We start from the raw sequence: 69,656 nt of genomic DNA, 5'->3' as shown, positions 1-69,656 counted from the left end.
ACAACAATCATAATGATGTGGGTTTCTTCCTATGTAACCGTGCGTATGTAATATTGCTACATTCGTACTGGGTAATTATGAAGGCTTTGAAAGAGCATTTGGTCCGATGTCCATGCCGTACATAATTCCTTTTTGGCAGACATGTTTATCACGAAAAGTGTACCTGAAATAAATACATTCCCAGTGTTGCTTCAAGAGTTTCGTCGATACCAATTGGACGCACAGACCCTGTTATGTAAATGTCTGCTTAATTCCTGTCCATTTCTCTCATTAAAAAAGTATATGACTGTCCAAACTGATTTTGTTAAAGACGACAGGGTAATCTAATTTTCAAGACGTACGAATTGTATTATTACATGACACGTCATCAGTGTCTGTCTGTGAGTCAAATTTCCAGGTGCTTACTATTTCAAAATTTCTTATCACTGTTTCAACCATTGAAATGACTACCTGTTAAGTAACAGACTGTTATTCGTCGATGATAATTACTTCAAAACACCTGGCTCAATTATTCGAGGATGTCAACCTTTGTCGTTGTTCGGGCCCTACTGACTCAAATAATCCATTTAATTCCTTGAAAAATAAATGATAAAGAGAGAAAAACAAATATTCGCCAAAATGCTGAAAGATGATTTAAAGATAACTTAGATCGAACCCTCAAATTTAATGGACAAATATAAACTCACCAAATATAAATGATATTGACATCGAATGACGGCGAGCGAATGGTAGACATATAAAGAATAATCTAATAGGAAAACGAAACAACTAGACATCAGGGATATAAAATGAATAATACAATGGCGATTTTTGTTATCTCAAATTCGTCCATTTTATTCAATGTTATCCAACTTAACCAATACTCTTAAAATTTAAAGCCGAGTGTGGCGACTAAAATTGCTGCCATTAGACGTTCTTCCTCTTCTTGTGTTTCTTTTCTAATTTACGTGATATTTGCACTTTTCTAATGACAGCGGTCATAGTACGAATATTAGCATCATAATAAATGACCAACAGATAATATCACAGTTGTCATTGTGTTTTTGTTTCTAAGGTATTCACGCCAATAGGCACACGGGTAAGTATTGCCCTCTTTTCATGGAACATATGGATGAACGTGGATATATTCATGGCACCCAAAGACATAGGAAACGTATATGGTCTATGCGGACGTGTTGATGGAAACAAGTCTAATGATTTGACTCATAGAAACACCAACGTTGAATCACCGCTAGGAAGAAAAACATTCAATTACCATCCAGAATTTAGTGAATCTTGGAGGTAATAATGAGGAAAGTACAAACATTGACAAATATGACTGACACGATTTTATGTCAGTCATAAACTGTAAGAGGAGTAATGTTGAATGAAATGTATATGACCTGCCTAATGAACGGTTTTGTAATTATTCTATGGTGCCAGCCAGAAATACCTTATATAGTTCTAAAAATAATGATACAAATAATGTTCTATATAACATCATACAACCATGACCAAAGTATCATGTTTCTATGATTGTAAACAAGCGGAAGTCTTTCCCCAAACTATGTTCAAACGAAACAGATAAGAAAGAATGTTTTTGTGAAAAATCATGTCGATTTATCTGTGTGTAGTAATAATGATTTATTGTAAATTAAACAGGATTGACGAAAATGCTGATGAAAACCTTTTCCGCCCAGGTCTTAGATTATTAACACCTTGGGTTCGACAGAATGGTTTGTATTGTGTATGTAATAGTACCACAAGAATTAACGAGGCTTTATGTTCACCGACTCAGTATCTTGATTGTACAAAATCAGGATCTATAACAAAAACGAAATGCCACATCAAGGATCGACGGAAAAGAGAAGTTGGGAATCATTCAAGTAAAGAAATGCAGCGAATTTTGTCCAAAATCGCAGGTCAATTAAGTACTCGGAAACGGGTAGGTTTGCGTTGTGTTATTTTAAATCACTTTTCCATGCACAAAGTTTAACAAAAAATAGTTTCAAAATGTCATTTCAACCATATGTCACAGGTTCAATTAAACATACATTTTACTTTTATTGTTTATTGATGTCTGTAATTTTTAGTCCGTATTGTCATTTTTTGGCCAGCGCATTAACCATGTTATTATTGTGGAATATCCAATAACTAAACTGCTTATCATACGTTTCGTTCATATTGTAAATAGGTATACTATATTGCGATCCTCTCTATATAATTTCCTACACAACTGATTAAATACACTACGCACTGTCATTGTTTGATTGCAGCAGCTGTCAAACATCCATTTTTGAACTTAAATAAGGTAGTATGAAAGCGAATAATATATGGTTTGCATACCGCTTGTCCAGATACCAAGTAATTGAAGTAACAGCGGCGATAATACTTTGTGTATCTTTTAGAATACAACTACCGTCGCCCTTATTTAAAACTTTTGTAAATATTATGAAAGGATAATTGCTATTTGTAATGCTGAATATCTAATACAATGATGATGTTGAAGTTGAACACTTTCAGCGTGAAGATGTTCCAGAGATAGCGATAACAGAAGAAGCCAAAAGTATCTGTAGCAAGAAAATTTCTGGTATACAAGCCTTTAACGACTTTACAGATATAGGCTCCAATGACGATGAAAACACTGTCATACAACAATGTGAATTTGACCTCTCGGTAAATAAGCCAATGTTTTCCAAGCACTCCGTTATATTTGCCAGTATTTCATTATTTCTATGAAGAAAAAAAGTGAAAAAAAATGAAGTCATTGTGTTGATAAAACTTAATTTTGCTTTAAAAATATGTTATGTAGGTTTCATTTAATAAGTTGAAAAAAAAACTCACAGGTTTGTTGTTATTTACGTTAATTGATGCAGCCCCTTAAAAACGGTAAAAATTGTAACGCAATCGTGGAAAAATTGGTCCCTCTAAATTTATAGTATAATTACGGGAGAAACTACATTTAGCAGAAAACTGGCGATTAAAATAAATGTTAAGTGTAAAAATCACAAGATTTAAACAAGCCATACAGTCAAGAAATATTTAATTAACCTGTCAAGGAATCCATAAGTTTTCTACCACTCCATAGATTATGAGAAGAACCTTGGTATTTTTCTAATTTTTCTTTGAATTGCGCTTATTTCATACTCTACGTTGCCATTTTGCGTAACACATAAGCAGTTCATCTTAATGGTTTATGTATTTCCTTCGTTTTATTTGATAATTCAATTTTATTTTCTTTATGTGTGTTGTTTTATTTGTAAATAACACAAGCTAATACTTGAAAAATAAGAAATTATGTATTAACCTACACGATTTTGTTTGTATGAATTGTTTGCATCTGAAAGGTTGTTAAGGACAACTCCTGGGCTGATGTTCATGTCGAAGCTGTAAATGGTGGGGTTAAAAACATGTTAGACCTTCAACCAACAGTCGTTGAGAACAATTCAGAAAAAGTGGAAAACTTCTATGAGAATACATGTCCAATGAATTGCAGTGGCCAGGGTAAATGCGTAGAATCGGGTAATCCTTTTTCCAGTTAACTTTTTTTTTCTTATAAAAAGAAAATATTTAATGCATACTAAACGTGTTTTCTCTTTCTCTCTGCAGAAAGGGAAATCAAGCATTTTAAAATGTTGTAATTATAGTAGTATAAGAACATTTAAGATGCATTTCATTTCTCTTGATAATGATAGCCCTGAATGTTAAACAGTTTATGATTGAGATAGTATAATATAAAGAAACTAGTATTTCACATCCTTAAAAGTACTTATTAAAATCACTAATACTGAACCAATTGCCAAAATACAAACAAAGAAGCAAAATATTATTCATCTTTATTATCAATTAGCTACGTTTCAGTAACTGCAACAGGATGCCAACATTAAAATAGAAATTGAAATATAAAGACATTAGCAACTTTTAGTCTTTATGAGTCTTACAAAAGTAAACATGAAAGAGCCATCAGTTATATATCAGAAAAAAGTATCATATTTTGCAGCAAATGTTATTGTTATTGTTACATCGATCCAATATTGCTGTAATAACAGAACTATAAACCTAATGAATCGGTTTCTATCGTCAAATCAGGTTATGTCGTAATAACCACAAAAAGCCTTTCCTTTTTCAGTTTTTGCATATCTATTTAAGAACAATTATGTCAGAAATTACCTTTTTATTTAATGTCAGGTCATAATCTGTGACACTGCTAATAAGGATGCAAACATATCAACTTACCTTTTAATGTCAAGCATGCGATTGGTTTTCAGGGATCTGTTCTTGTTTTACGTACTACAAGGGACCTGACTGTTCTATAGACGAACGTGATGGTCTCACTATTTTGGACATAGAAGGAGGGGGAGAATGTGATCTTGCAGACGGCGAAGAGTGTAAATGTTTCTATGTTCGGTCTGAGAACATTCAAGAAAACTTCACTTGTAATGTCAACACATCAAAGGTGAATTTACACAATAAATTTACACAATAAATGTCTGTCTAAATTTTCGTCAATTCCATATGCTTATCAGCTGTTATTCAATTACATTGGTTAGAATATACATTCGGAGTCTTTAAGCTTCAATGCTAAACAAAACTTGAAACATCGAGATGGTTTACCGATCATTTCGCTATCTTACTGTTTAATAACAATGTGTTCCTTGTCAAATCAATAAAATGAACCAATAGCAAACACGACGTTTTTCAATGATGTCAAATGTGTGAAATGATTAACCTGTTAAATTATCAGTATCGTCAGTATGTAGTGTTTACAAATACATTTTTTTAATGTTAAACACTATTCGTAGATCTCGAAGAATGGAGCTGTTGAGTTTGTCTCCTCAAGTACGTCCATTGGTGGCTTTGAGGATATTTTCACAGGTATATGCTGTGCCCCGAAAAGTATAATTGGGAGTGACGATGTATTTGTTGCACAATACACGGTTTCAATTAGCAACAATGGTATTCACTTTGGAAACGAAGAAAGTGTTTACGTCTTCGATTCTGTGTGTCAGAGCATCTCTACAAGTGAATCTGGAAGTAAATCATTCAGTCTAAAGGTATAGACTTTTAACGGAACGAAACACTATTGTGTTGCCAATTTACTTCACATCAACTGTTATCATGTATTTTGTTTACTATATGTTGAGTATAATTTATTTTACAGGTCTTCGGCAAAATACACCTTTCGAAAAAATAATACTTAATTTGACTTTACTAAAATTTAAATATTTCAATAGATGTTTTGTTACAACAATATATTTTATTGTTGTTGAAAATTACGTTTATCTGTCTTATCAAAAAATGTTTAATTGAATAATGCAAATGTGACAAGTACATGAATTAAATTGTAGTGCTTTAACTTATTTGGAAATAATCATCCATTCACAAGTATTGAAAGGTGACACCTTGTAATGATCTATTTTGTTTGGATGTCACACTTTATTTTGTCATTTACTGAAGAGACTAGCATGAAAAATATTCAGCTACCAATTTATTTGAAAAAAAATGTGAATATTGGAATGAAGTGAAAAATTATTTTTTTATATAAAGGACGACCATTGCTTCGTTGATGGCTATTGCTACTCAGACAACGATATGGCACCGGCCGGTTGTCGTGCATGTCAATCTTCAAAAGCGCTTTACGATTGGACAGGTACATGGTATTGCATAGAAAATGATGATTAATATAATATTGTCATAGATTATTTGCGATATATTATATACAAATGATAATGTTACCTATCTAATTTTGAAATTGTATTCGAATGGAACATTGTTTAATATTAATCGCTTTCACCAAATAAGTACATATGATGTAAAAATTTAGAAATCCAAGAACCTTCCTCGCCCTCATGTTACCTTGCCTTTGAACTTTAAAAAAAAAATAAAATCAGGGAATATAAGAAAAATAATTGTAAATTAACATTCAGCTTTTGATCCTTGTCAAAATGGAGGGAATTGTTCCGACGAAACGATTGGTTATTCCTGCATTTGTATGCCAGGTTACAATGGCCTCAACTGCGAATATGGTAAGTTACGTGATACTCCGTAATTTGACAATTTTTTAAATTATATTCATTCATTAATGAAAAGGTTTTAAATTAAAAAAAAAAGTAAAGTTACAAGTATTCTTTTCAAACATTTACCAATGCAAATCATAGATAGAAAATCATACAACGATAACTATGCATTTAACTATCAATATAAAGCTTGCAAAACGTACTAGCTTGGTATTTGTTGTTATAACAAAGCATATCATTTGCACAATGGCATCATACATAAATTATATATTAGGCTAAAACATTACGAAAAGTATTCACTCTGAGCATATAACTGTATTTTTTCACCTTTTTATTCAACAATTTATACCTGTGTAGAAATCGACGAATGTTTATCGACGCCATGCAAGAATGGTGGTGTTTGCAGCGACCTTTTAAATGCATATTCGTGCAAATGCTTAGATGGATTTTCCGGCAAAGACTGCCAAACTGGTAAGTTGCAAGCATTCAATTGATGTCAGGTGTTGCCTGCATATGATTATGGTTCTAATTTTTGAGCACTTCGGTTGTATAAATAAATCTTGGAGAACTCTCTTAATTTTAAGCTTTAAGATGGATTTTAAATTTTTGTTTGTAAAACTCATATATAGACATTAAGACCTGTATAATCATTCTCAATTCAAAACTTTAAAGATGTTTAACTAAAAAGCTGGAAACTAGTGATCAGTTGCTGTGCAAACGAAAAACTTAAAAAAAATATACCAAAATTAATATCAAAGCTTCAAACTAAATTCTAAAGAATCATGTGACTCTCCTCTAATAATGAATATTAACACGAGTGAAACTATATATCTGAACATAAATTGATAAAACTTTATGATTTAGCATGTAAACTTAATTAATTTAAATAATGTGCTTTCTTGTTTGACTACTTTTGGTATTCATTTAATATTTTGGATAACAATTTTTGAGGGATGTTTTAAAGATTTAATAACTGTCACAAATTAAGAATTAAGATTTGGTATATTGTAGAAAAGTGTATGCTCTCCATCATAGGCACATGATGGCAAAAAGGTTTTTTAATCAAATTCCCATTGTGACCGACAACCCGCCGATATTTTATAAACTTTTATCTATAACACACACTCTTATCAAATCAATAAAACGTCTTAAAACATAGATATATATGCTGTGTATATAGATAACTATAAGGTATTTCTCTAGTCATGTTCTTACGCAACAGTTCCGGTAGCCGGACACAACAGGCTGTTGATCAAAGCATTTGTTTACCAAGAGCCTAACCTCTCAATTCATTCTTTTACGTGCATTTGGACTACGGATGAAGTTAACCTAATTTAAAAAGGCAATTAAATCTCACTTTCCAATACCAACTACAAAGTCATGATTCTACTACGTACTATATTTTACGCTTGGCTTTATGTTTTTTCCTATATTTTGAATAATGACATATTTTATATCTTTGTTAGACATAGATGAATGCTCTTCAAATCCATGTAGAAATGGCGCTTCATGTATAAATGACATCAACATGTATCAGTGCAACTGCACTGATGGTTATGAAGGAACATATTGCGAACAAAGTAAGAAAAGTTATGTGTGTTTGCGTTATTTACTGACTTGTTCACGCCCGTCTCCCAACAAACAATATAAATGACACAAATGTTTTAATTATTCCGATTACATTTGAATGTATTGTTAGAAAACGAAACAAAAAGTATTTCGTTTGGTATTATGATACAACTAGAACGAATCAAACCTATTATTATATTATATACTAGCCACGCCAACTCAAGTCAAACACCAAAATATGTAACCTCTTATTAGACACAGTCTTAAAGGCTCAGTATGTCTCAAAAATTCACATTTTTCATTTTTTTAAGAAATGTCAAACCAGTGTTTAAAATGTGTTAATAATAGATTTACAGCATTATTAAATGTTTAAAAACTAAAGAAATAGCACTGGATGTGTAGTAGTAGTATTGTGCTATAAAGGTAGCAAAATGTAAACACAGTTGTATTTTGACTTCTACTAATTCACTATAATTATACCAATTGCTTATACAGCAACATTAGCAAATGATAGTTCATCTATATGACAAATAATTAATGTTTTGGAAAATGTAACAGGATACCAAAAATAAAAAGTTTTTGAAAAATAAAAATGATAGCATATCTGAGGTATCATGGGCCTTTTAATAAAGGGTTATCAATAAGTTTAAACAAAGAGCAATATATATATATATATATATATGATGATTTATGTTACTAGTAAGAGAAAATCATGTTTACATAAACGAAAATGACTAAAGTAGCTGTATTTGTAAATAAACATTTAAAATAGTCGTATAAGTTATAAACAAACATTCTAAACAAAATGTTTACTGGTTATATTTCGCTAATATAATTAGCATGCACGTCCAGCTTAATCGAAGAGAACACGCATTTATTATAGATCAAATTTGGTAATTCAAACATTATGCAAAAATAAATATTCCGACGCAAATGGAATGATTGCAATTTTATATTTCTTTAAAATCGAATTGACAGATATCAACGAATGTGCATCGGATCCATGTCAAAATGGCGGAACTTGTATAGACCTGATCGCAAACTTTAAATGCGAATGTATGGATGGATACGAAGGGATAACATGCAGTATTGGTACTATTTCTTATCTTAGCTGTACAAGTATAACATTTGGATACATTTTGGTTAATTCAGCGTAAGCAAACTAAAGAATAAGCCATATTTTGATACAGTTGTTGGCAAACCACATTGTGATGTCGGATGCACTGTTCGGTTCAATCTACATCAATCTTCGAAAGCATAAAACTTCAGGAATTATTATTCTTTATATGCAATGTATATACATAATTATATAATTAATGAATAAATCGCCAACAAATATTTTGATTGGAAAAAAGAACGTGTTTAATGATACATACAAATAAATTAAAAAAATGTAATTTTAACAGAACTCGATGAATGCATCTCGAATCCTTGTAAAAATGATGGCGTATGTCATGATGTTGTCAACGGATTTCAATGCGCATGCACACTCGGGTATACGGGTAACAACTGCGAAATAGGTACTGGCAAACACATCATAATTAAATATATTTATTTCCAACATTTACTTGTATTACATTGTAGTAAGTGGTATTTGGCATGGCAATTTTCAATTCTATGGTTTATGTTGTCATATTTGTAACGCTTTTTGCTTCTTTCAAGAAAAATACTTTTTTTACCAGCAGATAAAGATTTTAGACATGCAAGAAAATAATTGCTTTGATGTTAAGCAAGCCGTTGAAGCAATACGTTACATTGAGTAACGCTTGTACATCTGTTAGCATAATTTTTATGCAAGGTTTCTATCAATTTACAAGTATATTAAAACGTTTAAAAATAATTGCGTTTAGGTCATGGATAATTATGAATTATGTCTTTGTTTTTTGTGTCAGATCAATGTTTTTCTGAACCATGTAAAAATGGAGGAACTTGTGTAATCAGGGACAACATCTACTCGTGCACATGTGCTTCAGGGTATGAGGGACATAATTGTGACAAAGGTAATCTTTTAAAATCACCAAAACAAAGGCTGCTTAAATTTGATCAATGTTTTATTAGACATGTACCTATGACGTATAGCTTTTATTATACGTATAAACGGGTAGAAAGTTTAGTGAGTAACAATTCATTCGGAATAACCTAAAATGTCGTTCATATTGAATCATGCATTGTGTTTTTCTTTTTTACTTCATTTTTAAATACATGTACTAAAATATAAAACATTTAAATTTTAAAACACAAAATGTCTGAGCAAAATATGTCTTAGTTTCATGGATAAGTTTCTTTCATTTTCTTTCATTTCTTAACAGATGTAAACGAATGCCAAAGCAACCCTTGTAAAAATGGAGGTACATGTAAAGATTTGGTCAATGGTTTCGAATGCTCATGTGCCCAAGGCTTTAATGGAGTTCTATGTAATTATGGTGAGTCCGTTTGCTAGACCAGTCAAAATAGTACTATCTCAACCAACCTTTCTTATCATTAAGAGGCATTTCGAAAACTACCATTTCAACCTAATGCATCGTTTAACACTTTTGGATCATTTTTTTTTTTTTGGAAAATGAGAAAATAAATATCTAAATTGTGTTTCTTTTTGTTAAAAGCGTAATTAAATTCTTTTTTTATATTTCATCACTAAAAATAATTACTTTGTAGAAATCAATGAGTGTTTATCGAAACCATGTCAGAATGGCGGTGTTTGTGCTGACCTGTTGAATGCATATTCGTGTGAATGCCCTGCTGGATTTTCCGGTGAAAACTGTGAAAATGGTAAGTTGCATGTATTAAACTTTTTTGTTCCTGGATCAAAGTGCATATGACATCACATCCACTTGTTTTGTTAATTTCTTTAAATTAAATTTAAAAACTAAATCTGTAATACTGCTTTGGTATATATTTTCATATAAAACTAGATAAAGCTGGTGGCATGTTATTACTTCAATAATCTATAGCACCGTCATAGAATTAGGCATGAGAGAGCGTTTAAAAACCAAGGACAGAGCAAATGTAATAACGATATGAAGTCGATAGTATCCTTTTGCAAACGATGATTCTGACAATATTTATCTTTTTTGAATTTTCTTAATATTTAGATATAGATGAGTGCTCTTCAATTCCATGTAGAAACGGCGCAACATGTATTAATGGCATCAACATGTATCAGTGTACTTGCTCTGCAGGGTTTGAAGGAGAATATTGTGAAGAAAGTAAGAATGACATTAAGATTTAATTATTTATAAGCTATCTTTTCTCTCTTTGATACATTTACACATGTATCACTTTGAGTAAACATGACCCAACAGAATACGCGTGATATATCAATGTAGCATTTATGTTTGGATTTTCTAAGAATGAATCACACTTGGTCATTGTTATGATTCTGTATCAGCAAACTCTACTTAACTATAAGCTTAAGTGCATGAGGTTTGTCTTTAATTTCATACAAACCAATGAGGTGCTTACGCTTATTTGACAGATATCAACGAATGTGCTTCGGATCCATGTCAGAATGGCGGAACTTGTAATGATCTTGTCGCAAACTTCAAATGTGAATGTGTTGCTGGATTTGAAGGAAACACTTGTAGTAAAGGTATAATATGTATACCTGAATTTTGAATAGTTTTGACCAATTTGCACCTTTTAACAGTAGATTTTTATTTTTAGACATATGTTTATTGAAACAAATCAGGCATACGTCATGCAGTAATTTTTATATGCATTTAATCTACTTTAAATTTACAAAACATATATCTATTGAATCAAATACAAAATTCCTACTAAATATGAAATTTGGAAAGAAAAAGTTATCAAATGATTAAATTGCTGACAGAAATCAATGAATGCAACTCAAATCCTTGCACAAACGGCGGCACATGTAATGATGTAGTCAACGGATTTCAATGTGTTTGTGCCAACGGATACACGGGAAGCAACTGTGAAATTGGTAAGATAAATTTTATCTTATATTTGGGATGAAAAACAGAAACTATGCATTTACTTTGTTTCGCATCCCTATCATTTTCTTTTTGATTAAATGTCAGTGTACTATACGTCGTGAAAGTTAAAGTTCTTACAATTTTTTTGTAAAATCTTTGAATTGTTGTCAGTTGAAATGCATTTGGAACACAATACAACTTTATTCTCACTACATCATTTATGTTTTCTACTCATTTGTTTCAAATCAAACTTGTTGCACCTATCCAGCTAGCTTACGGAACGTCAGTGGTTCTAGTCAGGTGCCCGTTCGTGTCAGAAATAATGAACGGAAGGGCACCTGAGGTCTTCTTTTACCAGTTAAAGCTGAAACGTCGCCAAATGACCTATACTGTGTCGGTGTGACGTAAAACCCAAAACAAACAAACAACAAATTTGTTGCACTCAGTTAAGATACCATCGCCATCTGTTAACGTTACTCTATCTACAAAAATGTATTTGCTCAGTGGTGTGTTAGTTACATTTAAAGTGTAGGGTTGATCATATTCCATGACAGATATAAACGAATGCCAAAGTAACCCATGCAAATATGGAGGAACGTGCAAGGATTTAGTCAATAGTTTCGAATGTGCTTGTTTTCAAGGTTATGACGGAACTACGTGTAAAAATGGTGGGTATTTATGTTTAAACTTGGTATAAGAAAACATAATATAATTATTTAGTTCGTGCTCTCTTAACTTATCGCTTCATGAGAATTTTGTGAAAAAGGGCTGTTTTCATTAAGAAAGCCTCCTGTTACAAGTTAAATTGATATGAAACTATAAAAAAGGCTTCATTACTGTTACAACTTGGCACAAATGTTGACTTGACCATAGCCTTTGTAACGGCATGCTCAATCTTAAATTTCTGTTACCATGGCAACGAGGGACATCTAAATATCGCCAAATATTAATATTGTTCGTTGAATTTGCGATCAAAACTAATTTCAAAGTGCCTTTTTTCAATAGATTGAGATAGATTTAAATGCCTCTCATTTAATGATAAAACGTTACCTTAAAGTCGGCTGGATGCTATTTTTAAGCCTCTCACAAGTCCAAAATGTTGATGCATCTAATGATAGGAAACGGCACCGAAAAGGTGATTACTTTTTTAACACAATTTCGTAAACGAAAATTAGTGTTTGGGTCTAAATAGGGCATTTTTTTACTATTTGAGGCCTCAAAAATGTAGGGGATAAAAGGCGTAAAAAGTATGTATGAAGTAATGGCTTAAATAGAGGATATTTGTTTGTTTTGCATGTAAGATTGAAATATAATTTCACTGAGTGAGCACCAGATGCAATATTTTCACGAGTGGCGTAGCCACGAGTGAAAATATAATAGCTGGTGTTCACGAATGAAATATATTTCAATCTTATATGTAAAACAAATAAATTTTCTTTTTATTTGATGCTTTTTATGTGATTTTAAGTATTTTTTACTGATTTTGCCGCGTAACGTCGCGCATTCTCCTTCGTGACGTCATCACATCATGACGTCACATCATCAATTTTGAAATATAGTTCTGTTAAATTTCTCTAATTTTGCTTCATTTTAACATGATGTATGGTGACATCGACTTTCTTTTCCTAAAGAAGCAAAATTTACGTTTGGCGGCACTTATTTCAGTCTGTTATTCCATTTAGTTTAATTTTCTTTTCATCCACATTCAGATATAGTCCGGCTACAGTGAAAATTATATTTTATAAATTTCACTAGTGGTTTATCAGAATATAATCATCTGATATATTACAATAAAACACTGGAAAGCATGAAATAAAGACTTATAAACAACAATGATTATATATAGTTGTATGATTGTGCTTGATGTAAGACACTAATTGCCTTACCTTAATTTTTCTTATTTCTTACTTACTTGCTTTTTTATTTGTTATGTCCCTGTTTAATGTTTATAAATATTTATAGAAATCGATGAATGTTTATCAACACCGTGCCAGAATGGTGGTGTTTGCTCTGACCTGCTGAATGACTATTCTTGTAAATGCCCAGATGGATTTTCTGGCAAAGACTGCCAAACTGGTAAGATGCAGCAGATATTTGATTTGTATCTTCAAAGGCTACACATGATAGCGATTCCACTCGTTGTTATATTGATTTACATGTCCCTGACAAAGTATCCACATATTTTGATAGATTAGTGATCGAATATTTCCTCTCAAAACACCTATCAGAAATTCACAAGTGCACTTCTATACCTATATGGTCAGTACCAATTTTAATGCCGTTTTTTACAGATGTTTAAATACAATGCTTGACATTTTCGATTACTGGTTGCTTATAAATGTATATTGATCATTTGCATTCAACGCATTACTCGACAATGTTTTTTCACAAAATATGATACTTTGTTAGACATAGATGAATGCTCATCCAATCCATGTAGAAATGGCGCATCGTGTATAAATGACGTCAACATGTATCGATGTAACTGCTCCGATGGTTATGAAGGGACACATTGTGAACAAAGTAAGAATAATAGCTATGTGAAATAATCATGTATCGTTAACCTGTATAAATTGTGCTATATTCACTGGATTTATCACATGCAAATTAACGACAAGACAAAAAAGTATCTGCTGTATATAAGTATGACTTACGCAAATGTATTGTCTTTCGATTAAATATTGGTACGGTTGAACAACATGAAATGAATTGAGCGGGTCATTGTAAAAGTAAATTGTTCTTGTATTTATACTTATAATCAAGCACACTCAGGATTTCCGCGCTACATGAGATCGCAAAACTAGTAAACACCACTAGAGTCAAATAAAATATTCATCTCAATCAATTTATTACGGGTTTTAATCAAGTTGTCGTTTTAGATATTAATACAAAAGTTAAATAAATTGTGTTGTATAATGTGTTTGTGGCGAGAACTGTAAAAGTATTTTAATTAATCGAGAGTTAACCGATTTCAAATATATAAATTACAGTCAAAGAATCACGAAAACTGTCTCTAATATTGTAAGTACGTTATCTTTACTCTAGTAAAAATATGTATTATTTCAAACTTACTCCACAGTACATTTCTTGGAATATCTGCTGTCATTTTACAAACAAATACGTTTAAAAAAAGACAAAAAAGACAAAATTAAGTAGCATTATATTTCCACAATTTATTCTTAGATATCGACGAATGTGCATCTGATCCCTGTGCAAATGGCGGAACATGTACAGATTTGGTGGCAAACTTCGAATGCGAATGTGTCAATGGATTTAAAGGAAAAACTTGCAGCATTGGTATTCATGATGCATTTTGTAAACCTTAAATAATTCTGAGCCAAATACTATTTGACAATATGATGTTTTAATTACCAAATTGAATATGTTAACATCAGTTTGCCATTTTTTATATAATTAGTTAAAATATACGATTGCACTAGTCACATAGAAAACAAAAACAACATTAAATTAGAATATTGAAAATACACTACAGTATCAAAATTGAGTAGCTATTTACGTCATTTTACTTAATATTAACAATATGGTTCTTTTTAAGTTTGTTAATTTTGATGTTCTTTATGGATTCTTTTTTCCCCTATTTTATAAATTTGGTAACATGAATCTTGATAACAAACAAGATACTTCTTTATCAAATGATTAAATTGTTGACAGAAATCAAGGAATGCCTTTCAAACCCTTGCAAAAACGGCGGTACATGTAATGATGTAGTCGGAGGATTTAGATGTACTTGCGCCGACGGGTACATGGGGAACAACTGCGAAATTGGTGAGTATCTTTAAATAATTTTATCTTACATAGATATCAAGTTTTATGTCTGCTATATTGCAACACATATATCAATAATATTGTTATATATGCTTTAACGTGTATTTGATTGTATGCCTGTTGGGTCCTGTTGCTCTCAAAACATGTTAAAAACGACATTAAATAAATCCTAATGAATAGATTACTGATATCAATATGAGGGTAAAAAATCAGAAGCCTAACAACTAGGCATAATCCCCTACGTACATTTTTAACATATCCAATGAAGTTATCTTGAAGTAATAGAAAGAGCATCGAAACACGACGCTATCTGATTTGTTTTAATCAGAATACAGGGTGTTTTGATGTTCTTTATTTGTTGTATCATAGGCACAAATAAAAACAGGTTACCAATCGTCACAAAAAGTAAACTCCAGGTAAAAATGAGCTGTCAACTAGCATGCTTCATTTTATCCCAACAAACAGTGCGTTAACTGCAGTGCGACGCACTGTACATGTGTATACGATCCAATTCACACATCTAATAACAAATTTTCAATAGAAAGGTTTCTAAACTATGATACAATTATTAAATATTTTGATTCGTTAACATAATGTTGGTGGCCTATGAACGAACAAGTATGTTAAAGTTTCAGCATAATATTTGTGGTCCGGCAAAACAGAGCATTATTTATTTTATTCATATAACAACATGCATTGCTGCTATTCGATGGTTTCGATTTTGATTTGATATACTGCATTTAATTATTTGTTACAATCTTACGTAAATAATCTTAATCCCAACATGTTTGACTTATTCAAGTTCTCTTATTTCTTAACAGATGTAAACGAATGTCAAAGCAGCCCTTGTAAAAATGGAGGAACATGTACGGATTTTATAAATAGTTTTGAATGTGTTTGTGTTCAAGGATATGGCGGAGCACTGTGTAATATAGGCGAGTCCATACGCTATGTTTTACTTAACAGATGAAATAAGCAAACGCCTTAATATTTTATTGCCATTATCTCTTCAATTAAAGTCGTTAAATCATTTACGAACACGTTCGATCCATTATAATCGTATCAGTAAAAAGAAAGAAAGCAACAACATTTTTTTTTGCAGAATAATGTTTTTTATTGCATTTCATCACTGAACATTTCTGTTCTGTAGAAATCGATGAGTGCCTATCGGCGCCATGCCAGAATGGTGGTGTTTGCAAGGATATGTTGAATGCATATTTGTGTAAATGCCCTGGTGGATTTTCCGGTAAAAACTGTCAAACTGGTAAGTATAAGTTAAAGGGTTAACCAGTAAATAGTGCTCTCAGTCAAACAAATATCTCTGCAGATTAACTTCAAGTATATCTGAGAAACTAATATTGCTTTGCTATCAATTTGACTGTATGCATAGATACAGAGATACAAATCGTTCTGAATATTTCTTCTATCAAGTCTAATAACTTTCATCTAAATAGCATCTAAATACAAAGATAGAAACACAAAAATCAAAGTTTTATGTGTGCAGGAAAAGAGAAGATTTTGTTATAAAGAGCTATCGTATGTACTGCAAGTTAATTGCCTATAAATTGTTGAACACTCCACATCCCTGAAAAAATTTAAAGAAGTGCAAACGAAATCCTGACATATATCTTTCTACATACATATAAAATGGATAGGCTAAGAAAAACACAAATATGTAGAACATATTAATTAATTAATTAATTAATTATGTTCTTCTGATTTACATTGTGGATTTTTTAAAACTTTTATCGCACTTTTATAGACTACTGTCTAAATCTATTATCTTTCATTCTACAATAATTCATTAAAAAAAGACTTATAACTTGTCCAAAGATGAATCTGTTAGGGCATTAATATGCAAAATCAAATTAACATTCCAAAAGTTACTCGTTAAACATCATAAAAACATTTGCCGATCAGTTTTATGTTGACTTATTTTCATTTGGAAATTTGATTGAATGCCATTTTTTTTTTCGAAAATAACGATTTTAACAAAACGAAATTTTATTTCGTTCATGGAAGTATTTCGTGGATAGAAATGCTTTTCAAAATGTATTTGATTTATAACTTTACTAACAGAAGTCAATGAATGCAACTCAAATCCTTGTAAAAATGGTGCTACCTGTCTTGATGAAGTTAACGGATACAACTGCACATGCGCCGATGGACATACAGGAAGCAATTGCGAAATTGGTAAGACAAAAAGCGTTATTTCACTACGAATATCAAAGAAGTCATTCAATGCAGATACAACCTAGCTACTAAGCCATTAATTTAAAATTCATTGTATTACTTAGAGACATTTTGTCAAACATTTAAGTTATCTTAAATCTTTTTCTTAACATGCATCTTTTTCGTTATAGGTAAACTTAAAATGGTGTCATTCTTATAAAAATGATCAGCAGTTGCTACACATTTATTTCTATTTAAAGCATAAAACAATTTGTAGAATATACTGGAAACGTACTCAATAGTATACCCTCATTCAACTTATATTTTTATTGCCATTATAGATGCATGTTCTGCCGATCCATGTAAGAATAGAGGCACTTGCGTATTAGACGAAAAAAACTACACATGCTTGTGTGCTGTTGGATATGATGGACACAATTGTGAAAACGGTAAAAATTATATAGCACTTTATTGCATCTTTCATACTTAAGACGTCGCCCGTCAAAGGTGATTGCATTGTGGCCGGTGAAAGTAGACTACTATATTTATATAGCATCGGAAATTTTTTTTATCAATCTTCTTTGCTTATTGTAATCAGCGATTACATTTACTTTATCACCCGAACGTTTTTGATGATTAACTCTTACTCCCTTGCTGATATAATAACTGGGTGCCAAACAACCAGTTCAAAAGATGGAGGAATATGTAAGAATTTCAAGGTTTAAATTGTTTTCAAACCTTATGTGCATCTCAGTTGTAAAGCGAAGCTCTATGTAACAGTGATACTTTTGCAAATTTTAGATAACAATAGAAAGAATCTAGACTTTGTTTTACTCTTTTATTAGCACTTCTAAATACATTGCAATTGTTATTATTGTTGTTTAAAATAACTGACAGATATTAACGAATGTAGCACCATTCCATGCAAAAATGGGGCCACATGCAAAGATGATGTCAACGGATTTCAATGTGCATGCGCCGACGGATATACGGGAACCAACTGTGAAATAGGTAGGAGAAATAACGTTATCGTTTGTTAATGCCTTTACTCAAGATACGTATTAGAACGGCTATATATGATATGTTCTGTTTAAATGACTATGAAATTTAATAAATTGCCCAGCGACTTTTTACGGGACAGTAATAGAACATGCACTTTGAATTGTGGAATACCGAGGTCAAGTCTTCCCAATGACATTGCTATTTTTAGCCCGAAAGTAGACAAATATGTCCTTTATGTACCCAGGATCCAATAAGTACATTTGCGGGACGTTCAAAACCTTGTGACCAAAATATTGGCATACATAAACGGTGTAAAAAGCTCGTAACCCGAATCAAAAACTTCATGGATAGAAATGTTATGAAGAATAGAATAAAAGCTAAAATACAAAGTATCTTTCTTTCTTTTTAAAAAAAGTACGTTTGATATAGGCATTTCAATAAACAATCATAATTACGAAAACATGACACAAACAAAACATTATCTAGATTGAATTTTCTAGATTGTGGAACACAATGCACCTAACCAGGTAATTTCCAGTTTTATATAGTTTAACAATTTACTACCGTTATTATATAACATATATTTTGTGTTTATTACTTTCAGGATTGGGGTTATAATTATAAACTAGTCTGTTATATCACCGCTTTAACATTTTGTGTATTTAACGTATAGTGTCCAGTGAAAATAAGATAATGCTATAAAACGAAATTATTGCCCAAGGTGTTCTCTAATACTAAAATTAAGTTTGAAATGGAAAAAATCATAGCAAAGTTGCGTATTCAGTTTAATTTCACATCACATGGTCAGAATAATATTTAGAATATCCTAAGATAGCCCTGATACTCATTTGAAGCTAGAAACAAAATTATTTAATACCCGACTCCAAACAAAGACAAATCATCATGTTATTTATTTCTAAACCGAGAAGATGTTTGTTCGGAATAAATAAAAAAGGCTTCTATAACTATATGCGAATGTCTTGTAGAATAGAAAAATGTATGGTTAGAAATATGTTCGCCGTCCATTTAGGGAACCTTACCTGTACCTGGAAAGTCAAATTACAATCAAAAGGAAAACAAGTGATAACAATTGAAGTCGTTAATGGTGCAAGTTAGGTTGTACCGCCTATGCTAGCTTTCTTTTGGTCAGCTTTCTATAAAGTAATTCAGTGGAAATAAGGTTGGCATATGAATAACATTGGTGGAAGCCACGTGTGCTGTAGTTATAAATATTATTTGTATGCCTTTTTTCTGAAAATATGTGAAAACAATCTTTATATCAAGTTGGTGAGATTATGTTTATTTGTTGAACTTAATTTGAAATAAAGAAATAAAAAAGGCGTTGTTATTATTGACAGATATCAATGAATGCAATAGTTATCCATGCAAACATGGCGGGTCATGTAAGGATTCAGTCAATGGTTACAAATGTCATTGTGCTCCCGGATATAACGGCGCTACTTGTGATAACGGTGAGTACACTTGATAAGGTATCATGTTTATAAATAGTTTTTGTAAGATAAATACATGATTCCTTGCAATAGAACCATACTGTTAAAAGATTGAAAGAATATAAAATATGTGTAATATTTTACTTTGACTATTGTAAGAATTTACTTCCTTGTCGGTCACCAAAGAACCCAGCTCTAATTATAGCACCATGTATAATAAGGTATGCATACACATGTTCATTTGCATGTGTACTAATGACTGCATTTAACCTATATTATGCAGTTCTCGTAATTAACATTTAATTATATTGCTGATTATAGAATGCAAACAAATGTTTATTTGGATAATATTTTATTTTATATATAAACATACATCATTTTATTGCATAAACGTTTCTACACAGTCTACAAAAGGGTTTGGCCAAAAGCGTTTGTAATATTATCACGGGCCATCTCCTGAAATAACATTTGTTATTGAGCATAGTTGTAAGAAGTCTAAAATGAAGTTGAGTATATATATTGGTCGCATATTGATTAATGACCAACTCTTTTATTTCTATCCTTTTTAAATGATAAACTATTGCTTATTTTTATACTATTGCTTATTTTGTAGTTGTCAAATCAACTTCTGAATCACCCGTCACAGATATTGTTCGAAAACAGTTTTTAATCGTATTTGAAGTGAGGTCAGCAGTAAATCTTACAGCTCCTACATTCAAAGAAGATATTAAACATCAGGTAAAAACAAGTTTTTAAAAATAATTACTTTTTAAGTAGGTAAATGGTGGCCCAGATGATTAATTATTTGCATTTCTTCAAAGGTATCATAGGGTCAACCCTACTCGGACGAAGGTCAGGTTCCCTAGTAGTTCCTGGAAGCAGATACAAAATTTGTGAAACTAAAACCTTCAAGCCTTTATCGAGTTAGAAAAATATGTTTTGACAACAAACTGATCTATCTAATTCTTATCTAACCGATGTTGTTTATGCCAGATGTGGCACCTCCGGACAGTCCCGAAAGAGATACATCGCCATCGTGGGTTATTTTTAAGAATGAGCACATGAGCACACTATTATACTGATCTAAGCTAATATAAAAAACTGTCTTGAACTATCACATGTTGCAAGTGAGGTTTTGATAATGTAAACCATGTTCCATATCTGAACCAGTAAAGCAATACATGCATGGATATAATAGATTGGTCAGATACATGCTTACAAATGTCAATGTTAATGTGATAGAGAAAAAATTCGAAAACTTACGAAGCCATCATTTGATTTAATCTTACATATTTTTAAGCTGAGTCAAATCTATAAGAGTGCTATGGGAGACAAATTTCAAAAGGTAGACATACTGGATGTAAGGTAAATAACTTTTGTTTCATATATCTTTGAAACGTTTTATAATACAATAGCAAAATTGAATCAATATGTTTTTACCTTATGAAGGAAATATCAAATTTTAGTCAAGTGGTTTACTTACTTAATTGATATAAGTAAAATGTAATGTATAGTATTCCTGTATAAGCGATATGTCTATAGTAAATATGACAAATAATATATTCATCTTTCTTAGGCAAGGAAGTATTATTGTTGATTTCGAAGTGAGCTATTTTAATGACTTATCATCTGTCAATGATTTGACTGAAGCAAATCTAAATCTATTGAGGGGAGAAAAGATAATCAGAGTATTTAACGAGACCGTTAAAGCAACATCTGTATCAACTGGGAACGTCACCGGTGAGTTATAAACATTGTATACATTGCTACTTTTTGATCTGTGTTTAAAATGTATATAAAAATTGAAGCAAGCAGATTTCTTGTTTTTTGTTTTTGTTTGTTTTTTGTTTGTTTGTTTGTTTTTGTTTTGTTTTTTAAATTCATTTACATAAAGGTTTAACTAAGTCAAATAAAGATCCAGTAAAGTAATTATATGTCTTTTGTGATTAGTCATTTAGCACCAATGACCTACTCACGAAGTTCCTCTGACGCCGAGTTTGCTATGTATGTTTATGCTCTAATACTAAAAGAGAAATTATTCATTTATTCAACGTTTTTTATTCAGCTGGTTTTTATACTACTTTTGTACCCACAATGACTGTCTTTGCAAAATAAAGTTTGACACATCTTTTGTTTTAATTGTGTCTTACAGTTACGAATGCAACACTGCAAGACAATAAAAATATGTGTGCGTTTTTCACAGTCTTAAATGGAAAATGCGAAGCAAGTCTCAGATGCTTTATTACGGAAGGAAGACCTGCATGTGTGTAAGTTTCCATTGATACATTTGAACAACATTTTACGAACTGTAATTACTGTGTGTGTCCTATTTAATCAGACTTTTTTTAAATCATCAATTGGTTATTTTTATTTTATTCTTAAGCGAAAGGTTATGGTGTGCCCTTCCAGTTGTTCGTACGTCATTGTTACTATCCCTTTCCGATTATTAGCAGAAGGAATAAGCCTGAGTAAAGAAAACTTAGTAGGGATATAACGGATAGCCAGAGTATGCTATTGATTTGGAGGTAGTTAGGTCAAAAATTTAAATCACAGTATTTTATTTTGTAAAAGGTCTGTTTGACTGTCAAATCTGTGCAAAATACTCGTCGATAAGAGCATTGCCCATTGCAATTTTACAAATGCATATTTGTCGTTTAATTTTCTCTCCCCTCCCTTTTTGCTATATTTTAAAAGGTTCATGCATATGTAAAACTAATGAATAATTTTTCAGGTCAGATCCCAACGACGAAGATGACAATGGTAAGATGTTAATCAATCTGATTGAAAACTAATCTTTTTTTTATCATTGTTAGGTCAAATTGTATGATAGTTTAGCTGCAAATATAAATACTTTCTGTTTTCAATTGATAATATATCACTAATCACGTTATCACTTTGCTTATAAAATACAAAAAAAAATAAATGCAAATTAATGTGTTTAAGGACATATAAATACCGATTATTACCGATTCTAAAATTATTTGTTCATTAATTTTATATTGTTTTAATAACACTATGCACGTATGTGCAATAGATCTTTAAATTAAAGATATTGGTACTTTTTTGTATTTTGATTTTCATTTGTACAATAGGCATGATGTATTTTTCACTCTTTAGATGACCTGACTCTGGTAATCGTGGCTGTTGTTTGCTCTGTAGTAGTTCTCGTCATAATTGTTGTGGCAACTGTATGTATAGCTTATCATATTATACACAAAAGAAAAAAGCTACGCAAGACAAAAGGCAAATTCTCCGTGAGGTAATTACTATTTATTGGCATACTCTTGTGTTTTGAATTGATTGGCAAAGATGAGTATATTAATAAACTATAAACTTCCATAGTTTTTATTATTTTCTGATAGTTTCTATTATGATTGATTTATCTCATTCATTCATTCGTTTTCTTTTATATTTGAAATCAAACTAACTTACAATTACAAACATGATATATCATAATTGTGTGTCAATTGTTGTAACAATACGTAAGTCAGTCTTTCAAGTACATTGTACGTTAGTATGTTTCATAATCAATATATTTGCACTTCAGTTGACGATAAGTTATGAGTATAACATATATCAAAGACTATTTATAATTATATATGATTATAATTTTGTAGAAAAGAGGAGAAAGAGAAAAGTAAAAGTCCGAAACATATTGGATTTTATGAAAGCAGTTTTATGAATGGATCGTTTAAATCGGTGTCAGATTTTCTGGAGTACAACAATACCGCTTTGCCAGACGAACACACAGATTGACAATACACAGCTGAAATGTAAACTCAACAACAGTCTGAGGAAATAGAGATGCAATCGTGCAAAACAACATAAACTTCTGTGGTGTAATGTAAATCAAGTATATATATGACCAATAAACAGATAAATGTATTTTGAATATGTTGACTGATATGCAATTGTTTTTTGCAGCAAAGAAATACTATATAATGAAAAAATCATTAGAAACCTCGAACATTTTCGATTTTTTTAAATCTTTTTGATTAACATGCTGCATTGAAGGCGATTATGCCTCAGAAATTCATGTTGTCATAGCATGTCAAGTGTTAAAGAACTGTCCTTATTAGTCGTAAAATGTAAACAAAGTACTTTGACTTCCACACAAAACACTAACTTACTATTATTTAACGAATTGCCCACAGCTCCCATGAAGCAAAAGTTCATATGGAAAGTGAGACAAGTTTGGAAACTGCAACAAGACCAAAAATAAACATGTCTGAAAAAATGATAGCATTTCTGTGGTATAATTGGCCTTTAATCATACTGTAAATAGATGATGTTATTTAACATGTAAACGATGTAAATAATTATGTATTGGCCTTTAATCATACTGTAAATAGATGATGTTATCAAACATGGAAAAAATGTATATAATAATTCATTTGTATATTTGTACGACGAGATGTTGGTGCAAGTGGACGAATCACAGAAGTAATTATGAGCTATCGATTTATGTGTTATGTGTACCATTGCTTGTACATGGAACGAGAATTTAACAATTTTGTATAAGATCAATTTATGGTATTAACACGGTAAAATGATACAAATTTTATTTAGATAATTTTGAAAATATATATGTTTTTATATCAATACTAATATTAATACATTGTATGTACTAATTCGTTTTTTTTTCACTTAATAATTTTCACTGTTTGAAATTGTATAATTAAATAAGTTGGGTCATGTATCTGTAAATAACCTATATATATAAATACTGTCATTCTAACATTGCATCATAGTGAACATGACACAAGTATAACATCGATAATGTTTATTTACAATATGTGTAAACTAGAAAAAAAAATCCTCAATTATTTGCCATGGCAAAATGCCGAAATGCCATGGCAAAACACACTTTGCCATGGCAAATGCAAACTTTAAATGCTTTTTTTACAAAAAAGTATTAAAGATAGAAAAACAAAACATATTAACTTTTAAACCTTTTAGTAAATATGACAATTAAAGATAGTTTTCATTTTTTTAAAGCGCGTAAAAATAGGGGTTGAATTTGCCAAAAACTGGCGCGGCAAAAAGAAACCGGCAGCTATTCTACAATATTTCTAACGCCAATAAAAAAAATTGAATTGAACGATGATTTCAAAACTAGATACAGGCACTCCTTGTAAAATGAATTGTGAAATACACGTTATAGCATGAACAATAATTAGGTCACAACATTAGTATAAGTATTATTAACACAAACAATATTTTTCTTTTTTTATAATCATGATTGATAAAATAAAGCATGTTTTGCCCTCTCTAAAACCTTTCATATATTGGTATATTTTCTGAAGATCCCTGCATAAATGCCAATAACGATCAACAAAGCGATGCGCCGTGTTCACAATACCCTACACATTCTTACCTTAAAGTAAAATTATGTGACAAGACGATCATTTCAAATGTGGCAGTAAAACTATTAAAAGACAATCGGACCAAAATGAAGATGCCCGTCGACTGTAACAAAATGGTTAACGTTTTGTTGGTATAATAGTATTTGCTGAAAATCACAATGATATTTACAGCATGCATCACGTAGGTATTTTGCGACCTTTATTCATTGTTCAACATTATGTGCTGTATATACAGCAAGGGAATATGGTGATTAGATCAGAAAATTGTATGCCTTTTTTACAAAACAAAAACCTGACCTAGTAGATGTTAAAAAGAGAACCTATATAAAAATGGCAACAACCTTGATGACCAAATATGGTCAAATTCACGACACATGATTTAATACTTTTGTGTTAAAGAGAATTTTTAAGTTAATGAATTATTTAAACAACACGCTTGAAAATCATGCATGCTGGGTCAGGTTTTGTTTGTTTATAAAAGTCCTTTACATTGCAAGAGCTATCGCCCTCGCCCGCTAGCACTAACTTTGGCAATATTTATCCTTTTACTTTAAATGATAACAAGAAATATTAGTAAATGTGTTTCCATAGAGGTGATTATAGAACTGTCAATGTTATGCTGAAAACCATTCCATGAAAAGCGACATATGATCCACGAGTTAAAAGATACGTTTGCTCTCAACACGAAAATTATTGGTGTTAAATGGATTTGACTTATCATAGGATTGGAGCTGTACCTCTAGACCCTTGCAGAATTCAAAAATAAACAAATATTGTGTTGTTTTTTGTTGTTGTTCTTTTGCAGCGGTGGAGGGCAATTTCTTCATTTTTCATCCATAATCATAAATAGATCGGTATGAAAATTTGAAATAGTTCATTATGTTGGGTAAAAACGCAAGAATTTAGCATTAAAACATTCAAGCGCATTGTCCGGTATATACCGGAATACGGTATTTAGTGTGGTGTTCCAATCCTTTTTTCAATCTCCTTCGAATTATTATATGGGATTGGAGAATATGAAGCCTGTATATGACAAGCTGTCAAATGAGACATGTAAGCGAAAACAACATTTCTACAGTATGATAGAACAAAGACTGGAATGTGTTTTCATTTGATGAGAGCGTTTGCAAAACATTTATTCAGTGTAAAATACATTTGTTCTTTGTTCGGGATAAATTCTGCTTCGAAGATTTCTCACGCATCACGTCTGCTAATTAAATCCAGATGTCTCTGTGTGTTCAGAATTCAACGTGACACCGTTATCGTAAATGGTTAAAACATGTTTAAAGAGTCATTCCATTTGGAGAATGATAAACAAAACGTGGAAATCGAATACTCCATTCCAAGCTGTCTTTGAGATATAAAAGAAATATGCAATATTTTACGTCCCGTTTAACAATACCAAGCTAAATCATTCCTGCAATATATTTTAAGCTGAATTATGTTTCTCCATATCTTAAAGCTGATGCTCAAATGACAATTTATCAACATTGTATGTAAGTTTCAAAAATCATTACTTGTATGGTATTACCGAAATTAATACTTCGTGTAAATAAAGGGAGGTATTGTTCTTTGTTTTTTTATACAGTCTAAGCCAGTTGGGTTTACTTTCAATAGAACATAATTACATTAATTTCAATGTTTAATTATACTGTATATAAAATCATTTTTTTGTACATATTCAACATGTTCTTGGATGTTTGGAAATTGTTTTAGAAGAATAATTTTATACGTAAATATTATATAAAATTTCACTTTATGGTTTGTAACATCTTTAATTACAACATACAGGATATTTGATTTTACATTGCGGAATATGAAAAAGACGTTATACCGAATAATATGAAGCGAGTAACGATACATCTTCAAATAAAAATTGTAATAAAAGTCAATTCCCAGGGCTCAGTAGATTTATATAAATGTCACTATATTAGTGAAGATGTTGATCTAAAAATAACTAATAAATACAACTTCAATCAATGCTTTTATTATTTTAGAAGCCCCTAGCCAAATTTAAATAGCATACTGATTAAATATTGATCATTGTTATAAAGAACGACTCTTTGATCTCTTTTATTTAGTTTGAATTATTTGTATAAGATATTTTATATGAGTTTGATTTAATTAACGATACTTGTTTGTTTAGGTATGTTTCCGGCGTAAAATCTTTTTTCGGCACTGTCGTTGCATGTCGTTGACATTACTGAAGCTTCCAGCCTTTTTTGTGTGCGACATGGAAAGCTAGAACTATTTAAAAAAAAACATTCTAAGGGGAAAAAGACTCCAACAGCCCGAAACAAAAATGAAAATAATGCTAACGTTTTGTTTATAAATTGTTAAAGTATTATCGCTTGTGGATTTTTACCCTTTTGGGATAACCCTCAACGATTAAAAAATGAACGTCTTGGTAACGTATAGGTAAAAGAAACGTTCAAGAATGCAGTAGAAGAGACGATCGTATTTTCAAGACGTGGTTATCGTTCCGCGGCTATTTGAGGAAGCTTCTGTCACACTGAATCGCAAAACCTCGCGAGGTTTTTGAGAAACAAATTCAAGCCCCATTTTGCAAATTTTTGGCGACAAAGCTCAATCAGGGTTTCGAGTCCTTATATCAACGACTTGAATGCGTATGTCGCCCAAGTGTTGCACGAATGCCGCACGCATTTCCTGCAAATTATCTCATAAAGTTTTCAAACATATCGCGAAATTATCTCACAACTATCGCACGAGACATTTTTTGTCATCTGTTTTGCATGTTTGCGAATGTTTGTACTTACAAAATACGATCGAATGTTATGCGAACATTGCAAGAAAATTATAAAAGCAATAAAGAAATGAGAAAAGTCAGGCAAAATTAAAAGGAATCTCGACTTTCAGCGGCCAAAAATCATTGGAGATGGATGAATCATTGCATGAGGACCATATTCGGTTGCAGGCGACAATGCCATGCTATAAGCTGATGCAGTCTTAAAAGCTACGACAAAAGGCAGTACGCAAATAAAATGGATAAGAAATGAAGGAGTGAATCGGTGAAAAATTGATGTGACTTTGGTATTGGATGTACTAGAAGCTAATGAGGCATCTTAGATATAGTGATGAAACTATTTTCAAGAACTTTGTTAGACTTGACCCGGATTAATTAAAAGATAGAAGATGTATGCCCTAGAACTCAAAAGAGAGAAACAAATTTCAAATCAATTGAAGTTACCTTACCACTGGTCGTACGTGAACGTGATGGCAAGGACAGTTGAAGTTTGTTGCTCTCTTTTGGTGTTTGGGTGGAAAATCTTTTGACCATTATGCTGAATGATTCCGGGTTGACTGTAAGACATTTCATTAGCTTCTCGTTCATTCAATACTTAGGTTCCATCAAAAGTCATCCCCTCGCCCTTTCACTCCTACATTTGTTGATCTTTTTTTAATTTTTGTCGTGGCATTTTGACCACAGTAGCAGCAATGACACATGTCTTCAGCATGACATTTTAATCTGCAACCAAATTAGCGTTCTTATCCAATGGTTGATCCATCTCATCTGAATTATGTCTGACCGTTTAAATTCGAGTTTGCTTTCATTTTGACTTACTTCTCTCATTTCAGTATTGCATTTTATAACTGTCGGGCGATTGTTGCATAGAATTTGCGCGTATTTCGCAAACATGATGCTATATTTCAAAATGCCTCGTGCAATATTCTCGCGACATATAGGAGAACTTTATGAGATATTTCGCAGGAAATGAATGCGACATTCGCGCAACATTTGGACGACATACGCATTTATGTCTTTGATATAAGGACGCGAAACCTTGATCGAGTTTTGTCGCTAAATTTGCAAAAATTTGGCTATAAGTTGTGTCTTAAACAACTCGCGAGGTATCGTAATTTAGTGTGAGAGCACATTGAAGTAGAATATGGTGATGCCACAGTGATCGTCTGGAAAAAGTTACTTACAGTTCAAACCTGATTATGTAAATATGGATTTATGTTATATTTAAAGACGTTTGGTAGTCTCAATTATATTTGAACCCTTTATGAAACTTTATTGTAACTGTAACTGTATTGGAATAAAATACTTAAATACTTTAAAAGTTTCGCTTTCGTGATTATGTAAGCCAACCAATCTGGGGTTTTTTATCTAAAAGATTTGAATGACTAAATAGTTATCAAAATGTACAATGCCTGGCGTATTAGGAAAGTCGTGAGAAGAATTGATGATCTTTGGAGCATTTTCAATAATTGACACATTCGTAAAATGACCTTTAGAGCATTTTTAAAAAATGCTGTCAGTGAAATCTTACGATGAAGACATATTGTAAGTATAATTACAAATAATGTATTATAATTAAAAAATGGAATGTAGACTATGTTATAATTTAGTCAAAGATTAGTCGTCAATAAACGGTGTTGGCGTCAATCAACGAAGCACAGTAAAACTAAATGGACAACGAAAAATTAAGAAATCGATGTTAAAAAGATGAAACAGTGCTAAATTATATTATAACTGATGGAAATGTGCAGGCAACATGCTTAAGAAAAAACGAAATAAAATGACCGTAGATTATGATTTCTATTAAAGTCGTATACAACATGTTTTTTTTCCAGATCTTTTGGTTTGCCTGATGCTAATCGATGTACCTCTTGTATGTGAGTATACCTTTAACACGCGCACAAGAAATGCAAACAAAGCAATCTGACTTAAAATAAAACATCTTACTTGTTAAAATGTAACAGCTTCAAAATATAATAGAGAGAATCAGAATCCTTAAAAAACCCAACACGGCAAGATTGAAATTGTTGCTGGCTCCGTTTGATTTTGCCTTTTCATGAACGGTACAGGAAATGGCAAGTAACCGTCTATGCCCCCTAGCACCGGCTTAAGCAGAATTCAACATTGAGTACGAAAATGGTGAACTTATGAATTGAGATACATCTGCAAAGGGGTTCATACGGCGGTTATCACTGTAGTGCTATTCCATGAAAAAGCGGCGAATGGTCCCCAAGTAAAAGAATGCGTGTGCCCTAAATAAGTCATGTACTATTTAGCGCGTTGATTTCACTAGCGTCATACGAAACGTGATATGTCCTTTATAAAATTATACGAGGAAAAAATCATACGCATCAAACAAAAGTAAAAACTTTCTTGCATATCATACAGAATTATCGCCTGTTTACGCCGGTGCTAGAAAAAGCTTACTGACATCTCCCGTGTAATGTAAAAAAGTCGCGTGCCTTAAATGGCGTCATTCCCGCGCGCCTTTTATGAATGAATTGCGTTCTTAGATTGGCGTCATTTTGCCGTTATGAATTTAGTTGAAAATTCAAACTCTACTAAAAGAAGAAAAAAGTACTACATTTACATATAGTTTTGGTAATTTATTACCGAAATATGATTTCTATGTCATATGCAAGTAAAGCAGAGTCTGTTACCATGGAGCTAGGTATTCCGGTCTGTACCAGTATCCGGAGTAAGATCCTTATAGTCTTACACACCAACCGTGTAAGACAAGTCGCGTGTTCGAAATGACGTCATTTCCACGCGCCTTTTTTAAATAAATTCGGTTTTTAGGATGAGATAATTTTCCCGTTGATTGAAGATGTAAAAAATAGATATGCTGTTATAAAACAAAAATATGGTTAAGGATTTTTTTTTCGTTATTTCTTTTCGAAACACGATTAATGTGATATGCAAAAAGAACACCGGTCGTCATTACAGTCGGGAATATCCTATCTATCTTACCTGGCTCCCGGGGAAATGTTTAGCGGTAACTCTACAGAGCCTCTTTACCGCCATAAACATTAACCCTTTGAAAATGACCATTTTACACAGATTCATTAAAAAGGCCACTAGTTTGGTTTCTTTATTATATAGCAAATATCGGTTGGCTAAGTTGGAAATGACAAACCATCAATGCATTTTATTTTAAGGTGGTTTGGAATGTTTAAGTTGTTTAAACATTGAGGATGCTGATAACTGCAACAGAACCACATTTTGTCGAGACGGACAGGTAAGACTGTTGTTGATTTTTCGGACGAAGTCCGTCTGTTACCGGTATGACTTCCTATAAAATTAACATTGAAGGACTGAATATGGGAATAATTTTCATTGGTCATTTTAAAATAACAAACTTTAGTCGGTGAATCTCATTGGTCACTCTAAAATAAAATGTAAAGGATAGTAAAATAAATTTTTAAGGATAACTCTAAGATAGAATGTAATGGATAGTTTTGACACTATAAAATAAAATGTAAAGAACACTTCAAGAATGAAATGTACAGGGATGAGTTCTTTAACGTTTATGTTAAGTTGTAAATGATTACAAAATTTATAAAGTCAAATGAAAAAAAACAAGTTAAAGGGAAGTTTGTCCTACCTTGAAGAATCATCAATATAAATATGCTATAATTTATTTTCAATGTTTACAAAGTTTCTTAGCTCCAAGAAGAGATTATTATGTCATTATTATGCAAGCATTGCTAACATTTCTTTTTGTACATAATTGTGTATGTTAACCAGTTTTACTTTGGCCGAGTATCTTTTAAAATATATTTTCTTTTTACGTGTTTTAGTTTCTATTTCCTTTTGTTGAGATAATGTTTTACAATCTATAGTAAATCTAGTCATCGAATAAAAACATAAGTATATAAATGCTCCATGCTGGCATAGGCAATCTTTGAAGCTATTTATAATGTACATGGTCGTGCAATATTGTATTGAACTTTTCAATAGAGAATAAAACGCCTTTAACACTTAATACAATTTTTTTTTTATACAAAAGCTGCTTCATGCTTGTTTGTTTGTTTGTTTGTTTTTGTATAGTTTTTTCTCAAAATATTGACATTATAGGTAATATATGAAACTACTGACAAACTTTGCTCATTATATAGAAAGGATTTTACTGAGAACCTCATTATTAGCAATACAATTTAGATTATGTATTGTTGATACCTTATTACATTGTGTACACTTGTATCATTTTAATTCTTGTCGTGTTATATGGATATCAAGCACACAGCAGGATCAACAAGTTTTAGTTTGGGATGTAAAGATAATCAGGTATTTAGATTTGTTAATCTATTCAATCAATTATGATTACAAATTTAATTATAGCTCTACCAAAAGCATACTAACAGAATGAAAAAAAGTATAAAAAATATGGATTTGTCGTTATTAAAGATGCATTCATCTGATTTTAACTTACTGTTAGAAGCAGTGTTGACATTAATGGTTTCTCACTTTATCCGAGCAGACAATAACATAAAGCAGTCATTGCTGGTTCGAATCTCTTCAGGGACTAGCTGTCCTTTCATTTTAGATATATATCAAGCTATCTTCTGTTCTACCCATTTTAGCTTGAGATGATACAAGGAGGAAACCCAGAGGTCATCCCCCTTCACAAGTAAATCTCAGCAGTCGCTGGGAAAAACCTCAACAGTGTGTTGGTGCGACATAAAAAAGAAAAACAAAAAAAACTAGTAAACAAAAAAGAAAGAAAGAAAGAAGGAGAGAAAAGAAAGAAAAAAAAGAAAGAAAGAAAGAAAGAGAAAGAAAGAATTTAAACATAAAAATACAAATGTTTTGAACTAGGTATGTATTTTGAATACAAATACACTTTATATGCAGATGTGTGGAAAACCGTCATACAGCGCTGGTGAACTTATAATAGGGAGGGATTTGAACAAACGTGAAACAAACGAATGTGCCGAATGCTGCGGTATCAATAACTGTAACAAAAACCTGTGTACACATTCTAAACGTACGTATCGCATGGTCCTATTTTGATTATATCCTTTAAGTAATGGTATTAAGCTTTCACTTGTAGAAGTAACTATTCGTATAGGAAACAAAGTTGTTCTTAACCATAATAAGATTGTCTCTAAAGATTTATATATCTATTTTTTTTAACTGGTAATGTTTTATAATATAGACAATATAGACAATCTTATACGAAAACTGAATCAGTCGTGTAAAGCTATCTCACTGATTTACAATAACAACGGCATGCATCCATACCATTATTTCCAGACAATGCATAAATAGATCAAAGATAACAAATGCGACGTGCAGCATTGTATCGCAAATGAACGGGTTAACTGTCAAAACAAAGAAGTTTTACAATAATAAGAGTTTATTGCACTTCACTTATATCATCATTGAAAAGATAAAAAATATTCGGTCAAAATAAAGAGTTTACTTCTAGTTTTCAGTGTTCTCAAGTGCCAAAGTATTTCAATTTTAAGTATTTATATAGCATAAATTTTACGTGTCAGATGGGCACAATTGCGGTTGGCTTACTATTTTTTCTGATATGAGAGAATAATCAGCCTTGTGCGAATCAATTATATTATTCGACTTCCAAGAGAAACCAAATAAAAAAAATATCACAAAGGTATAATTCAAAATATCATTAAGTAAGAGTGTCATTTGCTTGGTAAAATAATTTACAAAAGATTAAAACGGACAAGTTGCTAAGGGCGTTAACTTTGAACCACTTCCGCCGCATCGCTTTGGGTACGAATCACGGCAGAGTCTTTCAATTATTTCATGTGAGGAAACTATCCAGCTAGCTTTTGAAACGTCTACTCGGGTGCCCTTTCGTGCCTGAAAAATAATGGACGGAAGGGCACCTGTGGCCTTCCTCCGCCAGTAAAGCTGGAACGTCGCAATGTGAACTATACTGTGTCGGTATGACTCTATACCTAATAAAACAAACAAACATAAAAACAAGTAAAAAGTACCGTTTACGTTATGTATATCTTTCCGTGTCTTTATCCTGGAAAGAAACACTGTTGTTTACGTTATAATTTCTAGCAATGACCTAGCACAAGAATACTCTATCGGGAAAACAGTCATCGAATTTATCAGAAGTCTGTTTACAATATACATGATAATATACATGATAACATGATTAATGTTTATCCTATAAGAGTCGAGGAATGTTACATTTGAACAATAACTGCTACGGGACTGGTTTGAACGTCTCAGGATGGATCCTAGTTAATATTAACCAATATCGTCAATGAATTTCTAAAATGTGCATAAATTAATTATTGTTTCAGCTTCAGCATGTATCGATGATTCAAAAACAGACTGTGCGTATCTAAATACACTCTTTAACATTTGTCAGGACATCCATCATGGAAAAACAGTCTGTGCAAAGTTTTGTAATTTATGTTCATTAGGTGAGTATATGTTTTAAATTAATGTTTAGGATGGTTTGAACATTTTAGCGAAAAATAATTTAAATTATTTAATCAAAACATTGCAAAGCTTTTGATCAAAGGCAGGATTAACTTATGTTTACTTATTTTAGTTATTCAGTTTGTCACTTGTATTTTTAATATACCTTCTGAAAAAAAAAATTCAGATATATGAATATATAAAGTTGCTGCCAAAACATAATGAAGGCTACTTAAAGAACCCCGCGTTAACATATATGAGACTATCAGACGTTTTTGTCTGGTTGTCTCTCTTTCTGTAAGTGCTTGCTCACTTAATCCACTCAACCAGTTCAAAACACTTCAAAGGAATAACTGTTCTAGAACTTGTGCGTTTCGTGACGGATTGGACCTTGATCATTAATTGACATTGACATGATTGAAATGGTTTAAATTATGAGTTGCAACTGTGTTATTTATAAAAGCAATAAAACTGTAAACGTTTATTTTTAAATTGCATTACAAGTGTATGACAGTCAAACTTAACTTTATTATAACATGAACTTAATGTCACTTTTTAAATACAGTTGACTCTCAATAAGTCAAAATCGGCTTACTCAAAATTCCGCATTAGTCTAAGAATTACTAAAGTCCCGTTAAATTTCCTTCTATATCTTTGTAATTTAACTCCGCTTAGGTAATATTTTGATTTACTGAGACTCCTGTTTAATCGAAAGGAATGTTTGGTCCCGTCAATTAAACTCAAGCATATTTTCATCTCAATTAGTTGAAGTCTGAAAAACAGCCGACTGATCAAAGGTCGGCGACATCAAGGTGAGATGTTGTCATTCTGGTTCACACGTTTCATAGTAATATTAATAATCGGTCATCGTATGTTTTTAAAACTTCGTTAAAGTGACTTTAGGAAAGTTGACACGTACCAGTCTGACAGGTGTTAGTCTTATAATAGCCTAAGTATTTATGTGTATTATCAATGGAAATGAAATTTGTATTATTAATGTTTCGTCATTTTACATACGCATACATAAATATTAACTTCCGGTTCACGACATTTGCTACTTTCGCTTTCGTCCGAGATTAATTCACGTCTCCAAGTATTAGACATACTGATGTTTAAATGAATGTGTTAGTGGTGCTTCTATAATAATGAATTTTCACGAGTGCTTATTGTAAACATGTGCCTAATATCATTACTGATGAATACTGACCAACTTGATTTGCATTTATGTCATTGCTACGAATGTATCTATGTTTAAAAATTAATTAATTTTAAATAATATCTTTCTGTTCATTTATAATTTGTAGTTGTAAGTGATTAATTGTTACATGTTGCAGCATTCCCGCTATCAACTATAACAAACCTACTACTTTGGACATGTACGAATAAACGTAATGGCGGCAGATCAACGTTACTTGAATTCCGTTTCTTTCGAAGTGAAATGCACAGTCCCTTGAAATTCGAGTTACCGAGAGTCAATTGTATACTTAAACTGCAATTTTTATAAAATTATATGGATAGATCGAATGCATGCTTGGTATTACGCCTATATATTTAGCAACTCAATCTGAACCTTAAATGACCTGGACATTGGTGCGTTTGCGTTAGTTTGTAATAACATAAAGGCTGACGATTTGTATACAGAATGACAACCTTTTACATTATACCTTTACAATTGTATTCAAGTATGACAGTTACCTCTTCAAAAACATTGACCCTTAAAGTCAAATTATTGATTTTCATTAAATTGACCTTTTTAATTGATTCGATTCATATTTGTACATAACAACATTAGACAAAATCATTTGAAGTAACTCAAGTATGAACAAGACGTTTAATTGTCCTTGACCCTCGAGGACAAGTAAAAAAATGTAATTCGAGTTCTATAAAAACTAGTAATTCATGTACACATATATTGATGTTTGTTGACATCAAAACAATTTGTCTCTGATTGATTTGTATTGTAAGGACTCAATATGAAATGTTTACAAACATTCAATCTAAATACGCGTTTTTATATTGACCTTTAAGTTGATGGCAATTGGGCGGAGTGGTCCTTGTGGTCAAATTGTAACGGCACGTGTGATAGAAGTATTCGCTTTAGAGAAAGAGCATGCTCAAATCCGGCACCTATTCATGGAGGACTGCACTGCACTGTGAATTCTAAAAAAAGGGAAACTTGCAGCATGCCTCTTTGCCCAGGTACTTTTGTTTGTATTTTCTTATAATTAGTTTTTTTGTGGTTTTACGTCACATCGACACAGTATAGGTCATATCGCGACGTTCAAGCTTTACTGGTGGAGGAAGACCTCAAATGCCCTTCCGTGCATTATTTCAGGCACGAACAGGCACCTGAATAGAACCACCGACGTTCCGTAAGCTAGCTGGATAGCTTCCTCACATGTACGAATCCAAAGTCCTGGTCGGGATTCGAACCCACAACGATGAGGGGCAAGTGGTTTGAAGTCAACAACCTTAACCACTCAGCCAACGACGCCCCTCTCTTATAATTGAGACATCATTGGAGAATTAACCTTTTCCCTTATATAAGCGTGTTTCGACGGCTTTTTGACCCCCCCCCCTTTTTGAGGCCTCAAACAGTGAAAAAATGTCCTATTTAGACCCCAAACACTGTTTTTCGTTTGAGAAATGTTGTTGATCAAAGTGACCATTTTTTCGGCGCCGTCCCCCATTCAAATAATACATCAGGGGGTTGCCAGAAGGGGGATGTGCCCCCTTCTGTTTGGGGGGTTTGAAAGGGGGTGGAGTCTCCCTCATCGCCAAGAAAATTTTGGACTTGTAAGAGGCTTAAAATGACCCCAGGTTGATCATAAGGTAACGTGTAACCACTGCTAATAGCCTTTGACTCCATCTCAATCCCTTGAGAAGTTGCAGCACTTTGAAATAAATTTTGATGGAAAAAATCGAGGTAAAAAAGTGGTTATGGCAATTTTGAGATGTCCCCTCGTTGCCATGGTAACAGGAAATTTAAGACTGAGCATGTCGTTACAAAGGCAATGGTCCAGTCAACATTTGTGCCAAGTTTGATTAGTATTGAAGCATTTTTCATAGTTTCATAGCAGTTTGAACTTGTAAGAGGAGGCTTTTCAGTGAAAATGGCCATTTTTCACAATATGCTCATGGGGGAAAGGGTTAAAGAAAGATGCACCACAATACTATATTAGACTCTTTTGAAAACGAACAGTTTTATTTAAATGTCCCAAATTCTTAATAAATCTGACTAACTGTTATTGTACATAATCTCTTTTAGATAAAAGATACAAATTATTGCTATGTGAAGCAAGTTTGTGAAGGAACAACCTCATATTAGGGTACAGGCACTAAAACTCTCACTAGCTCCGAATCGATCTTAAATATTAAAGGAAAACGAACAAAAAATGAACAGATCATGTATGTAAATATCTTCCATATAATTGATGGGTTGCTTGGTTTCAAATCGTTCTCTTGGAGTCACTCGCCGTCACTGCTGTGACTTAAATTCCTTTTCGGGACTTTTGCCTCTTTCGTGCGACGACGCTATGAAGCTATCTGAATTTATGATGAGCGTCCGGGGCACCTGTGGTCTTTCTCCAGCAGTTAAGCTGTATGACTCTAAAACAGTGTGGTAGTAGCCTAAACCGCCCTTTCACCCACATCCACCGATTAAATCTTAAACTCAAGTAAAAACAAGTATGCTCAAATATCTTCACTCAACTTTTTTGTTTACATGGCAATGAATCAGCCAAATCATAACACTATTGTACTACGTATAGCCTTGTTTTCGTCCCAAATTAAAAAAATCATATCAAACCCTTATTTTACTCGGAGCTATGTCAATGTCAAAATATAAGTGTCAAAGTTGGCATAATACTTTATTTAAGTCCGGTTTGTATTAAGCACAATTTCGACACTATCGCCTTGTCTAATATAGGTTTGATTATTGTGTACTCGTTCAATATAATTTAATATTGTACTCAGCAATCTATAATGATCATAACATATTGTACATAGTGCTCGAACCAGCTATTTGCGTTGTGTGTTTCCTTCAGTTAATGGAGATTGGAGTACATGACATCAGTGGGAGCCTTGTTCAGATACGTATGACTTAGGAATACACCCATAAACACTTTCAATATGATCTAGGTAAATAACCGAGGTATATCGAGTGAAAAATACGAGTTGCTTCCCTTATCTTCGAGATAAATCGATACCGCTTATGTTAAAACAATATAAAATAGGCATTTTTTAAACCGCTATTTTGTTGTGATTAAATGTCCGATTTTAAAATGTATTACACCAATAGAAAGCTCTGGATCTTAGCTTCATCACAGTATAAACTTCAACACATCTTTTGACTCTAAAGTATTTAAAATTAACTGTTAAACCTACCATATGTCAGGCCATTTTACATACAATTTATACAGTGAGATACACAATCCGTTATCTTTACTCCAAATGCTACCTGATAAGAATAGCCTGTCGTTTGCTAGTTCTGAAAGTGTTTATCAATGTATTCAGCGCCGTCACCGGACCTGTTCAAATCCTTATCCAGAAAGATTTAGCGACCATTGCTTTGGAGATGGTTTGGATGTAAGGATATGTTTACCTGGCCCCTGTGCAAGTATGAAGAATAACAATACTACTTTCTTTTCGTCGTTAATTTATTAATATGTATTATGAATCCGCTGAATCGAGTTAAATATAAGTGTATGCAACCTTCACAACCCGGATCAGCATAAAAACCTATAAGTGGTTAATTTTACGACGTTAAACTATTTTCAATTTTTTTGCGAATCAAAATTATTCGAAACTAATTGAGCCCGCAAAAGTTACATCGACTTTATCTTCGGTGGTCATTCAACAGTTTACCATTACACGCTATGTAAATGCATCCCGTTAAAATAGCGTCGCACGAAATACAAGCATACATAAGCACGACTTAAAGATCATTTAATATTTCGCATGATGAAATAATAACTTGTCAAACTGAACATTTTTATTATATTTCTTTGAATACATCGAAACTTACAACGCTGGCTTGTCACACCAGTTAAAATTAGAGTATTGTTTAATTGTTATTACAAGCGTGCTAATATTACAGGAGCGTCGGAAATCGTACTTTACAACTATTTCCGCTCGCAAAAATTCCGGTTTTGGATATTCCCAAACTTTGTGTGACTTCCCTTTGTATTTTGCTATAAATTTCAGCTCTTTTCGGTCAGTGATTTAATTAGTTTGCGTGTATAAGAATGTATACTGGATACTGGATACATCTTTCTATTGAAAATAAATAAGTCTATTAGGGTTATACTTTAAAGATCCTGTATGATTTGGTATTGAGGTTGTATACCACTCTTACGTGAAATTATATATGTATATAATTATGCTAATACACCAATTTTCAAACATCGAACAATATGTAAAATATGTACTGCAAATATTTGTACATTTTAAATAATTATAATCATTAAATTATATGCATTAATTTCTTCTTGGAAAATTTGATTCAGGATATATAGAAAACAAATTTCTAATAACCTCCCTTTATTTGAATGAAATATTTGATTCGGTATCATCTTTATAAAAAAAATGCTTTTTGGAACATACGATATTGATTAATCTTAATTTTAGCATCATATTTTTTATATAAAACTATAACAGGATCTTTAAAATTTTCGAATGTTTTTCACTATTTTTTTAAATGATTACTGCGTATTTAATAACAACTTGCAGAAATCTGTGTTATTATTGCATTTTCCTTTCACTTTGTTTTTTCAACACGATGGTGGATGGTCGAATTGGGGCGTGTGGAGTTCGTGCAGTACAACAAGCGGTAGTGGAATAATTTCTCGAACAAGAGCGTGAAACAACCCAGTTCCATCTCTTAATGGAAAATCATGTGAAGGAGAAACGTTGATGGTCAGCTCACGTAATGCCAACCCTTGTTGTAAGTCAAAAGCATTTACAAAGAATATATGTATCTAAATAAAATTTATTTAAATATTTATCCTCAAAAAGCACTTTTCTAATGTTGGGTGCTAAATTTTACATACTCAAAGAAACAACTGTTTAAAAACACTAAATTATAAAACTTCATTTTTTTGACATCGATTCTCATCTTTAAAGCAGCATGCCTCCAAATTTAAGCTCTTTTTCGTGAAAATTTTGTCAATGTATTTGAATGTGTAATATTGTAAACTAAACAAAAGGAAACAATTTACACATTATCAATGGCATATCAAACCACGTAAATTTTCAAAAAGTGGTCAAAAATAGCCTTGACTGCGTTAGTAACAGCAGAGATATAGTTTTTAATACTGTAAAATTAGTCTTTTATCGCATATAAAAACAATTTTGTCAGACATTACTTAAATCTTAAATGTTTTGTTTTTCCTTACATCTAAGTACATTTTTCTCAAGTTTGTTTTATTGCAATATTTTGACTCATCTGGAGGCATGCAACTTTTAATATAAACATATTGCATTCACTTTTTTTATTTTTATATAATATTTTGATTAGCAAATCAGATTGTTTACACTAAAGTACTTTCTAATTTCGAGCTATTTGTTATTCATATTAAATACGTATTTTACAAATGTAGTAAACGCCAAAAAGAACGTCTCTACTACTAAAGTCTTCTTTTTAGACAATTATGTATAATATTTTTAAGCATTGAACAGAAATATATTGGACTTACTAGCTAGCATTGTTGTTAATGAGTAATAAATTCATCAAGTATTCATTTTTTAGCCGGTACGCCATCAGTCATTTCTCAAAGCAAAGATGTTACCACGTTGACATACTCTGATGGAGACAGACTTATTTTTGCCAAAACGATTTCAAATGACGGGAATGGTTATGGCAACGGAACCGGAATATTCACGGCACCTATTGCGGGGACCTAAATCATGAGAACGCATATTTGAGCAGAGCCAAATTTTCCTTTCGGGTTTGCTTTTGTATCTGACAATCAAGAAGTGCACAGAGACCTCGTTACCAAGATACCTGGTTACTCACATTGCGATACCTCTGACATTACATTACACCTCAGTAAAGGCAGTCAAGTGTATCTTAAATGCACGTGGGCGGGACGTTGTACCAAAGTGACCTTTATTTGAATACATTTTCTGGGAGTTTGTTACATCTCTGAAAATTAAGGTCTTCACTTCTTCCAGATTCTTGAATAGTATTAATATATTCTTATGTATAATATAATAAAAATGAGAAAAATAAAAGAAGATAAAAGTTAACTAGCACTAATTCGGGCTAATCACAATAAAACACTGAAATTGTTTATATATTATACTAAACATACAATAATTAATAACAGTTAAGTTGTAATTTGCAATCAATTGACATGTAAAATTTCACTCTCTGCCAAAAAGCAAAAGAAATTATGAAAATTTAATAAAAAGATGACTGTATCTATGACGTGTTTTTTATCTGACACGGATAAATTGATGGTGTTTGGAGATTACTATGGTAAGGAAAGCCATATGCTTTCTGTTCGTTGAAAACGTTTCACATCGCAGCTTCTACTTTTATGTACTTATTGAAATGCATATATGCGGCCATAAAAGGGGTAAATTCAAAAGTAAAGACGGTTAAACTGGTCTCTATCATTGGATTAAAGTTTAATCAAATGTTGTTGTTTTTTCTAATCCAATAGATAAGCACTGGATTTCTGAACAGGCAAATACTTCAAAATCTTTATATGCAAGATTCTTGTACAATTACAGTATTAGGAAATGCACTTGGCTTCTATGTGCCGTCATAATACAAGTTGAAGCTTTGCATCTTTAGTTTCATGAATGTAGCAAAACTATATAATCTGCAACAATTAATATTTAAGCTAAGACGAAATATTAAACTTCTCCTGAAAATAATGGTATGCCTTTAATCATTGGATAGGTCATCAGACCTCTCCGCAGTGTTCAGACTGATTGCTGGCGGCATCCATTTTTGGGTATCTGATTATAGTGAACGAATCTCATTTAACCCATTACTTCATGAGAATTTTTGTGAAAAATGGCTATTTTCATTGAAAAGTCTCCCGTTACAAGTTCAAATTGCTATAATACTATAAAAACAGCTTCAACACTAATCAAACTTGGCACAAATGTTGACTGGACCATTGCCCTTGCAACAACATGCTGCAACTTCTTAATGGTTTGAGATAGAGTCAAATGCTTTTCAGCGTTAGTTACACGTTACCTAATGATCAATCTGGGGTCATTTATAGCCTCTCACAAGTCCAAAATTTTCGTGGCGATGAGAGGGACTCCGCCCCCTTCAAACCCCCCAAACACAAGGGGGCACATCCCCCTTCTGGCAATCCCCTGATGTATCTTTTGGATGGGGGGCCGCGCCGAAAAAGTGGTCACTTTTTTAACAACATTTCTTAAACAAAAACAAGTGTTGGGGGCCCAAATAAGGATTTTTTTCACCATTTGAGACAACAAAAAGGGGGAGGGTTGAAAAAGGCATTAAAAGGCGTGTATATGGTTAACAGAAAATGATGAAAATATGTGAAATTACCCAAAATCGCGTTTTTCAATGTTTAAACATGGCCTGTCATACAAATTTGAAGAAAAATTGTAGTTTTGTAGCTTTTTTGAATTTTTTCATTAACCTATTACTGCATGAGCTTTTTGTGAAAAAATGGCTATTTTCATTGAATAGTCACGCGTTACAAGTTCAAATTGCTATAATACTATAAAAACTGCTTCAACACTAATCAAACCTGGCACAAATGTTGACTGGACCATTGCCCTTGCAACAACATCCTCGGGCTTAAATTTCCTGTTACCATGGCAACGAGGGGACATCTCAAAATTGCCAAAAATCACTATTTTGCGTTGATTTTTTCCATCAAAATTGATTTCAAAGTGCTGCAACTTCTCAAAGGATTGAGATAGAGTCATATGCTTTTCAGCGTTGGTTACACGTTACCTAATGATAAATCTGGGGTCATTTATAGGCTCTCACAAGTCCTAAATTTTCGTTGCGATGAGGGGGACTCCACCCCCTTCAATCCCCCCAAACAGAAGGGGGTACCTCCCCCTTATGGCAACTCCCTGATGTATCTTTTGGATGGGAGGGGGGCCGCGCCGAAAAAGTGGTCACTTTTTTAACAACATTTCTCAAACAAAAACAAGTGTTGGGGGCCCAAATAAGGCATTTTTCACCATTTGAGACAACAAAAAGGGGGGGGGGTTAAAAAGGCGTTAAAAGGCGTGTATATCGCGTAATGGGTTAAAGCCTAAAATCATTAGGTGCACTCTATAAAAATTGTTTTGCGCATGCTTCGTTTCAAAAAACGACTTAACTTAAACGGAAAATTAACTTCGAAGTAAACAAATCGGTACATAGAAAAATCGGGAAATATCATTTATGCAAAAATATCGCCAAATATTATCAAATTAAACAGCACCAAAAATACCTCTTGCATGCTTCTTTTTAAAGAAGCAAACTTGTAATGTCGAATTGAATTAATCAATCAAAAGAAAAAGCTCACAAATACATGTGAATGTGTCTTTTAAATTATAATAAGCAAGTTAAAAAGGGTTCGATCTTGATGGACAATAAATTATCACTGGGACTTTATAGAAGAAAAAAAATTCAAAACCAGTAGCTACGTTTTGTTTTGTCCCGCACGTTTTTTATACTTACATGCATATCTGCTGTTATAATACCAGTATCTAAGTAACTTCAAATCGAACACTTGCAAGATAATTAATAATTTACAAGAATTCATATTCAATGAAGCTAATATGTTTTGAAAAATCTGACAGAAGCTTAAAACTCTACCAAGGGCTCGGAATAAGAATTGCGTTGTATCGTACTATTTTTTAACTCTGAAACGAGTAGGGACGTCCGTGGCCGAGTGGTTATGGTTGTTGACTTCAAACCACTTGCACCTCACTGCTGCTGATTCGAATTTCGAGAGAATTTTTATTATTTCATGTGAGGAAGCTGAAATCATGCACGGAAGGATTTCCTCCACCAGTAAAGATTGAACGACGCCATATGACCTATACTGTGTTAGTGTGACGTAAAAGCCAATTTAAAAAAAATCAAACTGAAACGTGTATATAATTGATTTGAACGGTGTATAATTATAAAGCAACATGAATTGCTCAAATTCTTAAGCATGTTAAACATATATCTGGTTTTCAGTCATTTGCAACTAATAGAGTAATACACCAAAATATCCCTTTTTCATTCTAAGATGGTGACGTTTGTCTAAAAGTTGTACAATACGACGCAGTAATGATGCCAAGCCATGTAACTGTTGCCATTGTTATTATCTTTCTTAATTTGAAGAATATTGTTTATGGAAATGGCATAGCGCTTGCAAAAGTATAGGCACGAATATGAAGTAACTAAGAAACAATGTTGTTGTTTTTTGTTTCGTATTGTGTTTACCGAATTTATATATTTTTTATTATTTTTATCCGATCTTATTCTATATTATTTTCAGAAACGATGATATCTAAATACGGTAAAGACTTTTTCAAAATAAAACCATATTAAAACACCAAAATAAAAATAATTATAGTTTCAATAATGATTAAAATGTAAAAACGAAAATGCATGGACCTACACGGTTTCACTCTCATATTACTTAGCTCTTATAATATATGTAATTACAAACCCGGTCAATATCATGATTTTATTGACACAAATTAAATTTACACAAACCTTAGTTCTCACATTTCACTAACCTTTTCGAAAATATATAGAAAATTGATATAATGTGTGCATTGACCGTATAATCAACATGCAATCGAGATGTTAATAAAACCAAACTACACGGTACGCATTATACAAAGATTATAGGCTGAAAGGAATTACTTTTAATCATTAATTATTTAACTGTGAAATTATTACGGACGGATAATCGTTAAAGTGTCCCGATTGCGAAACCTTCTTTACAGATAAGGTAATGAATCGTCAATAAAAGAGAATTGCGTCCCTTTTGCTTATCTCAACTTACTCATACTTTGTTGACCAATTTGATGTATTCAATGTAGGGCATTTATATTATCTGAATGCTTAAACCTGACAAGATTTATATTAACTTACAATATTATACTAAACATGAATGTGCTGATTAATATTATTGTGATTTCATCAGTACTGAGTGGTAAGTGTGATATTACATATTATGTTGACCCATTTATTAATATGTAAAAAAGATATTAAAGCCTAGTGTATTGTAAATAAACTTTTGTGTTTGTATATTTTGTTTGGTTTTACGGCGAACCAATACAGTTACGTCATATGGTGCCCGAACAACAATAATGATTTTTTTTGTTTTGATTGGGTTTTACGTCAGTTCGACACAGTATATGTCATATCGCGACGTTCCAGCTTTACTAGTGGAGGAAGACCTCAGGTGCCCCTCCGTGCATTATTTCAGGCACGAACGGCACCTGAGTAGAACCAGCGACCTTTCCGTAAGCTAGCTGGATAGCTTCCTAATATGAAAGAATCCAAGTCCCTGTCAGGATTCGAACCAAAAGCGGTGAGGGGCAAGTGGTTTGAAGTCAACGACCTTAACCACTCGGCCACAGATATAATAATTGTTATGGCTAACCTCATGTGTTACAATCTTAAAGCAACACCAGAGGTCAAACTACATCACCCGCTGGATATAAAAGATGCATAGACTCAAATAGTTCGAACCCATTAAGTCGCCCCTTACAATTTCTCAGGTTTTAAAATAGTGGCCATAATTTTGATATATCAACACTTAAAAGCAACCAATCACCGACAAGGGGGTTTAACACTAAGACAAAATAACAGTGTTGATATTGTACAAATTATGAAACAAGGGAACACATTTATTTTGTTGCATAAATCTTGCTTCGTACTTTAAGCGTCTTCTGTAACCTAGGTCGGTTTTTTTTTCAGTGACATCTGCATTGTACTGTCTTTCTTGCAAAGGTATAGCGGAGGCCAGAAATTGTGCAGATATTGAGAAATGTTCAAATGGACAGGTATTGTGTTTGTTTAATACTATATCAAATTGAACATAAGTAAGGTCCTATTTGCTACGTTTTCACAGTTCATCAATTTGTTTGGCCTTTATCATTATATTACACTTATAATAAACTAATTTTGTTTGTGTTTGTTCCTTTTTTATTCTTTTTTATTTGCATGTATGTTTTTATTGTCTGATTGATGTTGTTTGTCATGAAAATTGTTGAGTATTATTGTACAGATGCATGTATGTTATAAAAAATCGTGAAATCTAAGGTCATGATTCACACGTTGCATTAGATTTATTATGAGATTTTATTGTTTTGAAACAAGTTTTATCAGAAGTTACATGTCACATTTTTTTCTTATATAAGATAAAATAGTGGCATCACAGAAATTTATAGACTTAAGATAAAAATTACCATGCGCATTTTCTTGAAGCATGTACTCCTGGACTGCCCTCATATTGTTTAAAAGGTTACGCTTTATTACACATTGACTTAACTTTTATGTAACAGTTTGAGGCATAATTGTTTAGTTAAAAATACTTCATATCAAATAATACTTTTTTTCAATTTTATGAATTGTGGTTGCAGGTATGTTACAGTACACAGATGATTTCAACAAAAGGGATAATCTTTCGAAATATGGGCTGTCGCGACGCAGCGGTAAGCGATGCTTGTGTCATTTAACAAATCACATGAATGTGTATCTTTACACAATATCTAAACATTAATTAGTCAACTTACTTCTCAGTATTGTAAAGCCAGTATATTTTTGTGTTTTTTCCACTCAGTCGGCTCATCATGTTATATAACTGCCTTAAGTAGTTTTACTATTTATTACGACTGCCATGGTAAGTCTCATATTTATCACTGTAACAATCAAATGTCCAAAAAACCTTGATGTAAGAATTTGTATTATTTGTGTTCTGAATCGGAATTGTTTTCGTGCAGTATGAAAGTCATTGCGAATCTTAAGATGTTACTTTACTAGTAAGCAGATGAAAGACTGAAATAGATTAGATACATAACACTGTATTGGGCTATTAATGGGTATAATCCACAACATTTAATTTGCACATCTGTAAATGTATTCCAGATGTGTAAACATGGAATCATTGTTGGAAAGAGAAGCATATACAATCGTAAAAGTATGGTTAATGTCGACAAGTTCGATGAATCTGTAGAAGTTACAAGCAACAAAGCCAAAATGGCAGAAGTGCGGTCTCTTGATAAAGCGATATGTGACGAATGTTGCAATTCAGATCTATGTCAGACATCATTATGTTCTGACAAAGGTAAACGCTAGCAGATGTCTAAGTGTAAAATTAAAGAAAATATGTAGGGTATCTCCTCTTTTTTTTCTTTTTTTTCAATGTCTAATACAGTTAGCTTCGGTAATTACTATTCGAAACCATTTCAGGACACAGCGTGTTACATAATAATAATAGATTCAAATAGACTAAGTACCCAATAATGGGGGACTGTGACCAGTTATATGTTATTTCGGTTTTGGAGTGATTTATCATTTCTCTATTTTGGTAAATTTGTTGTTCTTTGACAGTTAAAAAGTGCTTGTTTATCAGAAATTACACTGCGCTGCATCGAACCGTACGCGCATCGTCACAGCAGCTCATGTTGTGTACAACGTGTGGTAATAAAAAGAGGAAATTTAATGTGTTTAATACCGGTATTGCTCGCTTATAGCAATTTCTCCCGGCGCATAATTATCCATAAAAAACTTGAAGGGTAATAAACTATAATATTGTTATGCTGTCTGTAAGATGTTATTTACTATTTGAAGATTTAACTGAAAATAAATCTCAAATGCTAATCTCTTAAATTAAGTCCTGCCTCAAAACCATTTTCCTGCTTTATACATGCAAAAGTCTAAATTTCTTAACCCTTTACCTCATATATACGCGAAATAACGCACTTTCGACCCCCCTTTTTTAGGCCTGAAATAGTGAAAAAATGTCCTATTTGGGCCCCAAACACATGTTTTCGTTAGAAAATGTTGCTTAAAAAAGTGAGCACTTTTTCGGCGCCGCCCCCATCCAAAAGATACATTAGGGGGTTGTCAGAAGGGGGATGTGCCCCCTACTGTTTGGGGGGGTTTGAAGGGGGCGGAGTCCCTCATCGCCAAGAAAATAGTGGACTTGTGAGAGGCTAAAAATGACCCCAGGTCAATAATAAGATTACGTGTAACCAACGCTGAAAAGCATTTGACTCTATCTCAATCCCTTACGAAGTTGCGGCACTTTGAAGTAAATTTTGATGGAAAAAAATCGAGGCAAAAAAGTGATTTCTGGCAGTTTTGAAATGTCCCCTCGTTGCCATGGTAACAGGAAATTTAAGACTGAGCATGTCGTTACATGGTCCAGTCAACATTTGTGCCAAGTTTGATTAGTATTGAAACATTTTTCATAGTTTCATAGCAGTTTGAACTTGTAACAGAAGGCTTTTCAGTGAAAACGGCCATTTTTTCACAAAATGCTCATGAGGGAAAGGGTTAAAATCAAATTATCACAATGCAAATTTATCTTTAATACATTTAACATTATTCATGTCATATTGAAGCCAGCCCTCGTTTTCCTTTGATTATATACGATTTTTTATTAATTTGATTGAATCTTGATTTAAACTACATTGTGATTAAGTGATTCCAATCATTAACTTCCTTAAAAGCAAATTAAAGTGAACGTAAACTGTAGCGATATCAAGAAAAAATACATATTTGAAGGGAAAATGGGAATATTTTGTCACCTATCTATTTTGCAGGTGCCTCTCAACTTGGACCAGTATGTTTCAATTGTGACGCCCAATCACCATCTGATCCTTGCATGAAAATCGACAGGTGTGACGCTGATGAGGTAAATGTCAGGGTACAAAGTCGTAGTTCATTCATAAATTCGGCACTGATGTTGTTTTTAATGCATGCACGTTGTGTGACGTATATGACGCTGGTGACGAGCGTATTTTTGTAAAATTATTAACACCTGATTACTTTTTTATGCATTGACAACATGATGGCTTTCACATAGCTGACCGGTTGTATTATAGTACATATTGTCATATTAAACACGATTATTTGCATAACTTAAATGTTCATAACAAAAGACAAAATTGAACAAAAAACAGGACAAAAGTTATCCCTTGAAAGCAATAATCACAACAAAATCACACGGAAATTGCAATATACTCGGATTGATTGAGTCTGTACTTGAGAGATAATGAAATTGTAAAAGATCCCTAACACCCCCCCCCCCCACATCCGTTAAGTCAATAGGAGGTATATGTAGTGTCTTATGCGTTACTTGTTTAAGTGATTTCTATATCAGAAGCAAACTACAGATGTAAAGTTGTCAAGAAGATTATTATTGTTTTTGTTGTTGTAGCTGCTCTCAAGGGTTGATCGCACAACAAATTGCAGTCGTTTTTTTTCCTGTTATTATTTCAAGTCTGTTATTTCAGTCATGTTATCAAAGTTTCTCCACACATCACACATCAGGAACACTGCTTAGAAGTGGATGCGTTTTTACGAGCGTAAGTAAAATTCTAAGTATGAAATTTAGCAAATCTAGGTGGGATTGATCTTACACATAGGTAACATTTCAACGGTACGTTTCTAGCATAAATTGTTCATGTAAGCATCTCCTTATTTACTAACAACCTAGCTTTATAATTTGGTGTTTTTTTGTGCAATGCTGTAATTTCGCCACGCTGGGGTGCCAGGCGAATCACGTAAGTATGTCATAATATGAACGACAATATCAACGAGGAAGGGCAGCTTTCAATGAACGCAACTCCTGCACGACCTAACAACTAAGGATAACTGACAAGGATCCTAGCAGGATCTCAAACAAATAGACATAACAGGGAACACGGCAAAACACAGACTGTATGATTACTTTTTTTACGGACAAACTTTACTCTATGTATATGCAGATGCGTTTACAAACGATGTAAGACGTTTAAGGCAAACATGTAAGCTGAACTGTAATTTCATAATGGAATTTTCAGCATGCGTGTGTTACATTTGTTTCTAATTGAATATAAAATAGAAAACATATCTAAATTTAAAAATACAAACATGTGTACTTGTATAATAGCGTGATTAATTTTATTTAAATTCAAGAGTTTCAAAAGAGTTTCAAAATATCATGAATATTTTCAGACGTGTGGGCATTTCCATATACCTGAGACAACCACGGATGTATGCTGGAGATGCTGTGACAATGATTTATGCAATGCCAATTGTACAAGTATACCTTACAACAACGCACATACAACAAAAGGTAAGGACAATCAGCATCAGCATTATTAACGTCATCCCATCATTAAATTTAAAATAACGCTATTTTTCATTTTAATAGCATCTTTGGTAGCTTTCTTCGCCACCATCATAATCATCATGTTTAATTTAATAATATAGACTACTATGTTTTCTTACTTACTCATTTTCTATTAATTTCAAGCATTTAAATGTTTTATCACTTAAATAATTCCTATGTTTAAACTTGCTTCAAAATTGATTTTTTAAATTAATTTGAAGTAACTCTATCATATATTGTTTTATGTTTATTGTAGGTAGCTAAATAAATGCTGCATGTATTACGTTTATACAATTTAATAAATTATATCATCTTTTGACATATTTTTATTCGATGCTTTATTTCGTCTTTATGTTTTCACAGGTCCAAAATGATTCTACATTCTTATTTTATTTCTTAAAATAGTATAACTACGACCTATACAATGTTAAAGAGAAAAATTAAAACAAACGATAAATAGTTTTAGCCAATAAATTGTAATAATATCTTCATTTTATCATTTTTTATTCCGGAGCTTTAAACTACCTATGCTTTCACAGGTCCTTGCGTTGATAGATCATCGACAGTTACTTGTGAACTTGCTTCAAGCATTGCGTGTAGTGACAAAGATAAGGCCAGTCACGCCGGATGTTCTCATTTTTGCGGATTTTGCTAAAGGAGCTTTGGCAATTTATTTTTTAATGACATTCATGTGTTAAACTTATGAATATAGATCGAAATTAAATACTTCTGTAATTTAAATGTGTTCATAAACATTTTGCTATTTAAAAATAGTATTGATAGCCAGCTATAGGGCGTTCGTGATCGAGGTGTTAAGGTTACGACGTCAAAACGCTGTGGGTTCGAATTCCGCTGATAATTCTGGAATTTTGTCATGTAAGAAAAATATCGGAACGTCGATGTTTCTGAAAAAATACAAGTGCCAGCATTTCATAACTTCCTGCTACAGCAATGCAGGAATCTTTACAGCGACTGTGGCTCGAAAAACTCAACTTAATTAAAAAAGTCTGATGTTTGAATGTCTGTTTCTTTTTAGAAATAAAGATATTGTCTTTCTAACTTGCATCTCACATTGTTTTAATAAATTGTTCATGATAATCTACTTTTAAGAAACCGAATGATAAAAAGTCATGTAACGTATTAAATACAGTTTGATTTTCCGAATCTATAAGTATGTTATTGCTATATTCAGTCTAATCTTTGTGACTCGTGGTCAAGAAACTGTACATTTTCTTGAAGAATTAAAAAAAAATCTGATTTCATTACGACGCAAGAGGTAAGGTGTTCGTGCTCATTATCTAGCTGCAAAGATACTCACATGTCCCCAACGTTCGACAATAGTGACTTTGCTAGCTCTTCGGATGGTTGTATTAGGATTTATATAGTGCACGAATAAGCGTTTATAATGATACCTGAATAATATTAATAGGTCCCCTAGCCTTCTTACGCCTTCTTAGAATACTACGCATTTGATAAAGAATAGTGCGTGCGATGCAATGCTCGTAGCTGCTAGTGCACACATGGGCATCTTGGGTCTTCCGTCACCATTAAAGTTAGAGACACGCCTTATGACCGTTAAAATGTCGGTATGTCTTCTTAAATAAAAGAAAATACAATGCATTCAAAATAAAAATCGAATTCCCAATAAACACTAACCTGTTTGTACAAACCTTTGCCGCCAGTATAAAACAAGTCCAACATGCACGTCCATTGTTTACTCGATTTTGTTAAATACATGCTCCTTGATTTGTCCGTTCTTAAATTACTGTAGGGCAAGTCTACAATTTAAATTCAGCAAATTAAGGATTGTAGTCTTGAGAAACGTTAAAAACAAATTCGGCAAAAACTATAGAGGAACCCAATAGTAAACTACTTACTTGTTTTTTTTCCTACTTGAATTATATAATTTAGAAAGAATGATACATGTATATTCCTAGTCGTCAATAAATACCAAATCAATCTTTAAACCAAAATGATTTAACGAAACAAAATAAAGTTAATCATAAAAGATAATCGTAAAGTTACCCTAGAGCAATAACTAAGTTCCACTGTACGTTAGTTATTGCACATGCTGAAATATTTTTCGATTTTATCATGATAATATGACCATAGTGTTGTGAGGACATTTAGGACATGACATTATACATTTTTACTTTTAGACAAGAAGCAATCACTATCACGAGAATGTGTCACGTTTTAGTTTAAACAGTCCCCTTATCTCTTCGGCAATAAAATGATATTTGAAGTTCTTTTATTTGACAACTTGTTGGCTCACTGTTATGTACACTTTCCTATCCGACTGTCGTGCTGCAATTTAAGCTAAATCATACGCTAGTGAGAAGTCGCCTTCACCAAATAGATCTTTTCTTAACATATAAACGTGTTGTCGAATAATTAGGATCCAGGGTTAAAGCAAAGGCAAAGTTTTTTTTTAAACCCCGTGTTAGCTTTTTTTCTGTTTGTTTGTATAAATACCTTTTTGGAAGTATTTTAGTCACACCGACAAGACAATGACCATACCGCCACTTCCCGACTCGTGTGATTGAGGAAGACCTGTAGTGCTCCCTGTTAATTTCTTTAGGCACGTGCATGTACCCAAGTAGAACTACCAACTTTTCTGTGAGCTAGAATGCAATGCTTCTAGCCGGATTTGAACCAAAAGCGGTTCGAGCCAAGTGACGAAATGTCAAAGGTTACCTAAAGCGATTATGTTAATAACAAATAACATGTGCGGAATCCTTGAATCTAAAACTTTGATAACTACACTCCAAGTAGTCGATTCTTGTATACTTAGATCTGTAGTTTTGTTTCGCTATTTGTTTATTTATTAACAAACATTAGATTTTAATAATCATGCAGACTTATTCTTTAATTATAATAATAATAATAATAATAATAATAATAACAATATTATTATAATTATTATTATTATTATTATTATTATTATTATATATACCAAACATCTAAAGCACTTTTATCATGCACACTTACACGTTCAAAAGTACTGTACAATATAATCAAATAAATGAAACAATATTTAAAAGAAAAAGAATTTAAACAACAATATTGCTCAAGTCACAAATACAAATCAAATGTAGTTTAATAAAGTTAAAAAGACCCACATGTAATGTTTGCTGAATGATTAAAGGTTGTCTGCTTGTTTTGGAAATTCATTTGATATCACCTGATCTGCTGGCCCCGTGTTCACAAAGAAAAGATCAGGATCAGGATCAAGTGATCCTGATTTTATTTTCATTGTTTTATGTTACTAAAATTAATCTTGTTCGCTAGAATTAAATGGTGAATATTAAAAATGTAAAAAAATGTTGATTTGCAAAGAAACCAAACTATTTTGGGATAAAATTAACAAATAACAGAACAAATACAAAATATTCAGATCAAAATAAGGATCAATTTTAGGATCAGGATCAATATTTGGATCAACTGTAAAATGCCTGTAACTTGCAAAAATAACAATGACTTTATTCTAAAATTTCATAAACTTGCTATTGCATGCCCAGTTTTATCAAATTAACATAAGATATTTAATCTATGAGTATAAACAATAAAGAATATTAGAGTTTTTAAATTTGATCCAGATCTTGATCCTGATCCTTAAAGCTGCATGCCTCCAGATGAACCAAAATATGTCAAAAAAATTAAACTTGAGAAAATGTAATAAGGTTTTAACAAAATTAAAAATATTAATGATTCGAGTAATGATTTACATGTTATGTGCTATTAAGGGCTGATTTTGCAGTATTTATCACCATTTTCCTATTGCGTTACTAACGCAGTAGGGGCTATTTTAGCTTATTGTGACCTCTTTTTGGTAATCAAAACGTGGATTGCAAATGCTGTTTGCAATGTGGAAATTATTTTCTTTGATCATTTACCAATATTTTAATTTAGAATACATTTTCAAAATTTTCATGAAAATGAGCATGAATCTGGAGGCATGCTGCTTTAAATCTTTGTGAACGCGGGGCCAGAAGTACATATCATAAGCCAAATTTACATGCCAAGTGATATGCACACTGACTTAATACGATGTGCTTATTCATATTATGACGTTTTGAAGAAACACACCCATTTTCTACATAGCAAGTGTCATTCAATACCATGACATCTGCCTATTTGCCCGCTATCTATTTATTACAATATAATGCACTATAGTTACATTTTATTTTTCTTATTTACGCGTGATCCTTTTTTAAAGTTCACAAATACCATTTACCTTTCATAAAACAAATATCTGGTGTAAGGTTTAAAGGTATTCATTCTACGTATTATATGTTAAACGATGACTTATAAGCTAAATGGGTTCAGTGTATTTGCATTATTTATTATTTTTGTGTAACCATATTTATGTGTTCACACAAGTTTCAATAACACGCACTTTTCCTCTCTAACTTATCTTTTCTTATCACTTATTATTATTTATTTATTATTATCCAAAGCTTTGACTGTTATTTAAAGATCGGATTAATTGTAAATATGCTGGGCATCTTGATAAACATTCTCTTTGTTGTGCATCTTGGTAAATCTTGGTAATTAAGTGTCGCTAAAATCAAATGTGGTCTGAGTTGTAAGTCTGAGATAACTATATAACTATAGCGTTTATTTTATTAACATATTATCATGTCATGTAGACATTGAATGACAAATATGTTACACTGATGATATGCATCCATTATTCCGTCTCCTATTTCTTAAGACTACGTATCAAGTTCTTGTATATGCATTATGTTCCATACCAAGTTGTAATCTTGCTAAAAAACGTTAATAAGGTGTTTTTACTTTTTCAAATAAGCGGTGTAAAGTATCCAAGACTTCTAAGATAGTATTCACAATTTATTCATACTTATACATAAAGGATTTCAGCAAAAGCCACAGTAATGTTCACAATTTGCATTTCTCGCATGAGCAAGATCTTTACAAACTATACTAGCCGCAAGCTTACAGGTTTGCCAATGTGTAGAGTCGCTACATCCAGCTGAAACATTAAACAAACCAACAAAATATTAAGTTATCAAGACATGATCTAAAATACATGTCAATGTTTCAGACTAGTTACTATGCTTGTACAATGTGCTTTGTTTAAAAACATTTTCGCGGTTATACTGATTTAAATTATAACGATCCTGTAAAATATTTCAATAACTAATTATTTTAATAAAACGTTCAAGGATACAGACCACAACTATGTAAGATAAAATATTAAGTGAACCGATAAAAAATTAATAACATACATACACACATGTTTGTTGTTTCATTTTACGCCTTTTTCCAACAGTATAGGCGGGTAGTTTCCTAATCATCGACTCTAACCCCTCGACCACGGGGGAGGGGTACACATACATACATACATACATACATACCCTACCCTACCCCTACCCCTACCCCTACCCTACCCTACCCTACCCTACCCTACCCTACCCACCTACCCACCTACCCACATTCCTACCTACCTACATACATACATACATACATAAATGTGTAAAGAACGAATGTTTATGAATGATAAAAATAAAATTAAAAAAAATCATCACTAAGTACCACGTGTTGAAAGTTGTCCAGATGGGGTCGTGGAAGCAGTTACTTCGTGGTCAACGTTGTTACATCCGGTGTTACACACATCAGCAGCACAACAGGTAAAGCATGTAGAATTCGTCTTATGGAAGCTGTTAGAACTAACTATTCGTTCACATATCTTTAAGAAAAGATCGCTTGTATTACTGATATATCAACATAAGTATGTCAAAGCACTTGAGACACAATACCAACTTTAGTTGTTAATCCGTCAGAGAACAGTTGCAAAAAGGTAAGTCCATCCCATGACCATTCATATTCAAGATTGTTATAAACAACCATTATTGAAATGCGGTTTTCTCATGTTATCACATGCGCTTAATATTATAAACATATGCTATTATAATGATACACACATAACAGCTAGATTGAGTTGCATGTAAAACCAACATGCTTTTATACTTTGCTTAATCCATCATTTTGATGAATTTTATAATCATTACTAATATTTTTATATCAATTATTATAATAAAATAATAAAATTGATAAGATTAAATGTTTTGAATTTTTCAGTTGAAATAAGAATTGATAAAACTAATGCTATATGTTTCAGATAACATTGGTGTTGAAAACATTAAATGTTTGCATTTTCTATGCTTACATTATTTTTAGAGATATTGCATGACTAGCATTTGTCTTAGATATAAACAAATTATACCTTGTGTATGCACAAATTCTAATTTTAAAAGTTACGTTTTTTAGAAACACGAAAATAATGTATGTTTTATAATTTTAACTTGAACATATATTACACCCTATCAATATGTAATTTGAAACAGTGATATATAAGGCTACAAAATACACTTTACTACCTATTTATATTGGTATAATTTTTAACTATTTTATTTACTTTTTTCAAAATAAATTTTTAAATAAATTTGAATCTCTCGTGCAGAAGCGATGAAAGATTATGTATCATCCCTGGTTTGCAATAAACAATTAATAAAAAAGGCTAACGGTTATCATTATGTGCATAGTACTTAATTTGATACATTGATTGGTAGCCATACTTTGAAACACAGTTCTTTAGTGTATCTTTTCCTAGAACAAATTCATTAATGTTGGTGTTTTCATATTTAAATGTTCCTCGTGTATGATGTTTCAGATAGTCACAGTTCTTTCAATGTCAGCTGTGAACAACACATCGACACATCTAAAGATGATGTTTGTTTGCTATTTTCGAACATAGTTCTTTATTAATTCCACTATTTATTTAGTTTAATTGAAGTTAGAAAAACTTAATGTTGACATATCATTTGAGTAAATTGGAATTGTATTTTTCCTAAGTCTGATAAAAACTTACCAAACAAGAATATTTCATTTAAAAACTATTTTAGCTCGGTCGAGCTCTGTAATTCTTAAGACTTAGTTGTTTTGTGATCATTTATTTTCTGTTTGAACAATGTACGAATGGTGATTTTTAAACAAGTGTATCCTTATTGGGTCCCAAGTGGAATTTTGAAAATCCCACTCAAAAATCTAAACTTTTAAAAGCAAGATTCAGGTGGGATCAAGTTGAGTCCGTTGAGGATTAGGATCCCGCTGGATTTATCATTTATTATTTTATAGGTGATCCCGAGTGAGATTCAGATTTTGAATTCCACTTGGAATTATACACTTTATCTATTAACATTCCGTGGATCTCCCACACGATCTCATTGAAATCTCATCAGTTGTTTTCACTTTGATTTGACAAATGTAAAACTGAAAACGTATAATACTTTTTATTTTACTTTAAGATGTGTATGTAAATATCTGTTGCTTATGGAGAACGTAATAATTGTACATGTTACTCCCTATAATGTTATATCTGTTCCTGGTGTGATAGGAACTTTAACATTTCAAAAAACAATCTGTTTACTCTTTGGTTACTATCTCCATTTAGGATACCTTGGTTCATATAGATTTTAAAGATACCTATGACAAGATAAACACGAGAATTGCTTTTCATTCTCGAAGGTATACGGGTAGGGTGTTATGCCATAAAGTCTTTTAGTATGTATGTAACATATGTAATAAATAAAGCAACCTTACACTTAACCGATAATAGATCTTTATGCACTTATATGAAGAGAATAAGATATTTATTATAAACGTAACTAGGAAATGCAAGATTTAAAAAATGCCTTCAACCATCGAATAATGCATCTTAATTGGCATGTTCATATTCTAGAAGAATACGAGGTAGCATATAGGCGGCAAAATAATTTTAAATACGGGTAGGGTGTTATGCCATAAAGTCTTTTAGTATGTATGTAACATATGTAATAAATAAAGCAACCTTACACTTAACCGATAATAGATCTTTATGCACTTATATGAAGAGAATAAGATATTTATTATAAACGTAACTAGGAAATGCAAGATTTAAAAAATGCCTTCAACCATCGAATAATGCATCTTAATTGGCATGTTCATATTCTAGAAGAATACGAGGTAGCATATAGGCGGCAAAATAACATTATTTACATGTTCTGTTCTTATATGTAATTGCAAAATACTAAGTTAAAAAGCACACCAAGGCAATGACTGAATACTCACACTTTTAGACATACATCCTGATTGTAAAAGGTCATGATGCCCGGAAGCATAGTTGAGAGTGCATGCCTAAAATCAAGTAATGATTAAGGTAAAGGAAAGATTATGTCAAATACTTCTTAGCTGATATATCTGCATTATTTGAGAATGAAAAGTAAAAGATAAATTCTTAGACTACATAAATTCGAAACACACGATGATTTCACAGTATTGTTCTTAGGTTACTTTTTTATCTAATACAAAAGCAATAATGTTTAATATTGAGCATGAAATTGTGGTGTACTCATTACTAGACGTCATACTTACTTCACCTCGAGCGCATTCCCGAACGCTCGTACAAGGACTGTTCCGAGTCTGATAGTCACAATGAAAGCATATTGGTCCTCTATCCGTCATATAATCTAAGAGCCATATTTATATGTATACATACATGCTAAAACAGCTGTTAGATAATTATGAAGGTATGTCAAATTAAGTTCTCATTTTATCTAATTGGATATATAAAATGTCAATATCACATTGTAAGGACAGAGCTACATATGGCTTGTTCTACTACAACCTTTTTCAATGTTGTTCCTTTTTTTAGATCGCCTTGTTTAAGGGTTTATTGTGGAACAATGTAGTTGTAAAATGGATTTTTAGGTTTAAATCTTTATTCTTTATTCGTTGCAAGCGTTTGCGTTTAGGATAACGAAGTTCAAATAAGCTTTATTTCTCATCAATACCGTTAGTTATTGAATTTTCATAGAAGTGTAAGGACTGCAATATACATACATTAATTGTTGTCTGATTTACGATAAACTTCTATCAATTTTATTAAATTAAAGATACTACCGGGGTATATTTTTCACACGTCATTTCATGCTGATCAAAAGATGCATACTGTCTTTTGTTGCGCATTATATTTGTTTGCAAGTAAACAATAAAATTGTTTGTAATTACTATATAGTTTTGCGGTGACGACGATAAACAAAATTTTAATGCGAATGTGTACATGCAAATAAAATAGGTAGAGTAATGTGACTTAGACTTTGGTAAGATGAGCCGCAGAATTTTTAATCACGTTTTTGTCCAAAGAATGTGCCGCAGAAATAAAGTCCGCAGAAATAAAAACATGCCAAAATTTGGAAAAACCGCAGAATTTGGAGCCCGCAGAAAAAACCACTTATACGGTAGGTATTTAATAAAGAAAGCTGTTATCCTATATATTTAACTTTTAACAGGTTTTACTGAAATAAACATGAAGGTTGATCATTTACATAATGAACTATACTTTCATATTAAAACGGGCAATATTCTAGTATGGAAAGCCATGGCTGTCTGATATTGTTCTTATGTAACCATTTGGATTATATATAAGTTCACTTCGGCTAAATATGAATTGAAAACACCTTCATATTTAACCGGAATCCATTATAATAATCCACAGTTACAATATATGAAACCATACCGTCAGTGTATGAAACTGAGTTAGCAATATATAAGTTGATTTTTTCGATATATGATTTCGATTCTTCAATATATGGTACCAAAGTAGCCATGTATGGAATCAGATATCATTATATGAAACCGAATTATCAATATATAAATTCGTTTTTTAATATACATGTATGTAACCAACTATCAATTTATGAAACCAAAGTAGAAATATATAAGTTTGTTATCGCATTATATGATACCAATTCTTCAATATATTGTACCAAAGTACCCATATATGGAACCAGATGTCCTGATATGAAACCGAATTTTCAAAATATTAATTCATTTTTACAATTTATGAAACCAATTTATCAATGTAGGAACCAAAGTAGCAATATATGACTTGATTATCACTTTATATGATTCCAGTTCTTCAATATATGGTACTAAAGTAGCCATATATGGAACCAGAAGCCCTTATATGAAACAGAATTATCAATATATTATGTCATTTTTACAATATATGAGACCGTTTTATTAATGTATGGAACCAACGTAGCAGTATATAAGCTGATGTTACATTCTATGATAGCAATGTTCATTATATGGAGCCAAAATAGCCTATTTTCAAGTCAACACGTCAAAGGAATTCTGTTATTACAATGCATACACTTTTTCATGAAATCAATTATTATTTGTCTGATTATGTTTAAACTTTGTGAATTGATTAACCTTTATGTGTCCTACTGGATATGCCAATTTCTTATCAAAAGTAAAGGTCAAGATGAACATATTTTTTAAATATGTTTTTGTTAATGGTCAGTACGGCTCAGCTTAAATTATGACTTTGAAACTTTACATACAACTCGTACATATAAACGATAAGTTTTGCCTGCCCAGCTTATTTTAAGGCCAAAGTGAATGTGATGTTACATTCAAATATTTCCTTATTTAGAAAATGTGTAGTGTGTCATCAGTGAAGCACGCTAGTCTTTTGACAGTTCAACAAGGAATATTGGCGCGAAACTGTAATACCAGTGCAAAGATAGAATACAAACTTAAAAAAGTCCCGTCAATATAATGAAATTTTAGTTCCATGCATTGCTCATTTGGTTCCACATATTGGAAAAGTTGATTCATATACTCGCAACCTATGTTAATACATTGAGGAATTGGTGTCATATAATGTAAAAATCAAGATATAAATTGATCAAATGGTTTCATATAATTATTGTAAAAACGATTAAATATATTGATAATTCGGTTTTATTAAAGGACATCTGGTTCCATATATTGCTACTTTGGTATCATATATTGAAGAACTGGTATCATATAATGTGATATTCAACTTATATATTGATATTTCGGCTCTATACATTGATAAAATAGTTTCATATATTGTATAATGAATTAATATATTGATAATTTGGTTTCATATAAGGATATCTGATTCCATACATGGCTACTTTGGTACAATATATTAAAGAATTGGTATCATATACATGTATTGATAAAATCAACTCATACATAGCTACCTTGGTTTCATACACTGACGGCATGGTTTCATATATTGTAACTGTGGATTGATATAATGGATTCCGGTTAATAAGAAGGTGTTTTCATATCATATATTGTCGAAGTGAACTTATATATTATCCAAATGGTTAAATAAATTGAAAAAGAACAATATCAGATAGCCATGGCTTTCCATAATCTAGGGTTATATTTTAGAAAAATACCCTTTAGTAAACCATTTCAAGCAAAATTGCTTCTAATTACCTTCATCATTACAAAGTTTGGGCTGACATAGGTTAGAATTGCAACAGGCATCACATAAAATAGTATCGCCCAGACTTCTCCAAGCCACACCAGTTACTTCTTCTGACAATCCTCTACCGAACAAGAATCGTTTACCAACAATGCCGGTTGTTGTACTGCATTGCTTTTGTTATTCAGAAGAAGACAAAATAAAACGTCACTGCTAAACGGTGGTCAATAAACAGCAAAACAAATATATGTGATAAAGTATGCGAACATTGTTATTAAGATTTAAGACAAAGAACTAAATCTTCAACGTTGATTCATTTCTTTTAACCAATGTAATGTGCATTGATTATTACATTGCTTAGTAAATGGAGAAAAACCACCAGAACGTGAATATAACGCAAAATATTTGACCTCTTGTCCATAAAGCATGGGCTGTTTTTTTTATTGAGAACATTAATGTCATTTCAAAATTTCTAAAGGCACTGCCTGAAAACGGTGATAGTAAGCAATAAACAGATTATGCATTTCTTTTCTCTTTGTTAGTGTTTTTTTTTTTTTTTTTTTTTTTTTTTTTTTTTTTGGTTTTTTGGGGTTTTTTTTTTCACACACATATTTCCTTATACATTCCTTCATTTTTTGTAACGATTAGGATAGTCAAATATTTAAAAGAAAAACAACAATATTTTGCTACGTCTTGGAAAATTTGCGACAAAATCAAATGTATAAATTGACAAATTAAATGTTTCAGTTACACTATGGACTGCCAATAGACAACAGCTGTATCGTTTATTTTCTAGTTATTTCTAATTATAAGCAGTTTTTATACTATTATTTATTTAATAATATGTTACAGTATTATAGTTATTATTATTTCATTGTCGGAACAAATTCACGAAAATCTTTTATTACACAATTTACATTTTTCTGCAGATTAAGGTACCACCGCGCTTTTAAACATCAGCTGTACACATTTGCAATAAGAAAGTAGCAATATTCTAATCTTTAAACAGATTGGCACATTAAAATAGTAAAAACTTACCGATACATCTCTGCATCCCATTTTCCTGTATACCTGACCATTGCTTGTTATGCTCTGAGTTGAATAACACACCTTAAAAAGCAATGTCAGTAAAATATTCATAGTGTGTCCTCCTTTAATCTCATTGTTATGCCTTTATAAAAGGAGATTAAAAGATAAGAATCCCAGTTAAAATTTTAAGCAATTTTTCCAGATAAAAAAAAATCAAATGGCAACAAACATATACAATTGCGTTTGATATTTGCAAGGGTTATGATTTGCAACATGTTTTTTATACTTCTTACATAGTGATATTGCAAATAACATACTTTATAAGGTGTATAATAGCGTAATCTAGCCTTTGAGAATTTCGTAATTTGGAAAAAATAGTATAGACATACATTTTGGACCTGTCAATAAACACACATCTTTTGGAATAAATTGTTTGAATGTAAGTTAAAATCGGTAAACATGTAACCGTAGACCAATTTTTGGCATTTTATTCATTCACAAAATAAGATTTTGTGAAATATTCTTTGATTATCTAATTTTATATTTATAATTGTAAAACAAAGATTAAAACACAACATAATCTTGTGTTTAAAAGAATATTGCTAGACAAAATATGCTTGGAAAAAAATACGTAAAATAAATAGAAAAGCCACACACACGAACATTCAGTAATTATTTATTGCATACGTTTCGGCAATATGCTTCCTTCAGTGCAAAACATAATAAAATTACCGGAAGCGACTTCATAACGGAACATGCGTTAAACGCGCAAAAAAACGTTATGGCTTTGGCGGCAAAAATATGATAACATGTATAAACAAATATTTATGTTATAAATAAAGTTGGTACATGAATTAAAATGGATCAATAGTGATACAGCTGTCTATTTGACAGGGTTAATAAAGTTAAGATAAACATATAAATATTCATGTAACACACTATAAATCAAGCAATACTTTATTATTTAGTCCATTTGGAATTATAGTATTTAACTATGAATCCAAAAAGATAGATTCCTTTAATAACCGGTCCATGTTGTATGCTTTTATTTCTATAGGCAAAAATGAAAAATCTAATAATGAACACTTATTTTCGGGTGATCCGAAATGGATGGCAATATGTGAAACTGAATTAACGTCACAATTTCTTATATCAAATCTATGTTTATTCATTCTGCATGATACATTTTGATTAGTTCGATCTACGTATTGTTTATTACAGCCTTTACATGTAATGAGGTAAATTACATTACTTGTAGTGCAGTTAACATCATAATGTTAATCAAAAGAACGACCTGTAATGCTGCTATTAATTGTGAACCACTTTATTTTGTTACAATGTGAACATCTACTTCGTAAACATTGGCTAGATAAAAATGTACAATCTAGTAAAGCACTTTTCATAAGATAATCTCGAATATTTAAGGACGTCTATCAGCTAAAATTAGGTTTGAACTTGGTGTGTATATATTTAACACTTTTTTTTTATCAGACAAAAGTAATAGATCCCGATATTTATTTAAGATTTCACGAGATTTATCAAAACATACAGTAAAAGGTATTATTGAACTAGTATTTTAACGACAGGACTAGCAGCATCATTTTGGGACATGCCTTGGATTTTAGAAAACGCTTTCTTAGTAATAGATTTAGGATAATTTCTATCAGAAAAATATCTATTCAACGTATCTTAATTTTTAAACTTTAACATAAAAAAGAACATGTACCTGATTTGGTCCACATTTCTTGACAACGCTACAGTCACGTGCTTTGGAGACATCTGCACATTGATAGCAATATAAATCACCATGTGTGCCTTTTACAATTTGAAAAAAAAAAATCATGGAATGTGTTGGGTAAAACATTTTTACATTCGCCAAAGTGTCCAATATTACGACCTGATTCAACTCGTTCAATACAATATATTTTGTAAATGCGTATATGTATAACGACACCGATATCTAGTAATTATTATAAAGTTTAGATTATTTAAGAGAAGAAAAAATGCCCAACATGTATCTTTGTATTACCCTTTTAACTTTGACATATTTTTTTTGTAAACTGTGAACGTCTGAGTGAAATGGTTTAGAAAATGGAATTGAAATATTTCGTTTTACCGCCAATGAATTAATTTCTTTTATATCCATCATTTACTGATTTAAATGATGTTGGGGTTGATGTGGAGGTACACGGAAAATTACGCATAATATAGAGGACAATGATGTATTTGATTTCTTTTACAATTGATTTACAATTAAAGCAAAATATGGAATCTATTTAGATGTATATGCAAGGCATGGACACCGTTTGAAATCCGATTGCATAAAAATAAATTAATACATACCATGTACAATTGCAAGCAATATGTAAAATAATACGGTTAGTGTAGAAGTCCCTGTAATAAAACAATGAAGACAGTAATATCTGTATAAATGTTGCTGTAATAAAACGATGAAGACAATAATGTATGTATAAACGACTTGGTAACACAAATAAATAAAGACAGTAATGTTTATATAGAATATAAAAACAATATAATCTGTATAAATGTCACTGTTAGACTAAAATGCTTATAGAATTGTAGCTGAAATAAAACAATAAAGACAATAATGTCTATATTATAGACGGAGATAAACAAAACAATAAAGACAACAAGTCTGTATAAAAGTCACTGAAATAAAACAATAATGATAAGCATTTAATATGATAACATTATCCAATCCTTATCACATCTTCCATTAAACGTAATTGACAAAACATCCATAACTTTAAATTGTAGTAACAATTACAACCCCTTGTTGTCGAGAGATAAATTATTGAGGTCATTATATAAAATTTATAATTATCCATTCATGAATATCATTTCATACATACTTATTAACATCCAACTTTAAAAAAAGTTTAAAATCTCTAAAAGATATTATATTGTACCTTAACAAAACAAGCCCATTACATACGCAATAAAATACTGTTATAATTTCAATAAGTGAAAAGTTATTGTACAAAAACAAACTAACATACACATGATTACTCCAAATATGTGAAAAGCCGTTAAAACTATAATGACACATTTAATATCTTAAAGAGTCAACAATCAAGATAAGAGTAATGATACATGTCTACTTTTATTTTATCTTATTCCTATGTATATTGTACATATATATGTACATGTTTGTCTTTCTCGTAACACTAAAGGAAACTTTCATAATATTTGAAAAGGTAGCACGCATGATCTATTTTAAACATTCACTTTGAATATGAACAGGCCAGACTTTGAGAAAGAATATATTCTACTTGACAATAAAGTAAATGCTGTGTCATCTTTGAAAATAGACGGGAACATAAATATAAACAAACATATAAATAAGCGTTTGTTAATATTTTCTTGCCGATGTTTTTGATTGTTTTGCTTTTAAACTTTATGTCACGGGGTCAAGTATACATTGTCTCTTATGCCATTGCTGTATATTTTTGTTCTGTTCGTGCCCATGTGTGTCTCTCTATATTATTATGTTATTGTTCATGTCCCTTATTCTTTTGCGTAGTTATTTCTTTAATTCATATACTCATAACTCATACCCAATATCCAATAGCCGATACCTATATATAATAGTTCTTTATAACCTTTTCATTCTCTTTGATTATCTTTTCTTGCTAACATTTCAATTTCCCCGCTAATCTGCACAACACATGCGCACTTGAATTGAGAAATTGTTAAAGCAGGCCACAGTTTTGTTGTAGAGAATAATAAATATTGTGAGTAGCGCTTACTTGTCTTTTTACATACCCTTCTACCCCAGGTCCAGAACTCACAGCAGAGTCAACGAGTCCCTTTGTTTCGTTTAAGCTGCGACACATATTGTCAAATAAAAACAGAAACATAAATGGCTACATGAATACAGCAATACACAATATAATATACACTGGATATAGATCTACACATGTGATACAAAAAAATCTCAAAGTTGACATCTACGTGTTTAAGAATACATAAATAAAATCAGAATAATGATGCATGTGCCACCCTAATTGGAGACATAATTGTATGGAGAAATCAATCTGACTCAAGTTCAGATGAACTTATTTCTTACATGTAGATCTTATTATCACGGTATCTTTTTCGCCAACATTACCGCATATATGACTGAAATCCTGTTGGGAAAAGGCGCAAAATGAAACAAACAAACAAACAAGCCTCATTACATTGTGCTTCGGATTTCCCGAGGAAACTATTTTAGTCATGCAATCAAACCGTTTTTTACAAATAGACATTAGACGAAGCATAAAATATCGATGTCTGTGGAATTAAAACAAAGTGATGATTTCTGTTAGAGAAAAAAAATGTTTGAAGTAATTTGAAACAAATAAATTAAAAATATCAGACTCAATGTTTAATGTGCAAGATTGTTTTGCCAGTTTCCCACTCGGCTATATGAACAGCGCCAGGTTTGTTATCGAAATCGTGAAAATTTCCAATTCAGTATTGGTTTTCCAGAGGTAATAATTAAAAACCGCATCAATTTCAAAGTTGTGGAAGCTGGCCAATGATTGGCTGTCTGAAAGATCACGAGAAGGTGACAACCTATTGGAGATCGTCAGGTCCTAATGTGTAACATAATTAAGGAGCTGATTTTAATCAGATTGATGGATAAATAAGAATATTAGACTGACAGGTATAACCGGCTAAAAGTAAGGAACCCGCCCACCCTCAACACTGGTGCAGCAATCTTTAAGCTCATAAAGACACTCTTGAATCCGGAACTGGATCCAATCAGTACTGGGTAATAAGAGTAAAGTGTCTTGCTAAATGAAAAAGAACAGATAGCAACTAACGGGGTGTGACCCCACGCGGCTAGCGATCCTTAGATAACTTGTAGTTATTTTTAATATTTCAACTGATAATATTTTCCAGATTAACTGGTTGAGGAAGACCAATGTTGTCCTTTCATGCATGACTTCAGGCGCAAGCTAGTACTTGAGTGGGACCACATATTACCTTTAGCTAGGTAGATAGCTTTCATTTTTCTTGAAATAATTCAAGCATTGGAATGGAGTCACTGTTGGGAGGAAAAAGTGTCGGCATCATTAACAAGTCGGCCACGGATTCTTCTAAAATCATAAAGTGGCATGACGAATATAACAATATGATGTTTCTTGTTATTTTATTTTTAGAATGTCCACAGTATTCGTTTATTCAAATAATTAACAAAATCCACAATAATGCTCGCAGTTGGCGTTCTGTGCGCGGAACTGGTCTTGGCAGACGATACTTGCTGCCAGTTTACACGTTGCCTCCGGTGTGCTGTCCGTACAACCTGCTGTTGTTTTGAAAAATAAATACAAAATTAAAATGTTAATCTGCGATAGGGCACATAGGAAACGTTCAAAGAAGATATATTCTTGCATATTAGACTGACGTTTCCGTTAGTTTTATCCATACCGGAAAGATTATCTGGCATGGGTGTGCCACTGAACAATGGCATGTTAAGGATGATGAAATTTCTACCGTTATGAATGAAGATAATTTCAAACGCTGTTGTAAGAAAGACTTTACTGGTGAAATGACATACATTTCCATGGAAAATTCATTTATTAAGGTAAAGTGTTTAAAGTATAATGCAATATGATAGGATATGCAAGCCTCCTTGCCGCCCGTTGAGACCCCCTCGGATCGAATATTTCTATCCAAATTGCAACATATGACAGATATAATTAGTCTGCGACAGTTATGTACTGATTTAAAACTGAAAATTTGTTTCACAAGATACAGACAAAGATCAAGGAGGTTATTTCTGATTCATTTCCAATTTTACTTAACAACAAAGAGAACAAAGTGACTCAACAAACTCGGACATTATCAGCAGAATAAAACAAAATAGAAAATAAAGTAATCATTTTTTTAATCATATTGTCATCAAAAGGCAGATATACGTGTACAAATAATTTGTTGTCTATACAGGATGTTGTAGTGGCAAAACAACATATTCCCACTTGAGTTTGTTCACACTGTTGCTTATTATACCATATGTTGATTGTTTTCTTTGCTATCAGAATTCACTATCGTGCCAATTAATTTCGACATAATTAGTATCTATGTCGCGTATGCTGGACTATGTTTATGTGGAATTATCTACTAAACCTTATGTTATGTTGGACCTTAATCGAGTTGATTAATAGCTTGTTCTTTATGAAATTATTTTGACCCTTGTGATTCTTTTTTCGCTGTATAATTACATACTTTGCACTATCCTTCCTGCTGGTTGCATAACAAAATATCAACAAATCTTGTATGGGCCTTTAGGCTTGTTATATTAAAGAACAAACTCATTTTCTTTTTACCTTTGTGCCAGTTGTTTTACGATATAATCCCAAGTTGTGTGTTGACCTTCGCGCTGATAACAGTACAATTACATACCTTTGTTCCAGTATATTACGGTATATTCCAGATACCTTGTGTTGACCTTTATTCTAGTTGCTAAATGGTAATGTCTACATATATTGTGTATTTTTTGTGTTCATTGTTTAAACAATATACCT

The 69,656-nt window shown here is 32.0% G+C and overlaps 4 protein-coding genes across 4 annotated transcripts; 3 read left to right on the top strand and 1 right to left on the bottom strand.

The window, feature by feature from the left end:
• Positions 1-1,054: 1,054 nt before the first annotated feature.
• Positions 1,055-24,544, top strand: LOC132760093 (fibropellin-1-like; the record flags this gene model as incomplete). Its single annotated transcript, XM_060751989.1, is given in 36 exon segments — positions 1,055-1,281; positions 1,642-1,924; positions 2,503-2,655; positions 3,327-3,501; positions 4,248-4,435; positions 4,782-5,033; positions 5,527-5,629; positions 5,907-6,005; positions 6,354-6,467; positions 7,463-7,576; positions 8,544-8,657; positions 8,972-9,085; positions 9,458-9,565; positions 9,875-9,988; positions 10,221-10,334; positions 10,658-10,771; positions 11,041-11,154; positions 11,395-11,508; positions 12,055-12,168; positions 13,463-13,576; positions 13,910-14,023; positions 14,684-14,797; positions 15,173-15,286; positions 16,108-16,221; positions 16,437-16,550; positions 17,366-17,479; positions 17,800-17,907; positions 18,356-18,469; positions 19,819-19,932; positions 20,525-20,649; positions 21,212-21,276; positions 21,488-21,651; positions 22,064-22,178; positions 22,643-22,671; positions 23,029-23,170; positions 23,529-24,544. Coding segments are annotated over 36 exon segments (4,641 nt in total), but the record flags the coding sequence as incomplete, so codon positions are not given.
• A 7,709-nt stretch (positions 24,545-32,253) lies between these two features.
• Positions 32,254-41,355, top strand: LOC132760095 (coadhesin-like). Its single transcript, XM_060751990.1, has 5 exons — positions 32,254-32,328; positions 32,896-33,028; positions 34,332-34,454; positions 36,481-36,651; positions 41,201-41,355. The coding sequence occupies exons 1-5, from the start codon at positions 32,269-32,271 to the stop codon at positions 41,353-41,355; spliced, it is 642 nt and encodes a 213-aa protein (XP_060607973.1). The 5' UTR covers positions 32,254-32,268.
• A 5,324-nt stretch (positions 41,356-46,679) lies between these two features.
• LOC132760097 (uncharacterized) lies at positions 46,680-51,508 on the top strand. The gene is made up of 7 exons (XM_060751992.1): positions 46,680-46,685; positions 47,035-47,106; positions 47,540-47,738; positions 49,222-49,313; positions 49,915-49,986; positions 50,618-50,738; positions 51,314-51,508. Exons 1-7 carry the CDS (start codon positions 46,680-46,682, stop codon positions 51,427-51,429), a joined length of 678 nt encoding a protein of 225 aa, XP_060607975.1. The 3' UTR covers positions 51,430-51,508.
• A 4,146-nt stretch (positions 51,509-55,654) lies between these two features.
• Positions 55,655-66,196, bottom strand: LOC132760096 (uncharacterized). Its single transcript, XM_060751991.1, has 9 exons — positions 66,141-66,196; positions 65,464-65,514; positions 64,847-64,935; positions 63,130-63,201; positions 62,103-62,265; positions 59,211-59,305; positions 58,908-58,973; positions 56,334-56,487; positions 55,655-55,770 (listed from the first exon to the last, which is right to left on the bottom strand). Exons 1-9 carry the CDS (start codon positions 66,142-66,144, stop codon positions 55,655-55,657), a joined length of 810 nt encoding a protein of 269 aa, XP_060607974.1. The 5' UTR covers positions 66,145-66,196.
• Positions 66,197-69,656: the final 3,460 nt, after the last annotated feature.

This window comes from Ruditapes philippinarum, unplaced genomic scaffold (genome assembly GCF_026571515.1).
Source record: "Ruditapes philippinarum isolate M1 unplaced genomic scaffold, ASM2657151v2 ctg4376_1_1_1_1, whole genome shotgun sequence".
NCBI classification, from domain to species: domain Eukaryota; kingdom Metazoa; phylum Mollusca; class Bivalvia; order Venerida; family Veneridae; genus Ruditapes; species Ruditapes philippinarum.
The sequence above is the reverse complement of the archived record's forward strand: the minus strand, read 5'-3'. Positions and strand labels throughout refer to the sequence as shown.

Bases quoted from the DNA above. Each gene is read 5' to 3' on its own strand.
- LOC132760097 (XM_060751992.1), top strand. The intron at 47,107-47,539 runs GTAAGCGATGCT...AATGTATTCCAG, and splicing joins TGGGCTGTCGCGACGCAGCG to ATGTGTAAACATGGAATCAT. The intron at 47,739-49,221 runs GTAAACGCTAGC...TCTATTTTGCAG, and splicing joins ATCATTATGTTCTGACAAAG to GTGCCTCTCAACTTGGACCA.
- LOC132760095 (XM_060751990.1), top strand. From the start codon at position 32,269: ATGGATATCAAGCACACAGCAGGATCAACAAGTTTTAGTTTGGGATGT. The intron at 34,455-36,480 runs GTGAGTATATGT...TTGACCTTTAAG, and splicing joins TTGTAATTTATGTTCATTAG to TTGATGGCAATTGGGCGGAG. The intron at 36,652-41,200 runs GTACTTTTGTTT...TTCATTTTTTAG, and splicing joins CAGCATGCCTCTTTGCCCAG to CCGGTACGCCATCAGTCATT.
- LOC132760096 (XM_060751991.1), bottom strand. The intron at 64,936-65,463 runs GTATGTATTAAT...AAATTGTAAAAG, and splicing joins ATTGCTTGCAATTGTACATG to GCACACATGGTGATTTATAT. The intron at 63,202-64,846 runs GTACATGTTCTT...TTGCTTTTTAAG, and splicing joins AGAAATGTGGACCAAATCAG to GTGTGTTATTCAACTCAGAG.